The sequence below is a fragment of the Falco biarmicus genome, chromosome 7 (genome assembly GCF_023638135.1).
Source record: "Falco biarmicus isolate bFalBia1 chromosome 7, bFalBia1.pri, whole genome shotgun sequence".
Lineage (NCBI taxonomy): Eukaryota > Metazoa > Chordata > Aves > Falconiformes > Falconidae > Falco > Falco biarmicus.
The window spans coordinates 27,469,589-27,541,677 of NC_079294.1; the positions used below are offsets into that span (position 1 = coordinate 27,469,589).

At 41.8% G+C, this 72,089-nt stretch overlaps 1 long non-coding RNA gene across 1 annotated transcript; it reads left to right on the plus strand.

Moving 5' to 3' along the window:
• The first annotated feature begins 6,220 nt into the window (after positions 1-6,220).
• LOC130152649 (uncharacterized) lies at positions 6,221-48,686 on the plus strand. Its single transcript, XR_008823062.1, has 3 exons — positions 6,221-6,475; positions 24,625-24,681; positions 48,486-48,686. It is a non-coding gene; the product is annotated as an uncharacterized LOC130152649 (long non-coding RNA).
• The last annotated feature ends 23,403 nt before the right edge of the window (positions 48,687-72,089 follow it).

The following is a 72,089-nucleotide window of genomic DNA, read 5'->3' on the forward strand; positions in this document are numbered from 1 at the left end:
GAGACTTTTAGCTACAATGCCGTGGAGAAACAAACCTGCAAAGGGCTTTCTGTGCTGAATGACACTCTGACACAACAGTGATGTGCACTAATGATAAAATTGTTGGGGAGGTAAGCAGAAACACACCCAGCCTGAAGTATGTATGCTAAAGCCTGGAACACCCTATCCAAGGCTGCTGTGTAGGGGTGTCCTGTCAGAAACTCTGTGACTATTTCATGATGCTGACAGCGACATCATGCCATTCAACACTTTACGTGTGGCACAGGCAAAACTTTGGGAAGTCCAGCTCACCTTGGGACATGTTTGGTTAGGTAGCATGCCAGATGGATGCCTTTCACCATGTTACCAGTTTTCCAGGGCTTTGGTAGTGCCATAGCTGATCATGATTTTGCTTTTGTTAAATTCCAGATAAATACCCCATCCCTCAGGCTCCTTGCACTCTGTGCAGACCAGAAATTTCCCTTTGGATTTCCAAGTTGTGAGGGTAGCCCTCCCTCTCATAGGAAAAAAAAGACATCTTCCTTCTAGACTAGACTAGGCTAGACACAGAGAGCTTGTGTGCTCTGATACCTGTGTATCATAGATAGCCTCTAATACCCCTAAACCCGTGTGCCGTGCAGCCTATCCAGACTGCAAATCTCCTGCTTCTTCTTCCAGGACTGAACCTTCCACAGTAATTCCTAGCAGTCTTCAAACACAGGATGCCAATTTGATTAAAAAGCTGAAAATAGTTAGATGTTTGTCCCACCTACAGTTAAATCTGGTAACATACCTTGTCCACCCTCCCTCCCCTTTTCTAATTGCTCTTCTTTGTATGGTTCCTCATTTAGGCTGTAACCTCCTTGTCTACATGCTGCTCTCCTTTACTTGACCATACAGCACTCTGTGTACTGAACTGCCTTCTTTCACCATTATTTAGTGCTCGGAATATTTGTTGCTGCACAGGTAGTGTGGTGTCTCCCTGCTCTTCTAGAAAACTCTGATATTCACAAGACTGCAATGTCTGAGAAGTCAGCAACGAAAAGCTAAAAGAAATATTCCCCCCCAACACTGTCTTAACTGTGTCCTGCTGGCATTAGCTCCTGGGAATGGCACAGCAAAAATTGAGGAGCCTAATAAATAGACCTGAGACGCTCTCTTTCGGTGTGCTATTATTAGAATCACAGACAACAAATTGGAAATCCAGCATTTATCTGCATCTATTCTGAGTGTATTAACTGTGTTGACTGTAGCTGTATCGATTACCTGTTGGAGCAGCTTGGAGAAGCTGATATCATGATACAGTGCAAGGTCTGTGTTGAGAGATGGAGTGCAGGTTATTTGGTTTGCTGACAGAGGTTTGGCCCATGTGCCCATAGTAATCTCTTGCTGTAGGAATTGTCCATAGCCTGGTGGTGTACATCAGTGTGACCTCCTGGTTGTTGGAAGAGGTAAGCAAGGCTATCTCCCAGAAGGAATCTGTGTAGAAAGGGTAAAGTCAAGATAACTTTCAGTGTGATGTGTGTAAGTTCATCACTTGAAGGCAGGCCAGCCTAGCTTATGCCTGTTTGCCCTGTGTGACCTACCCATTTTGCCACAGAAAGGGAGATGTCAGACTTCGGCAAGGAGTCCTCTGTGCTTGTCTCCAGTGCATCTGCCATGGTAGGTGAGGGCCCTGCTGCGGCACAGAACCCAGAGGGCCGAGCTGAAGCCACATTACAAACAGCATGTGTGACACAATTCCACATCTCCAGGGTTTCCATGCTTGTTTTCAGCCACTCTCTGCTTCTCTGCTTCCTGAAAGGAAATAAATGAAATTTAATTCCCTCTAAGCAGGGTTTTGGAACATCCAGTCTTCTTCAGTTCACACATCACCACCCTCTACCCACCAAGATGCAACCTTGTCTATATGTCCAAAGCCCAGATCCCCACACTGTGTTTGGTTCACTGTGTCGCACACTGCTTCTCTTTCCTTCACCATCCTGTGTTTGCAGATACCAGCTTGGAGCCCTGGAGAGGAGCTGGGGAAGGACTGGGCAGTAGCCTGGAGTCACTGAGCACCCTTTGAAAGCTGGAGAGAACAAGCATGAAGGGAGCGTGTATGATGAGCAGGAGACCTGAAACAAAGCACTCCAAAGCCCTGTGAGGTACAGATGTCGGTTGTGAAGTTTGTGAAGCCAAACTGCTCAGCTTCTGCCACTCCTCTTCACTGCTTTCATCTACCATATTCCTTCTGGCTCTTTTCACTCCCCTATGGTGCTCCAGCTCCTCTGAAATCCCCTCCATTACACCCATACTTTCTACCTCCATGTCTTCTGACACCTCCTCTTCCTCTCCATGCATACACCCTTTGCAGCTCTTCTCCCTCTTTTCCTCCCACGCATCCATCCCAGCTTTACCCTTCTTCTTCCCACCCCACACTTGGAGGTAATTTGAGAGACCTGTGGGCAAGCAGGAGTATGGCAGTGCTGCAAGGGGTGGCTGTACCAGGGGCAGGGTGGCAGGACAGGGAACAGAAGCCAAGGTCTGCTCCAGGTCTGCTCCTGATACATTGGGAAGGGGCTTGACAAAGCTGGACACTGAGGGATTCATTCTTGGTCAAACAAAAATGCTGCATGAAGGAAAACACTGTCTGAACACCTCTGAGTGGCTCTGGCCAGAGACGGGCTCAGGGCTCAGTGCCCAGCGGAAGGGCAGGAAGACGACTGCAGATTCCCCCCTGATATATTCTGCTTACGTGGCAGGAAGGGAGAGAGTTTCTGCCTTGCTTTCTTCACTACCTACCTGGCCTTCACTGTCCACCAGACCTCTCATCACACTTCTGGGCTAGGGTCCCAGCTCTACTCCCTTGTCTTTGCTTCCTGCCGCCTTTTAACCCCCTCCCTCTTATCACTTTTGCCTCTCCAGAGCCCTATCCTCTCCTTCCTGTGCTTTCCTTCAGACCCTGCTTTCCGCATCCAGCCAACCCACCTTGCCCCCTGTTCAGTCAGTGCATATGCCCCAGAGCCTTCCCTCTGTTCACCACCACCATCCCCAAAACATAAAAAAATTAGAAACTCCAGAACAGGTTGTGCTAAAAGATTTTTATATCAGTGACTTACTGAGGCAGATGACCAAGTTGCTCCTTTTTCTTTGACTGCATTCACTTTCCTTGCTCCAGGTAACCTAATCCTGTTTTTCTTAACTATCTTCTATCTTCCCTCAGTTAGTCGTTACTGATTTTTCCTGACGATTTATGTTTCTAAAACAACATTGGACTGTTTATTTTAGAGAACTCGCAAATGTTGTTTTTAAACCAGAGATAGTGGAGTTTGGACAAGAGGTGCCCTTGTAAAACACAAGAAATGTGTACATCACTCTGGTCCCAAAAGCTGTCAAAAGAAGAATTCACCTGCGCAGTGCACGGGTGCAGCTCATGTTTAGCCAATGTCCCATGTCACCTGGAATCACTGAAGTTATTTTACCAGCAAGCTGCCTGGAAACTTTCTTGTCTCAGCACGTGCCTTACTGCCCACGTGTGCTTCACTTTCTTTGACTCAGTAGTTTGTCATGAGCTGATGTGGGGACTCAGGCTCAAAGGTCAGTCACTTTTGCAGTAGTGTTACCACTGGGTGCTCAGTGCCAGCAGAAATGAGTACCAAAGAGTAGATTGCTCTGAACAGGACCAAACCATCTTTTGCAAAATAATATCAACAGTAATACAAAGATGGATGGATGCATGAATGAATGATTTATATAACGGCCATGCTTTCATTTTCCCCGTGATTTTCCCCTCAGAACTAGGGGTGCAGCCTCTGCACACAGGGATGCTAAACTTGGAGTAATTGGCAGTCTGCAGATACAGTTGCAGCCATACTACGTGTGTAGCCATTACAGGAAAAAAAGTGACACGTGAGATGCCCATCTTAGGCAGGCTGCACATCCACAACTTTTTGTTCAAATGACTCCAGATTTGCCCAAAGCAGCATTAGCCAGGGCCACTGGGAGTCTCATCAGCATCACAAAAATAAGATCAAGCATACCACTATCAAGGTGTGTTGCATACTTCCTCATTAAACAGAATATGATGCTCATTCTTCACTACAGCAGAGCAACGCACACTCTCTCGGATGGATCTGAGCACATACAGCACTGAAGTATTGTAAGTAATAAATGGTCTACCCAATAGTGCCTAGCTGCAGTGGTGATTAATCATTTAGGCCCTGATCCTGCAAACATGCATGAGTTTAATGTTACTACTATGAGTAATCCCCTTGATTTCAAATTAGATTAGTCACAGTCTTAACACTTGGCACGTGAATAAATGTTTGCAGGGCGAGAGCCCTATTTATGGCCTGATCTTGCAAATTATTACTGTCTAGCACAGTGCCTCTGTTCCTGAATAGTTTCACCGATGGGGGAAAAAAAAAACCAAACCAAAAAAAAACAACCAAAAACCACTCCCTTGAATTGTGAATGTTGCAGGATTAGATCTGCTGTATGGCACATATGCGTAGCTCTGCATAGCATAGGTCATGGAGAGATACAGCTGTATCTTACCCTGGGTGTGTGCCTGCTAAAGGCTCTGATGCCAGGCACTGGGAAGCTGATCACCATTGATGTTTTTTACTGTCCTTTACCACTGGTTCCAAGATTTAGGTCTTCCATCTACAGTGTAAATGGAATTTTTCTCCTGTTTCTTTTTAAAGAAATAAAAAAAGAGATTAAATCAGTTTTTCTAAGTTAGGGTGAAGACAATAAAGAACCCAATAAGCAGCTTGCAAATTTAAATCACCAGTCTAATCAAATTCCTCTGGGGTGCAGTGTCCTTTCTGTGAAATCAACCTGCATTAAAGGGACTGGGTTGCTGTTTGTGAATGTACCATCTCTGCAAATTACCGCTGCTCCGTTGCATTGTGTTTGTATGAATGGGGGTGACATGTGCTTGCCCACAGGTCCACGTGAGAGAGGTGGGGTGAGGAAGGAAGGATATTTTTAAAATGAATCTAGAGGGAGAAAGTGGAAGCTGTGGCTTCATAGAATGTGAATGGTATCCTAAAATAACCCCTGTCATCTGCCCACCCCCCCACCACCAAAATCAAGGTGCATCTCTTTTCATTTAAAATTAATTCTTGGCCCCGGAGGGTATCGATAGATCAATATCTTGTGCTTCTGATCTCTTGCGGGCCACCCTTCAATGGCTCATGCAAAAGCTAAAAACAGAAAGATGCAACACAAAAGATACCGCAGTCAGCTCAAGCAAGGGGGATATTTTTAGATCAGAAAAGGGAAAGGAGGGGAGAGGGAGAGAGAAAGGAAAGAGGGAGAGAGGCTGGTCTAGGGTTTGCAATCTAATTTGGTCTTTCTCTCCCTCCACACCCCCCTCTTTCTTTCTCTCTTTTTTTGTTCCATCGGTGGTATTTTCCATACAATCTGATTTCTGCCTGCTTGGCTTTGGGGGGGGGGGGGGGGGGCGGGGAGGGGATGGGGCAGCACAGCAAAGCCAGGCTGAAGATTCTGGAGTTTTATGGCTCATTCCAGCTAGTGGCTTCTCTCTGCCAGTTGAATTAATTTGATACTATTTTTGAAAGTCAGTGTTTCTAAGGGAGACCTAATGACGCAATGACGTCAATGCAGGTCAATAGCACACACTGGAGGAACTGGCTGTGCTACCGGGAGCCAAGGGCTGGGAGCCCGCTCCACCGCCACGGCTCCCGCACACGCACCCCCGCCGCCCCGCACCCGGGGGCTGTTTGCAAAAGCAACCCCCCACCCCCCGGAAAAAAAAAAAAAAAAACCAAAAAAACCACACCACACCAAAAAAAAAACCCAAACCACAACACCCAAAACAACGTGACGAGAGGCAGTGCAGTGAAAACAAAACCCACCCTCGCTACCTGCCCGCGGCAGCGCTCCCGTGGCGGTGCACGCACACGGAGGCAGGCAGGGACACGCATGTGCCCGCGCGGCCGGGCTATAAATAGCGGCGGGGGCGCGGGTCCGCCCCGCGCAGTCACTCCGGAGGTGCCGGCTCGGCCGTGCGGGGGTGGTGCGTGGGCGGCAGGGCGGGGGGGCGAGCGGGGGAGCGGGGGGGGGGGGCTGCTTCTCCCTATCTCCAAGTCAGGCTCTGAACACGAACTGGCTTTTTTTTTTTTTTTCTCTCTTTCCATTTTTTTCCTTCCCTTTTTTTTTTCCCTTCCCCCCCCCCCCGCTTTCCCCCCCCCCCCCTTTTTTTTTCCTGCCTTTCTCCTGGAAGAGTGCAGGCACACATTACGCGAAACCCACAGCCTTTCGCGATACACAGCTAAAAACGCTCTAGTTTATTTATATAGCCCCTCCACCCTCGGCTCTTCCCAGCCGTCCCCAAATTCCCTAGAAATCCAGCTAAGGCGTGGGGAAGAGAGAAAAGCGTTTTGGAGGGGAGGGAATCATTTATTTTTGTTTCGTTTGGGAATTGTTTTGGTTTGGTGTTTTTTTTTTCTTTGCATACAAAAATAAGTGAAGAAGATTTTGCAAGGTAGGTTTCTCTGTGTGTGTGCACGCGTGTGTGTGTGTGTGTGCAGGTGTTTTGCTTTTGCTTTTTGCAAAGTTTTCTGATTTCAGTTGTTAGATGCTTTTCGAAGAAGCAGACTTTTCTGTTTCGTTCTGCTGCTTGCCTTTGAAAAGACTGGACAACATTGCATTCCCCTCCTTGCAAAGAGTTCTCTAGGCTGTCGTGTCGTGTGTCCTGTGTATTTGATGTTCCTGCAGGAAAGCATGCTAGTTTGCAAGCTCAAACTGCAGCCAGGGAGCTATGTACTTAAGACCCCACACACACTTTTTGCAGAGGCTGCAACTTTCACTTTGTCACATTTTGGGGTGGGGGGAGAAGGAAGGCATCGACTCACTCGGGTAATGAGCTTGCAAATTAAATTTTAATTGCAAACAGTCAAAGTCAGCAGCGTTAAAGCTTAAGGAGGATGGAAGGGAGTTGACATTTCTTGCATAGAGAATTTGCTACCACTGGGAATTGATTGAAAGCCCGGGGGGGTGGGGGGGTGGGGGGGTGGAGGGGTGGAATACGCAAAACAATAAGAAAGTAAATTATGAGACAAAATACTAATTAAAGTGATGCGGGAAAGTGAGAGGCTGTTACAAGCTCTAACCACCTGTAGAGGGAAATCTTTATACGTAGTAATTTCTGATAGCTGATCTATAGAGAAACTAAAGAGAATTACATGTTCCAAACTTTGCTGCTCTGCAATGTGCAAGCCAAGATGCCAAGCTGCTCAGTTAATTCTCGGGGGCTTGCAAACTGCTAAGCCTGTTAGCTCAGGAGAATCCAGGGTTTAGCAGCTACTGAGTCTTGGTCTCCACCTTGGCTGCAGCCATCTGTGGTGCATGTCCTGGTTTTCTTTAACGCTGCTGCACTCGACATGGTTATCAACAGATGTCTTGACTGAGAAGAGTGGGTTTGATTTATTGCTAATTTCAAGCGGGTTTCTTAATCAGGAAAGGTTGGATGGTCTTTGCTGTCTGAGGGGAAGGTTTCTAAAGCAGCCATGGGGACTGACTGCTCTAACCAGTGGAAAGCCTTTTCCCCTCAGAGAACCCTGCTCAACTTCTGTGTAACCAAAAGAGTGATAACTAATACCGTGTGGTAACTGGCACAGGGCATGATGCGAGTGATGTGCCACACCTTGTGCAGTGCCTTTTCTTCTGAGGAACCTCAGGGCACTCAGTGGAGCAATGAAGCAGCCTGACCTCAGAGGGGACCCGATGTACAACTGCAGGGTGGTGGCCAAATGCCTCAGAAGTGTGAGGTGGCACTCGAAGTCAAAGCCATGGCAGGTGGTGCAGAAAGTCAAAAGTGAGGTGGTTTGGAGGCAGCATTTTCCCTTTGCATCTGGTCATGCAGGCGAGTATTTCCACTTGTCATGAAGTGCAGATCTGTCAGGAATGGGCCGGGGTTTACAGAGCCCTCGTCTCTTAATTCTCCTGTCTATTGCACCATTAGTCCACCTCCCCTACAGAAATATGGAAATCTTAAGTTAGCTTGGCCTTGAATCATCTCTATTGATTGCCATCTGTTCACCCCTCATCTGTCATTTGCCTATCCAGCTGAGAAAAGGTGGAAATCCTGTGGTTTATTGCTGTGATTCTTGCTGCACATGTCATCAGGGTCATCTGATTAGTGAAAGCTGCAGGAGGTGAAACACCATAGGGCAATGCCACTCTCTTCTTTCCTCTGCACGTCATTACGACAGCTGGAGTCCATCACCTGGGGGTGCTGGTTCAGGTCCAGCATGTGCCTTCATAATATACATTAGTATCTCTGATTTCTGGTTCAGTGACCTGTACCATCTACTGCCAAAAAAGCAGGTTTTCTGAGGTTTGGGCTTCATCTGTTTTCTTTTCTCGGCTCCTCATCCCCACCCCCAAATCTTTGACTGATCTGGATATGTGAGTGTTTTGAAACACCAGCAGGTTTGAACAGCTTCAGGAGCTCTTTGCTTGCCCCTTCAAGGAAGCAGTCTGTGACAGGATGACTCTTTGTAATGAGTTTTCATTAACTCCTTTCACTTCCCCTTCTCTGGGAACTTCTGAGGTCCTACACATGGTCTTCTCAGTACAAACTCTCTTTAACCCAGATATTCTCACATCCACTTCACCTATGAGTCACTGCACTTTCTAGCCTACAATTACATTTGCATAGCTTGTGCAATAGAGGGAATTCTCCAGCTTGAACAAAGCTCATCTACCTTTCTGCAGCATTCCAGATACTGTGTCTTTTCATGTCAGGTCTACAAGGATTCTCTGCGATGAAACAGCTAACCACTGCCTCTTTTTCTGCCCTGTCCTTTCTCTCTACTTCCATTTCCTTCTAGTCCAACAATGAACAGGACTGCATCAACACAGGATCTTAGCCTGAAAGTGCTTATCTAGGTTTAGATGCTTGTGCTGAAGGATATTCCTTACCAAGGCTCCTCTTGCTTCGCATGTTCTTCTGCTGCTCATGATTCTCTCATGTCAAACTATGTCCTGTGATGCCACTTGTCTCAAGGAGGCCGCATAAGCTAGTTGTAAAATGAAGTTTTTATTGAAGACGACGGTATCATATGCCACCATGCAATGTATTAAGAGTGTCAGGTGGACAGCCATGTAGATGAAAATTCTGCATTTCTTCGCACAGTACCTCTCCGGATTGTCTCAATAATTGCATAGTACTGTTAGAGACCTAGGTACAGTCGTCTTCATAGTAAGTGGACAGCTAGACCAGCCCTTTCTTATGAAAAGCCTTCAGAGAGGCAACTCCATGCTGTCTTATATACTCTAGGAATAAGAAGCAAAGCTCTCTCTTCTGCTCAACTATGTCTATAGAAGGACTGGACAAAAAGTACTGGTAAGGTAGAAATATATTTTGTTCTTTTACCAGACACCATATGCTATTTATGACCATTGATCAATCAAGCTTCCATTGTGCTAAATATTGTACTTCTTAAGTGGATAAATGAAAGAACAAAAGAGTTTATTGCTTGGACTCACCTTCAATTTATAGAAAAACGAAGAAGAGGGCACAAGTCCACAAACTGTCTGACAGATGTATTGTCCTCTCTCAATTTCATTGCGGACCTCTCTGAAAGACACTCCAAACTTCATTGACACCCCTGTGCAGTCTCACTGCCGGGTTAGCTCACCTCTGCTTTCTCATTTGAAAAACAAGTGTCAAGCAAGATGAGTAGCTCCAGTCATCCATATACTCCATGGCGTATTTTATACTCCGTGACATTTTTCCCCTTGAAACACCAGGATCACAAATAAGATAAGATTGTCTCACCCCTGATACTTGCCTTATTGCAATGCATTCAGGCAAATTCTTGTGTAGAAGCTTCAGTTTCTTCCATTTTTCAGGCTTAGTCCCCAGCTTCCAGTTGACTCCCACCGTAAGCATGAGGCTGTGCATCTTGCTCTTGCCACCTGTGACTTTCCACTCCCCTTTGTTCTACCCAAGATCTCCTTCCTATCAACTTGTGTCTGTCTCTTACTGTGATCTTACCAAAATGATCTGCATAGCTGGAATACCTTTCTGCAATTTTAATTTTTCCACGTCTCTTCCAAAATACAAACCCATGCCAGGACACAAGTCATTTTCATGGAGCTCCATCTTGGTTCTGTGCCCTGTGATTTGGGCTGTACCTTCACGGCGCAGGTACTGTGTCTTGCTGATTATTTTGTACAGTACCCACCACATCATGGGTGGTTAGGTAACAATGACACAATCTGTCATTATTTTCCTTTTCTTTCCCCCTGAATAAGCATCAGCTTTATTGTAATGCCCCAACCTCTGTTTTCAGGTGCTGGCTCCTGGCTAGAATGTTCCACGTGATTACTTTTTGATGCTGTGTTTGCACAGCATCCAGTAGAATGGGAGTTTAACCTCTGATTGCCAATATATAATAATAAGGCTCCCATTTGAAAGTTTAACTTGTGACATGTGTTGCTAATGTAAGGAGCAATCAACTGATACAATATTAAAGTAACAGAAATTAACACGTTTCTAAATTTAGCTAAGTACTCATTGTCAGTCTTGAACAACAATTCAGGATAGCTTTTATATGCAAACCTTGAACTACTCAGAAAATCATTACATGGAATATAATTCAGACTTTGTATGTCTATTCATATAGTCTACAATAATTGCAATTACTGCAAAAGCAGCACCAAAACGATGATTGGTGAGGGATTTGCAGAAGTATATGTTTCATCACCTGGCTCTGCAGCAGGCATTTATAGCCATATGATAATAGCCAGCACTTCTCTGTTGCTCATCTATGGATCTCCAGATATTCTGTTAATGCTCAGTAAGTTATGTATGATACTCACTTCCCCATCCAGTTCACATCATGAGCTGGGTAAGTATTAATACACATCTCCTGACATTAAGAGAATGTAAATGCAGCCACAGCCAGGAGCAAGGACACAGCTACTACCCATCCTTTCTTTGGCAGGCCCAGTGATAAGGGGATGCAATAGAGAAGACCACAATGGTTCCACTGCACACATTTGGCCACACATTGGCAGATAGGAGTGGTGTGATCAGATGTATGCAACACAGTGGTGCTTCTGAAGACTATCTTAAGGGCCTATACTCTTACAAGTATTGAAATGTGTCTTTCTTCCTGTTAATTTCATGGCATGTCTTGTCTTCTCAGTCATAGATGTTAGTCCAGTAGCTGTCACAGTTCTCCCTAGGGGAACTGAAGCATGTCTTAACAGTAGAGACTTATAGATGTGTCCACTCACATGTCCAATCACATGAATTTCCTCCTTGCAATTCATGATTCAATAACACCACGTACCAATAGCCATAGTCATTTATTTGGCAAAGTAAAAGAACATGAAGTATTGTAACTTTCTATAGAAGATTCAGCAGCTAGGAAAATAAAAGCCGTTGTTGCTGCTTGGCCAACTGGTCCTCCTGGGAATTCCAGAAGTTCTGTACACACTGATGGTTTGCCAGTCACAGTCAGGGAACCAGTGACTTAATTTGTAAACTGTGCACAGCAAAGACAGCTTGGATCCAAGCAGAAACAGCTTGGATCTTGGTGCCATTTATAGGGTTGAACTTGCTATTAGCATGTGGTGCATAAATGTTAACTCGTGATAAAAATAGATGTTCAGACAAAAAGTCATATGTGATCTAGATCTTGTGCTCCATTCATGTTTTAATTTTCCCTGATGTTATTGGTAACAAGTTTGCCAGATGTTTCTGCCCTACTGAATGTGGCTTTCTGGAAGTTCAGGCTCTAGCTAGATAGGAATGCCAGAACTACTGAATGGTGTGAATTTGAGATAATTTTTTTTTGCCGCAAAAGGTAAGTAGAGAAGTGACAGATAAAATTGCCATCCTGTCCTTGTTTGAATATCCATTGGATGTGCTGGCTGAGTAGCAATTTTTTTGTGTTGTAATTTTTGATAGACAGATTGAACTACACTATAAGGAAGAACAAATCAGAGAAAATAAATTAGGAAAGAATAGTGTTGCAGGAGCATCATAGGTCAGGATAAGAGTTCACAAGGCCATGTCTTCCCAACCCTAGGCATCTCACCTTGTCTTTCATCTCACCATCTATGAAATGTAGTTAAAGGAATGTATTTTCTTTTTCCACTCCACTGTCTTCTTCCTTGAGAGTACTTGATTTTTTTTCTTTGATTGGATCCTTTGGCTTCATGTTCTATTATCTCAATAAATAAATTCTTCCTAAATTACTTTAATATCACCCCACTCCATATCCCATTCTCTCCCATTGGCTGTAATACTGGCTAGCTTGAGGTAAAGACTGATGCAGATTTTTTGCATTTCTTCATCACTGCCTTCTCTTTTTTTCTACCAGTACAAGATCCTGTATAATACACCTCAAAGTGTTGTCTTATCCTTCTGTTCTTGTTTATAACTCTTTCTTTAAGGTGGTTGCCAGATATGTGTTCACGTTATGTTAAAGGTCATGGGTCTTATTCATGAAAAGTTCCATTTTAAAGGCTAATGAAAATCAAATTTTAGTGTAAAGGCTCATCAAATTTATAACAGGATTCCTCAAAGGTTATGCTCCTTATATCTGAAGTATGATGCCTATTCACTGTATTTCTTCCATAGGTTCAACTTTCATTAAAAAGTGGTATGGTTTTCTTTTGATGTCATCCTCAAGATCAAGACCTTAGTACTCTTTTTCCACCAGCTTCATTATGCTAATGGTTTTCTTCTTTTCATCCCTGTTACACAGAAGTATGTCTCTAGGGTCTGATTTTGCAGCCATTGGAAGAAGATCCAGTTTCTATCCTTTTATATATTACAGACATGATATATCTCTATAATGTAGACAGAAAAGCTAAAGATAACAAAGCGACCCAGGTATACTGGCATTTCAACCCAAAACTCTTCAAAGTGTTTATCAACGCAATCTGTGTGAGATCACATTAGCACGTGAGTTGTCTATTTTGTTGGTTTCCTGGTCTATGCATCCAGATTCTCCAAACATTCCATAAACCGAAGTCATAATAAGTCCTTGATCTTCTGACACAGGTGAGATTTTCTTTACTAACATACTGCACAGCCTCTTATTCTGATGTTGGAGGAAAATCACTTTTTTCCTCCTTGTGCTTCCTTGTATGCTCTGATCTCTCTGATTATTTATAATATTGCTGTCTTCTTACTGATGACTTTTATTGATTATCTCAATGCTATAGATATCTTCAAGAACATCCTGGTTAGGTAAGTAGGTATTGTCCTATCTTTGTTTCATGGGTGGATAAACCAAGCATAAAGTGATGGGCACTTCACCTGATATTTGAGGAGAACCTCAAAAATATTCAAGGAAAAAGCCTTTCCATGAGAAATTTTGGATCAAGACTTGTTGCGGCAAATTTGTGATCTGAAGAGGAATATCTAGATCCTGATTCTCTGTTTTAACTAGCAATTACTCTTCTTCAGGTCCTTTCACTAGCTTATACTTTGCAACCTATAAGAGCCAGTAGATCGTTGAATAGATATTGCTCTAATTTATTTCCATTTCAGTGTGATTGCTCTTTCCTCTGGGTGTCATAATTTCCTTTAACAAGAGTTAACTAGTGTAAGTTATCAATTGCCCTGATACAAGGTTAACTATATTCAAAAAGATGAATTTTTTTGTGAGTTCATGCTATATCTTGGTGGCACTTCACTCTGTTTCTGGTCATCTTCCGTTCTCCTTATATTTGGAATGTATCACATGTCATTCAGCTGCCCAGGTGAACTAGGCCAAGATTAGACTCTAACTATTTGTGGGAGTAAGACTAGCTTAGGAGAATATAGCAATTAATGAATGGTTCACAGGTCAGCAGAACTCCAAGGCTCTGAGGAGGTAACTCTGGAACTACAGCAAAATATTGTTAGGCTTTTTTCCCGTTGTTTTGCGCTGCTCCCTCTGGCTGATCCTTGTCCTGAAGAGAGAAGTGAAAACCATCTTCCAGGCTGAAATGAGAAAAAGGTGGAGCCTTGAACTTGCTGGATCAAAAACCCAAACAAGTAACAAATACCACTAAAACAGCTTTACTTGCAAACTAAACTACTTTCTAGGTGACAGATTGTAGTTGTTTTGAGCAGCAATTTTGTACAGGCTAATGTTTTACTACAATGACTAATAGTAGTATCCCAATGTGTGCCGCTGTCCATCAGGGCACAGTTTGGAACGGAAATTTCCAAGGGTGAGGACAGTCTGATATGCAGATTGTGTGTATTGGAGACTGCACTGCCCGCTTTGGCATCTCCAGTAGCTCTAAGTGAAAGGCCACATACCTGCAGCTGATGGGCACTCTGCTGCTTCGGCCAGTATCAGCAGTATTGCTGTTGAATGGAGGTAAAAATACAGAATTCATTGCTCTCATTAGGACTTCATTGGTAGGGAGGCTTAATTGTTTGGAAACGAGGAGGTTGCTGATAACTAAAATATCAAGATAGAAGATAAATGTTCCTTTTAGTGCTTCTAATGATCAGGAGAAGTGGGGACGGCTGTTTGGTACATGATCGCCTGCCAAACATTCTTTCCAGTTTGGATGGTTTCCATTTCTTTTTTTTTTTTTTTTTTTTGATCCAGAGATTCCCTGGGCACTGGACTTTGTTTCAACCAAGCCTTTAGCAGCAGACAGGCAAGACAGGAGATGGTTCTGCTGAGGTGGAGATGAGACATTTGGGTGGAGAGGCAGAGGACAGCAAAGGAGGAGGCAGGCTGCTTTTGTGAAATTGAGACTGAAAGATGGTGCTAAATCTTCCAGAAGAACAAACCCTTTGGCAAAAATATTTAGTTCTTTCACTAAGATTAAAGAGTTTAGGGGGAAAAAACCCCCAAAAAACAACAAACACAGATGTGACTGCAAGGAGCTGCTCAATAAGGGCAGCAGGGAGGGAATTCCAGGCATCTGGCTGGCTTGAGAGGGCCTGAGGTCCAGGAGCTGCAGGGCTTGCCACTATGCCCGCTCCTGATCTGCCACAGACATCATCCTTTGTACACAACCATGCCCATACCTTTTCTTTGCAATAGTGAAAAGCTAAAGAGCTTTCCTCTGGTGAACACTACAGAGAAATGCAAAGCTCTTAGGTATGTGTGGGAGGGCAGAGGGAAGATGACCATCCCCTCCTTCCACAGTAGTCCGTGGGTTGTCTGAATGCTCTTGGGTCTGAGTGGCAGAAGGTACTTGAGGTGTGCACGCCTCCATCCTTAAACTGCTGTGCGGCCTAACTTTTTATTCATCCAGGATGAGCTTTGTTGCAGCTCTCGGAGAAGGTATGTTTCACGTGTGGTTCTTTGCCTAGAGTCTTGAGATGACAAGATCTGTCCTTGGTATAAGGTCTTTCCCTACTGTGGTATTTCTTCGTGTCCTGGCTTCTGGGCTACTACTGCTGTAAAGGCCAGCTTTCCAGGTGTATATGGTGAAAACGTGTGTGTGTGGGGGGGGGGGTCCAGGTCTGACGCACAACACCTCTCCCAGTCCTGGGAAGATGGGTTCATGGCTGATGTGTGCGGAGATGTGTGAATGACAATGTGCCTGCTCACTTCTACCAGAGAGTGCGTGTCATCATTTTAAATGCCTGATCTATCTCCCCAGGCTTAGCAGTGCCTAGATGTGGTCTTGTATAGGTGTGTGATGCCCCCCTCCCCGGGTGCTGCTGCAGTAGCAGTAGTTGGCAATGGCATCATCTGGCTAAGAGAGAGAGGCAGAAAGAGCCTTACCTCATTGATTGCAGTTTATTGACATTAGGAAATTCATTGTCTGCGGAAGAAGTTGGTAATAATTAAGCGAGTTAATAAATAAGAAATGTGTGTGTACAGATTAGACAGTAAATAACTTACTGTCTTCTTGATTGCCCTGGCATTTTGCTTGTCTTTTCATGCGAGGTGTGAAGTGGACTGATGGTGGGCAGAGCACAGCAGGGAATTCTTGGTGCTCACCTGAGGAAGAGACGGTCCCATAAACCCTGGCTTCCCCTCGGGTGCTGGCATGTGTGTCTGACCCTGTCCCCGGGGGTGGGGAGATTGTTTAATGCTTTAAGTGCCATTTTCCAACAAATGAGAGATGTGTTTAAAAATAGCAACAGCCCTTTGCGTTTGCCTTTTTTTAGGCGTATTAAGAAAGAGCTGTGTCCCTTTGTCTGGGAGACAGGGAAGACGACCTGCTCTTCAGGGTCCTCATTAGCTCCTCTGGGACCGTGGAAGGGCTCCTTGGTAGCCCCCCTCCCCGGCTGCATGTGTTAATTGTCGCCTCTTCACACCCTTAGTGGCGAGCGAGGTCGTTTCAGAGATGTGTTTTGCTTAATGGCAGCTGGGAAAGGTGTGGTGCATAAAGGAAATACCTCTCTTGGCCAGATAAACGTCGCATTTGTCAGCAGACAATTCTCTTTTGTCTGGTTGCTTTTGATGCCTGGGTTTGGGGTAGGGGGCTCGGGGCCGGGGGTGGTGGTGGGGTGGGGCTCGGGGAGGGGGCGAGCGTGTGTGTCTGTGTGCCCCTGTGCAAGCTCAGGTTTAGCCATTTGCGTACAGACTATAGCAGCATTATAATTTTTAATTGCAATTTCATTTGATGTTCTCTCCCTTTCCCCCACCCTTGTCTCTGTATAATCTGGATCATTGCTCTCTGTAGCTGATTCCGTGGGAGACCAAGCAGAGTGCGTGGGTGCAGAATATAGAAAGCCAGAGCCATAGAATCTGTTATTTGCGTCATTCTAGGAGACGGGGCTGTTTGCCTGACAAATATACAGAATTAATCCTAGTTTTATCAATATCTGTCTTTTGCTACAGTAGCTAAATACAAGTGTAAGGTGGTAGGGGGACTAGCTGCTGCTGCTGGTCGTATTGGGGGGGGGGGGGGGGCGGAGAGGAGGAGACAGAAAGAAAGGATGCTAAAATAGATTCAGCTACCCCCAAGCTGTTTGCCTTACAAATATTCAGAAACCTGAGTTTTTTATCCAAATTGCTTTTTGTTAAAAATGCTAATCACAAGAAGGGCGAGGGGGTGGGGGTGTTCCTGCAAGGTCTGGCTATGCAGATTGTTCTCCCTGCCTGTGCTTCTGCATGGGATATATATGTGTTTTTTAAGAAATATCTCCCTGTCCCCGGCGCATATTCCTTTTTTTTTTTTTTCCCCTCCTCTCCCTCTCTTACAAACACACACATGCACACCCCTCAGGATTTTTGTGCAACTCAATAGAGAGCTGCACAACACAAAATATGGGGCTTGCTAATTAACTCTTTTCCTCGAATTGAAGTGCCTTACTGCAAGCACAAAGCTCTAAGCACAGACATCTTTTATGATGAACTAGAGCCTCTGAAGAGGAGAATCTGAACGTGACGTCAATAGCTGATAACTGACGCAGCCTTGCAAAGGAGTCTCAGGCTGGCTCCTTGCAGCCTGCAAGCCCTAATGATTCTATTTTTTCCCCAGTTCCCCCTCGTAGTGAATTACTAGAACGCAAACACACACACAACCTTTTTTACCCCATATATATATTTATAGATCCTTTATTCTCCAAACAAAGGATTTTTTTAAGGGGGGAAAGGCACTGGGCGGGGAGGAGAGAATTAAAAAAAAAAAACCCCACACCAAAAAAACAACAACCATTCTTTGTGCTGGGTGCAATTCACTACATGAAACCATCTCTGTCTCTCGGCAAAGCCAGCATCCCTGCCTGAAATCCACATTTGTGCATGATGGCAAACGGGTGCGTGGTGGTCGTGTTTTTTCCAAAGCCCACTTTATAAAGACACCGCAAGAAGACAGGCACAATAATGCTTGCAAGGCAACAGGCAGAGGCACAGAGACAGACTCAATACAACTGTGGATTAGGGGTTTGTGCAATAGGACAGCATGGAAGGCGGTCAGTTGGGGTCGTTTGGTGTGGGTTGTTTTTTGGTTTTTGGTGGTTGTTTTTTTTTTTTTTAATTCCCTGCAATGATGCACCTGAGGCAACTGTGAGTGGTGGTGCAGAAAGAAGCTGGGGTAGGGGGGTGCCTGGTTGGGGGTGGTTGTGTTGTAGGGGAGCAGACTTAATGCACATTTAATGTTTTGGACGTAGCGTTCCAGCGAAATGCCTTTGTGTGTGGATTTTTTTCCCCAGTACCTGCTAAAAATAGCATCAGGGTTTTGATCGCGTTCCAGAAATAGACAGAGGGTTGCACTTGTATAAAAAGCGAGTGCGGGTGGAAGAAAACCTGGACATCACCGCAGTATTTTTTTCCAACTCCTGTCTGGAAATTAATTGTTGGATTCCCCCCCCCCACCCCCCCCCCGGTTTCCTCGCCACCCCCCCCCCGTCCCCCCTCCCTCCCCTAACCGAGGAGTTCCCGTTTGGGTAAGTAGTGATCTTTCCTGTGCATGTTGCAGAGAGCGGCTGTGAGTCTTGTCTTTATTTTATGCATGCCTGGATTCATTTTTCCCCCTTCCTTTCTACTTTTCTTCTAAAGCGAGAGGGGTATACTCGTCTACATAATGAATTTGGTGCATGCTCGGAGCCCAGAGACAGGGAATTCTTGCAGAAAGGGGAATCACCCTGTCGGTAAATCTCTGAATCAATAGCGAGCTGCAACTCTCTCTCTCTCTCCGTCGGCGCTGTTGAGCCCCTCTCCCTGCCCGCCCCCCTCCCCGTTTTCGCCCTCCGAGGGGGGGCGAGGCCGGGCCGCCGGCGGGGCCCGGGGGGAGCGGGACGGGCGGCGGGGGCCGGGCGCGCCCCGCGGAGCGGCCGCCCGGAGCTGTCCGCGCCCCGGTGCTGAACCCGCCGCCCGGCCCCGGCCCCGCTGCCCGGCGGGCGGGGGCCGCGCCGCGCCGCCCGGGAGCGCCTCTCCCGCGGAGGCTTCCCCGCCGCCGCCCCTCCGCGCCGCGCCGTGCCGCCTGCCCTTCCCGCCCGTGCGTTTGAAAGAGCCTGTACCTGATGATGGTGCTCCGCAAAATAAGAGGCTATAGGTTGCTTTACTTGGACTCACCCCTTCTCCTCCCACCTCATTTTCCCCCTCTAGGTGCTCACACCTTCCGCAGACCGTGTGTGCGCGAGTATCTAGTTTTATTATTGCCCGTCCTTCGCGTCCTTAGTCATATCCTCACCAGATGAGTTGGTGGAATGACTGAATTAGAGGCGAAATAGTGGGGGACTGTTGTGGTGTGTACGGAGTAGATATGCAGGGTTACCTCGGTGCTGCGAACACCCGTCATCCCCCCCATCGCTCCTGGGAGCCGGGGAAGTTCTCGCTAGGCTATGAGCATGCAGGTTCGCAGGCATTCCGGCTAGCAAAGACGTGTCATCAGCTTGCATTAGAAGAGACGCGGATACACCGTCCGGTACTCACATGCACCACCCCGTTATCCCGCACAATGGTATCCCTCCGAATCGGCCGTGGAGGGGGGCTGAGCCGCAGACTCAGACCTGCAAGGGGTGGAAAAAGCACAAGGCAGACAATAGCCGAGGAAGCAGCTTTCCCCTAAGCACGTTTAGCCACAGCCTCGCAGTAAAAGCAAGCTTAGAAAATGGTGCACCTACCACACAAAGCCCAGCAACAATTGCGGATCCTGCAGACAATGGCATGATGCGGCCATGAACATCAGTATAGCACAGCACATTGGGTTGGGGGGTGAGAGCAGCTCCCGGCCAAGACCGCATGCAATGGCTCTAATCTAGGCATACAAAAGACATCATTTCTTGCAATTAATCAAATACCAGCGCCTGAATTCACAGCATGGTACTCCGCCCACGGCTGCCCTTAATGTCTAAACCGTCCCTTCCCCGAGCTTGCGTGGTCGTATTTACAAGCGGACCCGCTATCTAGTTTGTTTGTTTGGTTTTTTAAGGAAAAAAAAAATCCCCTTACGACACGTGTAGCCAATCATTGCAACTCTTAATATATCTCTATAAAACAGTCATTAGAAACAAGAAATGCCCTCCTTCCTCGCCCCCTCCCTCGCCTTCCCAGCCCTCCCCTCCTAGATCGTTGCCTCTCTTGGCACAATGCATAAGATTACCCTTAACTGGATCCTATTAAATAATTCAATGGTGGCGGTGTAATTTTGCTTGGAAACTGCACGGATTTCCAAGTCGTGACTGTAAAAGTGAGTAATGTGCTCTGGCTGCGTCATGGCTCCAGTCACAGATGGTTCCAAACTGAGGAGAAATCGTGACTTCGACTTGAGACGTCCCCTCTCCATGAAAAGACCATCCAATCACAACGGCGTCGGGGGGCAGCCGGACTCCGCGGAGCTCGCTTTCTCCTTGCTCTCCCGTCCGTGTGTGTGTGCGTGTGCCCGCCCGTGTGCCCGTGCCTGCGCGCGTGTGTGTATAAAATCCTCAACAAGTTGCAGGAGGGGAAGGGAGAGGAGGGGTTAATTCTGGGGAATCTTCTGCACCTAGCGAGATCGTGACCCTCCCACACAGTACAGTAACTTATATACATACCTGGAGGAAGGGACGCTTTGCTTTTGGGCTTTCTGGGAAAAAAACCCAAAAAAACAAACCAAACAAAAAACAAAACCAAACCCCCCAAAAACCAAAACACTGTTGGTGACGGTTGCACCCCGCGCGGGACTCCCCGGAGCGGCCAGGGACGCGCCCCGCCAGGTAAGTGCTGGGGGTTTTCAAACTTCTGCTGCCTGCGCTGCCCCGGCCGCCCTGCCCGCCCCGCGCTGCGCTGCGCTCCGCTCCGCGCCGCCGGGCTGGCCGGGGGCTGGGGGGCGCGGGGCGTCGTGCGCCCGGCGGGCAGCGGCGTCGGTGCGGACGGGAGGAGGGAGCCTCGGCGGTGCGGGCTGGGCTGCGCGGGGGTGTCTCGCGGGGGTGTCCCGCGCCGCTCGCGCGGGACCCGGTGCCGCCGCGGGTCAGCGGCGGACTTGCAAGTTCTGGAGTTCGGGCTGCGGTACGAGTGCCCCCCGGTCCCCTGCGGGTCCCAGCCCCAGCTCGGGCGGGAGGCACGCGGCGAGGGCGTGCGTTTGCCTTGCTGCCGCTGCCGCGGGCCCCCCGCAGGCTGCAGCACAAGACCTCTGGAGTTCGGTGACATGTCCTGGAAACTTTTACCGGGCGGGTGTCCCTGCCGGCGGCCGGGCGGCTCAGCGCCCAGCACGGTGTTACGGCGCTGAGGAGCGGAGGGGAGGGGGCGTCCCGCGCCCCCCGCCGCCCCGGGGAGGTCGCGCCCCGGGGTCGGCCGGCTCTCCGCGTTAACGGGGGCGGTGGGAGCAGGGAGCGGCGGCGAGTGCCCCGTGTCCCCGGCTGCCCGCCGGGAGGTGGCGGGCGGCCGGGGGCGCTCTCGTCGGGGGGAGCGGCGGCTCCGCGCCGGGGGGCCCGCGGCGGCGGGGCTGGTCCTTAGCTTAGCGGCGCCCCTTTGGCAGCGGCTTCCCGGAGAGGGGTTTGGGGGTGAGGGGGGTCCGGGCTGGCCCGGCCGCGCTCTCGGACGTGCTGTCGTCGCAGGTTCGGTGACTAATTAAGCATGGAGAGGGCGCTTTTTTTTTTTTTTTTTTTCTTCTTCCCTTCCTCCTTTCCTTCCCTCCCGCTCTCCTCTCCTCTCCCCCTTTCGGGAAAAAAAAGAAGGGGAAAAAAAAAAGAAGGAAAAAAAAAAAAAAAAAAAAAAAAGCCGAACTAGGCAATGTGAGGCGCTGCCTGATTGGTGGGTGACGATTTTAGCCCGCACCAATGAGCTGCCCGCTTGCTCTCTATTTATTTAGCGCTCAGGGGGGAGAGTTTTCTCTTTACGCAGCGCCCGTGCCCAGCGCCGGAGCCTCCGCGCCGAGCGGGGCCGCGGACACGCCGCGCTCCGCCACGCTCCCGCGGCCCCGCGCCGCCGGCCCCGCCGAGGGGGGGGTGCGGCGGGAGACCCCCCCCCCCCCCCCCCCCCCCGCCACATATACACACACGCACCTCGCCCCGGCGGGGTCCGGCGTTTTCGGAGCGGGACTTGGTGGGGATGGGGGGTGGGGACCCGGCGTGGCGGGGGATGGCGGAGCCGATCGCCCGTGGGTCCTGTGGATGTTATGGTGGCAACCGGATGCATGGATGTAGGAAGCCGCGGGAGACTTTGTCCTTCGCGAATCTTTTTGCGGTCTGGGCTTGCTGTACATAACTACCTACCCGGGAAGCCCTTACCCCAAAAAGCATTCGCGGAGGGCGCATTCGCCGAAGGAGCAGCAGCTGCGATCGCCGACCCTTGGACTTATCTAGACTCTGTGGGCTTCTATTATTAATTCCTGGCACCTTTCCCTTTCCCCCGTCCAGCCCGACCCCCCACCCGCCCCCACCCCCCCCCGCTGTGAGTGTATATATGTGTCTCCCTAGATATATATAGTGAGAGAAATAAACACCCTTTCCCCGCTTTCCTACTCCGCTTGGTCCCCGAGACGTTCAAATATTCACCGTCGCCTACTAGCCTAACTTTTTAATCGACTTTTGCCTAACGGAGCAGATCACACGTTTATTCGGATAAATGTATGGTGGCTTTTATTTCATTAATGGAAAAATAAAAATAGAATAAAACTTCCTAAAAGTTCTCCTACCCTCACCTTTTTCCCCCCTCCCCTCCTCCTTTCAGGGCATAGCCGTGTTTAAAAAATATGGATGTCCTGGTTGATCGAGATTAATTCATGAAAAAAATATTCGGAGCGATTCATTAATTGCTTTGTAATCGGGAGCCTCGGCTTATTTCGAGGTGGGGAGGGTGGGATTTACTGGGATCACCCCATAAATAATAGGGAGGGAGGAGGAGGGGGAGGCGCACGGATCCGCCGCGGTTTGGGGGAGACCCCAGTTAGCAGGAGATGCACCATGGAAGCGCTTGCCAAAGGCGCCTCCCTCCCCCCTGCCCACTTCCAACCTGATTTTAAGCAACTTGCAGTCCGGTGATCTCTCCGATCACTCTTTCCCCAAAAGCTAGTGCCCCCGAAAAGGGTAAAAAAGGCAGAATCCGGAGGAAAACCCAGGCGAGGCGATGCTTTTGGACGAGGTGATTGCAAGCGAGCAAAGCAGCATCAGCACCAGCTCTCTGGTTCTGAAACTGCCTTGTGCATGCACACAGCACTGAGAGCATCTCAGGCAGGAGTTGGGGAAGCTGCATTTTCCCTCTCTTTGCAGTAATTACCAGCCCGGATTCCGTGGGCAAGAAATAAAGAGCAAAGAGAAATCCTCCCTGCTTGCCACCCCCCAAAAGAAGGAGCGATTAAGAGCAGATCTGTCCGTGCAGATCAGCTTCGTGAAAGAGACAAGATCTGAGCAGCAAGTTGGTAGCAGAGTGGTCGCTTGACGCAACACAGGGGCCTATGGTTTGCCCGGCTGTAAAATAAAAAGGAGGTGGGGGGGCAATCTAATGCCTCAACTGTTAGAAACTAGAAGGGCTTCTCCCCTCTGCTCCCCCGACAGCAGCACGGAGAGCGATCCGGCTGAGAAAGGGCTGATCTTGCACTTCAGAGAACCCTGCACTGGAGAGATCGGGCGAGGACCACAGTCGAGGCTAAGAGTTAACATTTCTCGAGAGATAAAAGAGATTTTGAAGCCCTGCCTGCACTTTAGAAAAGAGTAAAAGGCCAGCTAAGGGATAGGCGAGGGAAGAAGGCGAAGGAAAAGCACCTCATTGCTCCCCTCCCTCCATTCTTTCTTGCTCAGGACACGTAGCTTGAGCACCGGCTGGCTTGATGAAAACAAAGGTGGAAGGGTCACAGCATCTTTCACTTAGACTCGCATTTTCATAATTATTTATCCTTTACTATTTAGAGAAAAAAAATACATTTGTCCTTTCCGGTCGCCAGCAAACCTCTTTACGGGGGTTTTATTCATGTGAGCATGTTTTAAAGGGAGAGACAAGGTACTAGAGGGAACTTGGGGAAAAAAAAAAAGAGAAGTGGTAAGAGGGATCAGCCAAGCTAAGGCTAAAAAAGCATCCTCTCTCTTCCCTGCCTACCGTCGTCCCTCAAGAGGATTGAAACCAGGCGTGATTTGGGGGTGGGGGGGCAGCTCAGGCTCTAGTGGAAATCCGAGCCACGGTGGTGCAGCTCCACGTCTCTTTACCTTGCCAGCCAACTGTTGCTGCCATGCTGTCGGCGGCTGCTGCTGCTAGCGGGAGCGGGTACCGCTCCTCTCTGCCCGGGGGCTGCCCCCCGCCGGGCCCGCGCCGCCGCAGCCCTACGGGGCACCTGTCCCCCCACCCCCGCCCGCCGGCCCCCAAGGTCTCTATCCGCAGCCGCAGAGTTAGCCACGTCGGGCCAGCCGGGCCGCTGCCGCGCCTGCCCCTGCCCACCGGGCGCCCAGCCCCGGCAGCACCCTCCGGGCCGCCCTGACCCTCTCCTCCTCCCGCCGGGCCCTAGCCTGGCGCTGCCGGGGTCCGTCCCGGGCCGGCCTCGCCTCCCCCGAGGTACTGGGCCGGGGCCGGGGCGCTCGGCCCTTTGCTGCGGGCCTGGGGCAGCTGGGGGGGCTCCACGCTGGGGCTGTATGTGTGTGTGTGTGTGTGTGTGTGTGTGTGTGCGTCCCACGGGTGAAAGGGGCGGCCGGGTGGGGCCGTGAGCCCGTCTCCGCTCTCCCCCCGGGTACCAGGGCTAGTCGCAGCCAGGTGAGTCGGGGAGGAGAACAGACCCCAGCGGGTGCAGGCAGCGGCTCCGCCGCCCCCGGCCCGGTTAACCCTCCTCTCCCTCTGCCTCTCCCCTCAGGTGCGGCCGTGCCATCGAGGCCGAAGGCACCGCGGGAGCAGCGAGGGCCGCAGGCAGGTGAGAGTAGCGGCGCAGCGGGTTCCTCCCCCACTCCCGGGGCTTCGTGGCGTCAAGGTGGGGGCTTGGGGACCTCACAGAGACCGGGGAGCCGACCCGGGGGCTGTGGGCTCCCTCCCCGCACGCGGGATAGGCGCGGGGACGGCAGCCCCCCGGCCGGCTCCTCGGCTGCCGCCCTCCCCTTTGACCCCGGCGGCGGCTGCGGCCAGGCCCTGCATAAGGCCACACTAGACGGCGGCTCAGGAGCCCCCAGCCCAGGCAGGGCCCCCGGCCCAGGCAGGGCCCTGGGCAGCACCTGCCGTCCCCGGGTGCAGGCAGCCACCCCTCGTCTGTGCAGGGAAGGGCACAGGCTGGTGGAAGGGAGATCGGGGCATTGAAAGAGGCAGGCAAACTTACATAAAGTTCATATAAATTATATATAAAAAGGCTGTCGCATTGGTTTTGAGTGAAACCTGTCGTCGTAAGGACGCAGAGAAGGAAAAAGTTAGTGGGCTTTGCCTGAAATCTCATTCTTTACATCAAACCTTGTTCTTTACCTCATCTCTCCTTCTTTGCTACTTCACGCTCTCTCCCACTTCACAGTTAAAAGCATTGTCCAACATTTGCTATCCTCGTAATTTTTGTCGTGTAGATTTCTTCTTCTACTATTTTTTTTTTAAACACACGATCCTTGAGACAGCTAGTACAATTTCTGCCTACTACTAATTGTGAGGTAGAAAACTGAGGTAAATGAATTAACACCACGTTTTAAAAGCCGAAGGGACCCCCTACAGTAAAACAATGAAATAAGTTGTTTTCAGTCATTTTTAGTGATCATCCCTTGCCAGACCTGGCAACCTTGGAGACAGAGGAAATATGTTCCAGTAACAAAATCAAAAGTTTATAGATAAGTAACTACAGCAAAGTCTCTTTACATTTACTGTATTTTGAATTTTAAATTCCATTTATGAGTAAATAAAATATATAGGAAGGCTTTTTGCACGCCCATTTTTGTCGTTTCATTTTGGCATTTAATTTCTCAACATCCGTTATCCGTCCACAAATTGTGAGGTAAGATTTGCTGTAAAACAGCAAAAATGTCTTCCTTCAGACAGCTGCCATTATGGGCAGATGTCTTCAGAGGTTAGGGGCTCAGTTGCCACCTGACTTAGGTCAAATGTTTCATTAGGCCCCATAAAGCTTAGCAGCACTTTACTGCTATCAGCTAGTTTACCACCAAAATAGACAAACTCTGCTTATTTGAAGATAGGAAAGAAAAGCAGATCCTTGTAGCCAAAGACGGAAAGGGCCTGTTAGGGCCTCAAGTACATACACCTCCTATACCAGCATTTAATCTCCCCCAAAAGAGGACGTATCAAATATTAAACTAGTACTACTCTTGAGGTTTTTTAAAAGGTCAAGGCATACATAGCTAGGAGCATGGGGTCAGTGCATGTTAATTTAACGTCTGTTACTGCGCTTAATACAATTATATAAAGGCTAAGGGCCTATGAATAGAATTGCTGCTTAAGGCCTCTGAGCCTCCTGTATTCCTGTCAGTTAAGGGTTGAGGAATACCTCCAACCATCTGTAAAAAAATGCTTTGTGAACATGGGCCTCATGAAATAATGATTAACACTCTTACGCTCCCCTCCTTCTACCCTCCCTCCCCCCCAATTTGTATTAGTATTTGAATCTTTTACAGATCATCTGCATATCAGTTCTCATTTTTTCTCATTAAATCTGTCACCACAAATACATTTGGCTATAATATTTGCATTAGCTGTGGTATGCTGCCATCTCATTTCTGGCTATAGAAATCGCTCTAATAAAGGACACAAGTAAATTAACTTTTATTTTTATTATTATATTTTCAGGCAAGTTTTGTGGTGGTGGTTGTTTGTGTAGCTTTCAATAACTATCAGCTCTTGCTGAAATGCTAGTGTTTTTTAAATATACTTTTGGAGGGCCTTTTTCTAAAAATTAAATTAAATACCTTTTGTCTTTTATAACACTAGATGTACCCCAGGTTCAGTGAGGGCTGGTTGGCTAGTTAATTTGGTTAGTGTCATCATCCCCTGTCCCCGCTGTCATCGCACCCCCCACCCCCCAAGGACAAAAGGTTATTATTTCTCTTCCTTTCTGTGAAATATTTTATGGGGACTACTTAGGGAATGCTAAGTAACATTTATTGAGTCACTGGCAGTGTCACACAGGCCTGTTTTGCCAAAATATTCCCACTGTTATTATCACCTGTTTAGCATGACCACTGGAACTGCTCTGATAACCAGTAATGCAGTTAGCAGTTCTTACAGCATGCTTAGCTGGCACTGCATTTATTTAATGTAGGGAGTGTAAGAGTGAAAACCCTGATGAAGCCTAATTAGCAGTAGCAGTTGTAGGAAAGGTTAGCAGATTTATGGTACTGCAGACGTGATAAGCAGTCTGGGGGAAAATACAGGGTGTAGAATTATCAAACTTCAGAGAGGAGCACTACAGCAGCCAAACAGTCTGAAATGAGACTATGCTGTTTCACTTTAATTTCTGTTTGTAAATATAATCCATTTCTTTTTGTAAATATAACAGGGAAAGAGATGCGTTTGGACCTGCAGCATTGTCTGTGGATATTGTTTGGAGCAGGGAGAAGTTGCACCTTATTTAAATACAGGCCGTTTTCTGTATAAGTGACCTAGTGTTGTTCAGAATAATGTACAGCGGCACAGGGTTGGCTGCATACATGCATGTACACATGCACACAATATACATATATATGTGAATATAAAATGGATTTTTTCCTAGCATTTTGTTTTAATTCTGGATATTCAAACTTCCTGATTTGTAGAAGAGAGTTGCAAAACTTGTCCTTGTGAAACTCAAAGTTTCCACTTAAAAAATAAGAAGTGACACCTGTGTTTTAAAGTGTATTTGATGCTGTTGATCGGATGGGTTTGGAAGGATCACAGAAGATGCTTTATCAGTGATGGTATTTGCACATGGAAAAATGCGTCATGGTAGCAGCATGGCATGAGTCTCATTTCTAATACAGCTTTAGTCTTGGTAGAACCTCCCCGGGGTTGGTACACACTGTCTGCTCTGCATGGCCACAGTATGGCCTCTAGCACAGATCAGGTGCTTCCTGTGACCCATGTTCCTGTCCCTGTGCAGGTAGGCACGGGCTGAGCTGTAAGTGCAGTCATAAGGATGTGCATTCCAGTACCAATGGTACCCGTGCTGGTCACCAGGATGCAGCATTAACCTCCTCAGGAGAAAAGGAATGATTCCCTCAAATCCAGCCAGAGGCGAAATGGGACCGCTATGTTTGTGCAACGTTGCTGAGTTATGGCATTGTTAGCCCTAATGTCTAGGAACGACATTGTTCTCTTCCAAGCTGGCATAGATGGGAGACGTGCAGGAGGAAAAGGGACATAAGTTTAATTTTCCATTTATTTTCTTAGGGGATTCCCCCATCCCCAAAGCTTTCTGAATCTGGCAAATCCCTGTTTTCCTCCTGTTCTTGCTCTCCCATTGCAGCAGCTCTGTCTCCCAGTAGATGGCCAGACTATCTTCTGAAATTGCCCCCTTTGCTAGCCAGTGGAGGTACTGAAAGGGTTATTGTCAATTTGTCCCCACAGCTGAAAGTGACCGCTTCAGTTGGGCACATATTTTTTTAAAAAGGGCTTGGAGTAATGTGAGTTTCTGGGCTGAGAATATAGTAAACAATTTACTAAGAATAAAGTCAGGGTGTGCCCAGGAAAATGTGTTCCATCATCCTGTATTTTCAGTGAGCTGTAAGTAAACAGTATGGGATAATGCCATGCTAAATAACGTAAGCTATCATGGGCTTCTGCCCAAGCGGATGAGGTTCAACTGCCTGGGAAACCTGAACATTTTCAGTTTGTGTGCAAACCTTCCTGGAAAAGGAAATAGCAAAAAAAAAAATTTCTTTGGGAATTTGATTGTTTTAAATGATGCATTTTCAAAATAAGTGCACGGTTGATAGGGGAAGAAAAAAAAAAAAGCAGTGGGGAAACTGCTATGGAGATAATACATCTAGTTTTCTTAAGGGATGTGATTCTTCCATTTTTCCCCCTTGAATTATCTGCCCTCATATGAACAGTCCTACCAGATCGGTGTGGGAGGCAGAAAGCACTACTGAATCAGTGCCCACTGCACCCTTGAGCTTATAGCTTTACTGAAGCAAATGAGGTTCTTTTCCAACACAGGAATCGGGACAAACCCTGAAAAAACATGTGGTGTTGTGCAGCTCGTTGCATTACAGTCCCAACTGTACAGGTGTAAGTCAGTGCCCATGTTGGTGTCCACCCTCAGCAAAAGTGAAAGGGGGGAAAGGAGGAAGCAGTTTAGAAGAGAGTGTTTTTGATCTTGTGCTGAGTGAATGACACATAGTGTCCACTCCCCAAAAAATGTCAGCATTTCCTGGGAAAGGAGTAAAGATGAAAAAAGCCAGTTAATTAGTAGAAGGGTTGGGGAGAAGTGGCCAGCAGCCATGACAGTATCAGTTATTTAACCTCAATATACAGAATATATAGTCAGCAGTATTAATTTAACATAAATACCATGAACTACAAGCATCCAAAGCAAGACACAAAAGCCAACACAGAAACATCTCAATGCCCTTGCCTTTCACTGTCTGGAAAGCCTGGCTGGGTGACTTGCTAAAATCCTGCATGTCAGGCATAGCTGCCCATGTCCTTAGTGGCAAGCTGATGCCAGGTCTCTTATCACTTTCTGGCTTCCTTTCTAAATCTCTTTAATTATGTTGTTAAATTTTAGTTAATTTTCAGCATGTGTTCTTGTGCTGTTTTGTTACATTAGAAACGGCCTGTGATTTAAGAGAGGAGAAAACCAGTAGGAGCAGGGCAGGCAGGAAGGCAAAGACCGGGAATGTACATAAGCTATTTATCTGTTCAGAGAACGTGAATAATCTTGATATACCTGTTAGAAGTTCCTGCCTGTGCCAATATGTTTGCCAATTTTGATTGAAACAGATACTTATTGCTAATTTGCTGTTTGTTGGTACATCTCCAGTGCAGGGATGGTGCGGCAAGGGGTTCCCTGCCCAGGCACAGTTCTTGGCCTTTGCCATAGATCTGCTTGTGCGGCCTCTTGCTTCTCAGAGAGTCTCCAGCCCATGTGTCCCAAACATAGGGCTAGGTAGAATTCCTGGTTGGAAGAGGAACTTAATTTCCTCTCAAGGAGGTATAAAGGGAGGGACATCCTAAAGTACGGGGAGAGCTGACATGGCTTTGGGGAGCGTCGTTTTTTTGGCAATGTATTTGGTAATTTTCCAAACCAAATGTATTTGGTAACCTTTCAAATCAGGACTTAAGAAGCCAAAAAAAAAAAAAAGAGAGAAAAGAATTAGCAGAGTGACCCACAGTTTTTTTTTTAAAAATAATTCTGTCTACTGTTGGTTCCCAGACTCACCCTCATCAAAGCAATGCTTCTCAGTCACTCTCCTTACCCTCACAGGAACATCTGCTAGGGAAGTATGATACAGCACAGGTAGAGAAATGACTAAATGCAACTCATGATGTGAACGTGGCAAGACAGTTCCTATTTCTCCTCTTTCAGTCCCTACCCCTCACCTTTTTTTTTTTTTTTCCCCTCCAAATTTCCTGTTTTCCCCTTTTTTCTGTTTCATTGTTCCTCCTTCACCTTTGTCCTGACTCAGGCATACATGCACTGTCTCTCTGTTTTTCTTCCACTGTTTCCCCCAGATTTTCACCCACCTCTATGGACACCTGTCTGTGGAAAGGGCCCGCAGCTGACTCCCCTGCTACACTGCTCCTCCTGCCTTGTTTCCTACAATATACAAAATGAACGCTCCTGGTGAACACAGGACGTGAAAACTGGGAGGCATGGCAGAGGGCAGAGTAGTGAGCCTGAGTCTGAGCAGCCAGTTCAGCAGACGTGACCACTAGCTAGGTTGGCCACTGTCTTCTGGCACTTGGATAATCACAGAGTTCATCACGGAGCAGAGGAAGCCGATTTCAGGGCCTGTCAATGTAACTGTGAGAAATCTTCCTCTCAGCTGTGGAGTTTGGTGTAAGGTTCCTTGCCTTAATTAAATTGCTTTGTAGGTAAATTAGTGTGGTGTGTGCTGCTGTGCCTGTTGCACAGGGCTGATGCAGCCTTTGCAGGCAGCGTGGCTGGGTCAGAAATGCCTTACCCATCTGCAGTACATTGCAGATGATGACAGAAGTTACAAGGTATAGAGGGGAGCGTGCGCTCCCTACTTCATGATGAACTGAGGAAAGCAAGGGTGGGATGGAAGAATCTACTACACAAAAATAGGATTTGTTAACATGTATACCACACTTTTATAGAGATTTTTTGTAAATAATTGTTTGTGTATGTCCATATGCATGTGTTTTCATCGTGCAGTTGTAGGAAAAGGCCAACCTAATTGAACCGAATGAGAAAAACAGGAGCAACAAAAAAAAATTCCCAACTTACAATACTGATTTGTGCACCAAACTGTTCTAGTCCATATACCGGCAGGTCACCCACACTTTCACCTCTAGGTTTTATTAAGAGGCTGAAGTATTTGGGTATAGTGTGACATAAAATAGCAGGGTGCCAGATCACTAAGCTGAAACATTTGGGAGCTCTGCTCAGCAGGCTTGTGGTACAAGGGATGTTATGTTGAAGTGTGACCCTAAAAGTCATCCTGAAGGACCTGTGGCCATGACTTCTTAAAGTCCCATGTTTTTCTTAATTAAAAAAAAAGGTATGTTTTTGAGAAGGAACAGAAAAAAAATCTTTTGTTTTTAAATTAAAGGACTTTATTTTGTATTTAATGTCAAAAAGCCGAATTAACTGATTTGTGTTAGTACATGACAGCTAGGAGGTAAAATAGCTAGGATAGGAAAATAAACAATTGATTTTTTTAGTATTGTTTTTTTTTTTTACTGGTCAGACTGCCATGCTGAACAAAATACAACAATAAAGAGCCTATGAAATGGGAAATTAACGTTTTTTTAAAAAAAAACATTTCTCCAAGTGTGTTCTGGTTTTCCTCTTTATAATAAATCTAGTATCAGAAACCATGACATTTTTTAGATAATAACTCAGTAGTTTAAACTTATTGTAACAATTATACAAGGTGCATTTTTTAGTTCTTCATGGTTTTTTACCTGGTATTTGTGAATACACAAGTCTTTGTATGTGCGTGCAGACTATTTTATGGGTGCCTGGATGGATGTGTATCTGCACGTGTGAATATATTCACAAATACATGTACATGCAAATCCATAGCAGAAATAATAAACACAAAATGTGATCCTTTTCTTGATATGTGTAGGTTTTACAAAAATTTAAAGATGGTTTCCTGAGTCACAGGCTTTACTGTACACTATGAAAATTATGGTTCATTTCATAAATATTTACCAACTTTTTTTAGGCCTATTCAGCATTAATTATGCTGAAGTATGGGGCAGACTATCTTACTATGTCACAGTTTCTGGAGTTGAGAACATTTAAAAAAAAAAAAAGGTCTTACCTGCATTTCTGCAAATTCCATTCAGTTTTTTAACCCCAATTTTAACCATATAGTCAGGAAAATATTTTATGGCTGGCTGTATTCACCAGCAGTCTGTTGTGATACAAAGCTTTGTACGTTATTTGCAAACTCAGCAGCTATTTCTTGAGTAAAGTAACTACGTCCTGATCCAGCAAGGGCTTTCCTCTTCCAAGCAGTCTTCTAACAGGACTTAGCCTGACCACAGTAGGGCTCCTCACAGCAGTAAGCACTGCTAAGAGAAGCAGATGCTTGCGGGGAAAGGCCTTTTGTCTTGCAGTACTGCATCTGAGATTTTTTTCCCTTCCTTTTACACAATGGGTAAAAATACCTTGATTGTCTTGAAAATCAAGCTCTTGCTGATTTTTGCTTTGCTTTTAATTGTCCAGTCGCAGAAGTGGGATAAAGACCTTACAGCCCTCCCTGAAGGATCCTGGTTCCTGTGAATTTCTATTTGTTCTTGCTTTGAACAGTTTCCATAGGATGTAGTTCTGGCACTGAGTGATGGGGTTTCTGTTCACATGCTTAGTAAACCCATTAGCAATAAATATTCTGACTTTATTAATTCACTGTCCCATGCTACATCTGCTCCATGGCAAAGGGATGATTCAAAGCCTGACAGGAATATTTCTTTTTCCAGGTTCTCTCTGCTCAGGTTGTCAAAAGATGAGGGTGGGGGTATTTGTATTTTTATTTTTATTTTTAACACTAACAATTAATCCCTGGCAACTGAACAGAGACTTTCCAAACTTGTATCACACAAACAATTGATACTTTGTTAGCTTGTTTGCTTGTTTCCTTCTCTGATTATTCATAGTCAAACTAGGCCTTTCTCCATGTAATGGATTTTAAAAATACGTGTATAATGCAGCTGCCAAACTGAGAGTGGAGATCCTGAAGTTTAACACTCAGTAAACAAAATGTGACCAAGTACTTCCATGCCAATAGGTTTAAAGATTCCCAAATGAACATGAGTGCTGAAACCCTTGTAACCTGCTATTCTGTATCTTTTTGAATAAGACCTCCATTTACTCTTCTATAAGGTTCATGAGATTATGGAGTCAGCTCTGCTCCTACAGTGAGGCCACTAGAAAAACTCCTTTAGACTTGTATACAAAAAGTACTGGTTCAAGAGTGATAATTTTTTATTCTGAAGTTATTTGACCTCTTTTTTGAGGCATATTAATCTATTTAATTTATTTTGTTCAGTCAATATATATTTATATACAATAGAAACATCATGATTTAGCTGTTTTATTTGCTGCACAAATTTAAGAAAATATTACAACCAAGAAAACAAATCTTTTAAAAAATCAGCAAAATCTGATGAGATTTAAATGGAAGAAAACATTGTTCTGCGTAATGTTTATTGCATTTCATCTTTTTTTTTTTTTTCAGATTAATTTGGGTGTTCTGATCTACAAAAAAAACCCCAGTCTGTCTGCACCCCCAGTCATGTAACACTCCTGAAACACTCCTGAACTCACTGGTACCACATAAGCATGCCTCCCTCATATTTCCTGCACTTCATATGTGAAATTTCAGCTGCCACTGTCCCAATTAAATAATGGTCATAGCTTTTCACTGTTACTAAACTAAATTTGTCCCTTGATTAATTTCTGTTAAAGGAATTTCTTGTATAAATTCGAACTAGTATAGTAGGACTTTGTATGTGGGGGTCTGGTTGTACGCACATCTATGTAGGCATATGTGCATTAAAAAACTAGGAAAAGTATAGTAACCAAAAATAATAAATAGAATCGAATTTATCTGTCCTCAGTTCATTTAGTTGTAAGGCATCTGTGTAGGTTAATAGAATTTTAAGTTGTTCATGAAACTGCAGTATAGTTCTTCTATATAGTGAAACAGTTATGCTGGAGAGGGATTTCACAAATGCATTGCGGTTCCAGTGGTTGACTTGAAAATGTGTTTGAACATACATGTCGATAAATTACATACTGCTCACCTAGTTTAACCAAATCTGATCCAAACCCCACTGAAATTAAGGGCTATTTTTTCACTGAATAGGAATTGTGTATCAGTCCATTCTGTAGCCTCGTTTATTTGAGGAAATCAGCTGTCATGACTTCTTTGTGTGTATGGGTGCACACGTAGCCATATATATTCTATCTATCTATCTGTTCATATACAAAAAAATGTATGTTTTGTGTAGTTCTTACTGTGGCTTTGTGCATGCATTAGGTAGACATGTGCATGAGGTTGTACATGAGAGAAGAATTGTGTACCAGTGGTCTCCTCTTTATGCACAAGTATGTTTTGAGTTTTTTATATATCTAGGGGAATAGGCATCATCTGGACTTCAGTGGGAAAAAGCAGATTAGTTTTTGCTGCTTTTTTCCATTTTAATTTGTCCTTGAAGGTAAAAATTATTTTGGTGATCACTTAATGTCACGATTTTTATTTGGAAACAGACTGCAGTGCCTCTGTCACAGGGACTGAGAAGCCATGAACATGTATCTGAAGTGTCTAACACACCAAAGGAGATTTCCTCTCTCCTCCCCTCACCGTAGTGATGAAGCAACTGTGGGCCAAATCCTTCTTACTTTATTATCCAAATTTTCGTAACAAAGTCCGCTTACTTAATTACCAAGTTAAGAATACTGGTTGCTTTCATAGGTGGGCTTTTGCATCTGCATGTGTCATAGACATTACACGAAATAGTTGTTCCTTGATTTAAAACGCTTTTATTTATTGGCTTGCCTTTCCCTGCCACCTAATTTAGGAGCCTAACCTCAGACAAGCAAGTTTGAAGTTTTTTAACCTTATGGATAGTCCCCAAACTATATAGCACTTAATCTGTAGCAGTTTTAAGAATAAAAGTATATAGAATCTAACAATTATGAGATATTACTTTCTGGTATCCAGAAGGTAAGGTTAGGTCTAATGGAGTTTTGGGAAAAGATGTCAAGAAGGATACCAGTGAGCTTGCTCCCTGTCATTTCTAGCAGCCCTGAACAGTACGGAATTTGAATAACAGAATTTCAGTGGAGCAAATAGAAGGTCTTGGATATAAGGGAATTCTGAAAGGTGCAATCGGTGCTAATGGAGCACAGTGATATGTGCCCATTTGGTCATCTAGGCATCAGTTTTGGGTGAAACTTGTCTATGCAGTCGGTCCCCTACCCTCTAAGGCCAGCAGATGCATAAGGCTGTGGCAGTGCATCCTATCAGGTGAGTGGGCAGGAGAGGGGACGTGCACCGTCACACTGAGGCCACCTGCTCAGCGTGCAAGCCCTGTGGTAGCTGCAGCACCAGCCCTGCTGGGCTACCCACTGCTCTGCTGCAATGGTAGCTCAGCCTGGTAGAACACCTGCGTCAAAATAAAAATGGAATATATTTGGTCCTGATCTTTAGTCCCAGATAGTTTTTAACCTTAGTGGGCTTCAGTCTTGTAAACCAGTAGGTGTGTAGTGTGTGAAGTCCTGTGGAGTTGCAGTGGCTGATACCAGTCAGCTGAGCCAGCAGCCTGCCTCAATGCTGCAGTGTCAAGGCTTAAGATAATCTATCTATTGAAGAGGAGCAAAAATGAAGAAAACGGAATGCTAAAAATGTAAGAAGGAAACAAAGATCAAAAAAATACCAAGAACTCTTGGAGTCTCATTTTGAAATTAGAAGTTAAGGAGGCACGATGAATACAGGCTTGGCTTCTTATTGGAAGGAATATTTGTAATAATTTTGGTTTATTTATTCTAAAGTTAGGCAGCATTGTAATGGAGACCTTGAGGATGTTTTACATTTGTGTAGTAGAAGTAAGCCTTAATGAAAATTTTACTTTCTATATGCTTATTCAAGGGTCTGGCATGTGATTAAGAGAATGTTGGGGGTACGGGGGGAGAAAAGTGTGCCTGTTAGGCATGATACAGGTTCCAAGCCCATGTGCGTAAAGGCCAAAGACAGCTCACTTTCTGCACATTATTATATCATAGTCTTGTTTTCAGTAAATGAAGGTATTTATCTGAGTGGCCAGAGCAGAAACTGGCATTAAAAATCAGCCATAAGTATGATTTCTTTGCATCCTTTGGGAAAAAAAATATCCAAATTTATAATGAAACAGAGAACAAACAAAAAATTAAAACTTTACTCTGTCATTCTTGCTATAGCTAGTCAGGGGGTTATTGATATAAAGTGCATAATGACTGCTACAGCTAATAAAACAAAAACTAATTGCATGTTTAGATAACAGTCAAATCCATATTGCTCTGTCCCATGAATCTAGTCCTATTATATGTAAGCAGCATCTAGCCCATTGGCTTCATAAGGGCAATTCAGACATATAAAGCAAGCATGTTTTGGCTCAGTCGAATGCAAACAAAAGTCTCCTGCACATTTACAACCAACAAAGCAGGTTTAGGATGAATTTTTTATATGAATGTAACCCAAAGTAGGAAAGAAAAATAATTCCACTGAGGTAGTAGTGGAAGCTAAATGTTAAACAAGCTTGGATCAGAAAAAAAATTGTCAGAGCAGCATGCTGCCATTTTATCACTCTGTCATCTGTTAATATAAATGTTATTAAATAAATATGAATATTAAAAATAAATGTTAATCCTCTTTTCATATTTACTCCATAGTAACAGTCATTTTTTCCTTCTTTTTTTAAATTTTGACATTAAAAATATAGAAAAAAGCTTGCTGTTGAGAATAAAGGCTGGAGATATTTTTTTTTTCCATTTAAATTACCGATTAACAATTTATTTACTTGTCACTTACTGTTGACCATCCTGGTCATTGCTTTTTATTTGATATTTTACTTAATATTTCTTTCTGGGCAGATATGAAGCAGATTTTAATTTCTGTATGATTCTAATCCTCTATTTCTATGTATATTACTAGCATTTTCCTTGTCTTTCAAGTATCTTGTCTTTCAAATGAGGATTTATCCTCTGCACTAAATACTCTATACTGAAGTTTTCTTGTTTTGAGCAGTCACTGTTTGGGATAGTCCTTCTTGCAAGCTTGGGGATTCAGGTTTGAGGTTATAAACACTTCTGTACGTATGAGTAAGCCTAATTTTGTGAGTAGTCTGAGCCCTGCTGGGCTCCTCAAACAAGTATGTGTTTGCAGGCATGGGACCTGCAGATATTTGGATGGAGAAGAAGACAGGGAAGGGCTACAGATACTAAGTTTTATTTTTAATTACATATGCCTGCCAGGATCATCAAGAAATATGACAGTCTATTTTGTGAAATTGGCTGGATTGTTTGGGACATGTAATGCATAAATGAAACTGCTTAATTTGGTACCATAAGATAAAGATGACTCAAATACTTGATAATCAAATATAATCATTGTGATTGTTGAAACATTTGGTCCTGATTTAGTTAAATCTATAGGTATTATTCTAGCATCTAGAAATCTTCCCATATGATAATACCTGGTTGAAAAATGTGCAAAACCAGGCATCAGTCTTTAAAATTTGTGTGTGGGGTTCAAAAGGCTTACTAAAGATGCTATTAGATTAACAGCTTTTTATTTTATATATCTAAGTTGTTACAGTTGCTGTGTGTTTTCACTCAGAATTTTGTTTTGGTTTGTTAGGCTTTTTTTCCCGTTCACCCCATCCCTTCCAAACTGCAACCAGAAATTAAAAACCAGCTAAGAAAAAGCTACATGCCTGGTTCTTGATACTGCTCCTACTGAATTTAATAGGATCAGTATCAGTTTTAGAGTTGAGGGGTATGGTGTAAAAGCAGAAGGACAGAGGTGCATAAAAAGAGTATTTCACAACTTGGGCAATATTTATAATGTAGTCAGAAGCCTGTGCAATGAGAGAAAAGGGATCTGAGGACATAGTCAATGGTAAATCAGGAGGCCAAAAAAATATATGTTTTAGAAGCCATGTTTGCAACTGTGACAAATATATCTACCTGGTAAATGGCAATTAAGTTTTTAAACAATACTTTTTTTACAGTAGTGAAAATTAAGGAAAACGATGAGGGTCAAATTCTGCCCTTAGATATACTACTCATATATTGCCTGTTGACATTGGTAGGGAAGATTTTAACATTTCACATTTGACTTGGAATCAAACAAAAAAGATTCTTTTCAGATGACTCTGGAGTGACTTCTGGATCAGAGGATCCCAAGTGGATCTGCCAATGTGTAGAGATACGATTTCATCAGGCAGTGAGGGTGGTCTCTTTGCAATCAAACATGATAGGTATTTGACTGTACATAGCAATGACAAATAGCAATTTTGGCTTTTACAGGAGAGATTGAATTTGCTCATGTGTAGAACTGTATACTACAGATGACTGTCTCCACTAAAAGGGGTGACAGCAATATTGGCCATTGTTCCTTCTTCAAACTACTTTGTAACGGCTTCACTCCTGCGTCCTGTAAATGTGAGTAGCCCAAATGGATTGCTAGGTTCTGTGATTCAAATACAGCAGTAATAAGCAGGACTTCCAGGTCCTCTTCTGGCTCCACCAGCTTTTCAGTATAAGCCTGGCCAGATGTCTGGTTCTCAAATGGTATGTAGTATTTATGTGAAATGTTTCAGCAAAATGGAGGCTTCAACAAGCAGACACAGTTTTGGGCAGACTGAACCTAGGCAGCTGTTACTGAATTGTGTAGACTGGTATACACTGACTTACTCCACTTTCTTCACTTCTCTTATGAGTGTAGCTTGGTGATCCCATCTGAATGGCCTGGTTGCTGATCATTCCTGAAGGTTCCTGTCTGGAACAGTCGTTTGCTCCCTCCCTGTTGTTAAAAATTACTGAGAAGAAGGAAGGCAGCCTGCTGTGTCAGAAGGTGATGTACAAAGATAGGTAGAAAGGTTTTGGTGGGTCTTCCCAAACCACACTGACCAGAATTCATGGTCCTTTTTTATCTGGCAGACCTCAGTCAACACTTAGTTTTCCTCAGCTATTTTGAGAGGACCCAGCTAAGCTGCCTATGATGTTTCTTGGCCCTTTGTTGAAGAAGGTGGTCAGCAAATCTTTGATTCTCATTTGCCTTGCAAAACAAGTCCTAAAAAAAATATTTAAAAAGTTAAAAGTTCTTGTCTTCTTGCTGTCAATCAGGATCAGTTTCCTGAAGACCAGCAATGGGAATGCCCCTGTTAACTTTCACCAGGAAAAACAGGGAAGGGGACAGCACCTGAATGTCTTACATACCATAGCACCAGAACTGACAAAGCTGATTTCCTAGGGTTGTTTCATGCTTTGCTGCAAGTTCTGATGGATGCTTCTCCTGCAGCTGGGATATTCATAACTGCTCTCCCCTATGTGGATTCTCTGGTGCCTAATAAGATGTGCTCACTGTGTTACCTTTCCCTCCAACCTGGGAAACTTACAGGTCTCTGTAGTTCTGGTGGCCACCTTCTTCCACAAAACTCATTGGATCTTAATTATCATCGAGAACTGTATCTGAGTGCCAGGTCTGACCAAACTAGCAATGCACACAACAGTTATTGAACACCCTGATGGTCACCTTCTGTCTTTTACATGCACATGGATGCACACATACACATGCACACACACAGCATGATCACAAGCCTTGTTGCCATAGGAAACCAGGCTAAAAACAAGCAAGGTCAGAAGGCATGAGCTCATTGTTTTTCCTTTCCAGCTCCTTTTTAAAACTGCTAGCACAGGCTTTTCTAATTTGTTAGATCAGATGTGTTCTTGGATGCTAGGTAATGGAAATCATACTAGCTGCGTGCCAGGCTCTGTTCTGCATGACACTGTGGTGTCTGTCATGGAGTTTGTCCAGTTCCCATCTTTATCAGGCCTTAGCTCATTCCCTAGTCATTCTCTGCTTGATTCAGCAGTCATACTTGCTGCTTTGGCTTGCAGGTTTCCTTCCTGGTCCCCTGCTTCTTGTTGAGTATATATCCAGTAATCACTTGGATCTCACTGCAGAGTCTTGCCCACCTTGAAAAAAGTAGCAGCATCACAAGGATATTCTCAAACGGATTTCAGCGGGCTGCACTGTTTGCACAAAAGCCCAAAGTGGGGTCATCAGTAGTTGAATATTAAGGAAAACTCTAGTCTGGTTAGGACTAACTCAGCTGCTACCATCTTTGCTTTAGCATAAATATGTATAGTGCATTATGGCTAAACCTTTATAATAAAGAGGTCTTTATGCTGCCTAGCATTTGTGGATGTGGGCCACATTCATCCTGTGACCAAGGGGATGGCCAGCCACCCCTCCAAACTCATGTCTTGGTGACAGATTTGAGCAGCTGTTGCGCATGCCACCAGCTGGCAAACCTTCCCTTCCCTTGCTACACATCACGTTCTCCACCTTTGAGGGTATTGTGGACTGCAGAGCTAATCTTGGGCAGGAGATGAGGTGGATACCAGAGGCCCCTTATCTGCAGACACTGATTACCTTTCTGGTCCTTTACTTTTAACTTCTTGCAAGGTTGGGGCAACTGTGACCAGAGGAATGTGATGTTAGTGAAAACAGGTGCGGAGCTGTAGAATTTGAAGAACTTCTCTCTGTAGGGGAATGAAGGCCATACTTTTGGTAGCTGTTCATGTATAACCCTTCTTTCTTTGTTTCTTTGCCCTCCAGTACAGCAGCACAAATGTCTGCTCTTTTGATGAACGTGGTTACTTGCAGAGACTTAGCTGCCTTTTCAGCATGAATTGTTGCATTCTCCTCCACTTCCTTCTTCTAGCAAATACAATTACAAAGTACAAACCATAAGGAGCAGGAATTCATCTGGGTGTGAATGTGTAAACCAGCTTAATTAGTGATAAAGCATAGTACATATCCCTCTATCTATCTCTTGGAAACATTAAATTAAGGTGCCTAAATATGGGCATAGTTATTTGGTCATATATTTGTCATGTAAGAGTAAATCCAACGTCTTGTTTTCCTAATAACTGAGGAGTTCAGAAACTGTAGACCTACTTGGTTATGACTGCCTGTCCCTGTGGCCAGGGTAAGCTTTTTCCTTGCTTGTGATTTTCAATACTTTCATATGTACTTGCCCTTGCAGAAGTTCTTTTCTTGGGTAAAATCAGAGATATTTCAGCCTTGGAAAATACTTCCTCTTGTCTTGTCTGGATGGTCTTTCACTTTGATGGATGGAATTTGTATCTTAGCTGTATATACTGTTTATTAGTGATTCTTTTGCCTTCCAACTTCCTACTTGGGTCGGCTGGCATTTTGACTTAGTGGTGATTAGTAAATCGCAGTGGCACATAGGTCACCCAGATCCTGTTTGCATTTCTACATCTTCTTTCCCTGGGTTTGTCAGTGCTGCAGAGACAGAGAACCTGAAGTCACTCAGCAGTGGCCCCCAACCACCTCAGTTTTGTTGGGCCTTCTAGGGACAAAAGCTCTTGTCATCAGCAGGGGTTTATTGGGGAGTGGGAAGCCTGCTAGACTAATGGTGGGAAACTAAAACTTGGAGTACTTCTGGCCACCAACAAGGGCATGGAAAACCTATTTTCGGAAACTCTCTTTTCACCACCCTGTTCCCATCTTCCTTAGAGCTATATTGCTGTCATTACTGGTAGCACCTGTGGTATGGGATGTTCCTGGTGCTGAGCCACGAAACGTTTGTAGTCTGGGAGCTGTGCTGATGTTCTGGTTGATGTTATCATATCAGCAGAGAAAGACGCTACTAGAATGCAGTTATTTTCAAGAGCCATCTAGGAGATTAAAGTTGCCACAGAGTATGTGCATATCTCCCTGTATGCCTCTCAAATCCTGGGCACATAGCTTTAAAATCCTTAAAGAAAAGGGATCTGGCAGCTCACTGAGAGATATCTCAGAGCTGGCACCATGTATCTTGAAGGCTTACATCACTGGCTGTGTCCACACTAGTAAATTAAATGCATCCTGGACCATTCTCTGGCATTGAGGTCAACTGGCACAAAATAGCCAACATCCATACCATTCAGCTGTCTTGAACTTCAAAACAGGCCAGTCATATACGAAATGTCTATTGGGAACAGTCCCTGGCTCGTGGTCACTCCTAGCCCACACCCAGGAGCATTTGGGAGAGTGCTGTTTGGCCCCGGCCTGGGCCATGCCAGGGATCTTCTAGAAACTGGAGAAGAGGTGCCAGCGGTAGTGTCCCTGGCACCATTTGATGGTGGTGTAGCCAGCAATCTTGCAGGTGACTGAGCCTTTGCCACAGCAACAAGATGAGAGGGTTAATCCTTTTTGTAAGGGCCATGATTCCCTCTCTCTGTCAATCCCTCTGTCTTCTCTGTCAAACCTGGGATTTTATTCTGATTAATGCTGGAAGGGCTTACTGTTTTCAGCTGTTTAATAATTTGCTGTTGTGGTTGTATTTGGTTGTGTTTGAATTTCTACCTCCCCAAGAATCGGGGAAGGGATTCTATAAATATTATTTGATCTAATTAGTAAGTGTCAGCATCTTTTGTAGTGTAGTAGGGAGTGAGGATGTGCACTGGGAGAATGACATCTAAGGACAGAAAGACATTTCTGGTTTTATTCCTGTGCCACTTTCACTGTAGTCCCTGTGCCACTGTTGCCAGAAACTCTTAGTGCCACTGTAAAGGATATTATCTATTATAAAAACCTTTTCTAAAGCCCCAAGGTATTGAAGACAGAGAATAAATCACTTACTACCTCCTTAGGTATTTTTCTGTAACTCATAGTTTGCTACCACGATCCTTGGAAACCGCATAGTACAGACCCTACTGAAATGATGCTCCTGGTCAACATGTTTTTCTTGATTTGGGCATTCAGATTCTTTTGATCCACTGTAGGCTCTTCAGCAGAAGGCAATCGTGATTTTTTTGTGTTAGTATAGTCTTCCAAGGCACATCTTCTTTCTGAAATGTCCTCTGTAGCCTGATTTAAGCCCTGGTTGAATTTGGTCAGGTGTGCTGATAGGGCTTCTGGTTACTGAGTCAGAGCATTTGTCAGCAGTGGTCTAGGAGGTGTGCTGTTAGCCAGGGAGAAGTGGCTTCCTTTTGCTGATTATTTAGTTAACTGAGAAGACTTTAAATTTTTTGTTAATAATATTTTATAAATATATAGATAAAAATGTATGTCAAAAGATTTTAATCCGATGCTGGTATGTCTTGGGGCAAATTAGTGATGGTACAGTGCCATGCAGATTCATGGTAGTCTATTAAGGTTGTGCTTACATTCTCAAACTGGTGTATCTATTCCTAGAGCTATGTTGGATAAGTAAATAAAATGTCTTTGGTACTTTTGCTGTTCTGGGGCATTCCGATAGGTTGCTGGTTGGGTGAAGTAGGCCAAATGCTGTTTGCTTAGCTTATGGATCTAGTCTGCTTATTTCAACAAGTTAGCAAAGCTAACTGGATTTTGTTGTTTTGAAATTATTCAGAAAGCTGCACTGTATTTTTTCTAAAGATCGTCCACTAATGTGGATGCCACAATATGCTTAAATCAATGGGAAACCCGTGGGAAAGTTAGAAGTTATGGCACTGAGTTTGCAATGTTTTAGGATTTACAAGCAGATCCTTAGAAGGGGAGCATACACAGGGCAGATGGTACCAAAGTCCAGTACAATCCAAATGGCATTAAGTAATATCCATGACTATTTCTTACCCTGTGTTGTATATGCGGGGCTTCTGTGGAAAGAAGGAGTCATGCATATACAGTGCTGGAATTACGATGTTCTAAACCAAGAATTTCAGAGTAGTTTTAACAAATGTTCTATTCATCTGTAAAATCTTGAAATGTATTCTGTCAATGGAGGTTAGTACATAAAGACTGATGACTGTTAAAAAAAATGTAAACTTTTGTTTGAATGTAACTATTTGTTTTGATGGTAATTGAGGCAATTCCTTCACTTTCCACAAACATTCATTAGAGTGATATTCTGCAGAAAAACTGTCACATGCAATGATGCATTTCTGTATCCATATGAATTCCTGAACTGGAAGTCTGCGTGCAGCTCTTAGGAAAGCATTTGATGGGTTGTAAATTTACCAACCAAGGGTAAAAAAATGATGTCAGGTGATTTGGGTGACCAACAACCCCTTATAAATACTAATCTATGAGTGGTGAATTCCTAAAATACACAAAGCAGTCATTTTAGTGAATAGCTTGTGAGCAATCTCATGGGCAGAAATATGTTGGCAATTACTCATTCAATAATTTCTGAAAAATATGTCTGCTCATTGACATTTTGAAAAAAAAAAAAAAGATAAATCTTATAAATGCATTGCGGGAAATATCTTGCCAGCTAACAATGCAAATTACATGACTCCACTTACAAATATTTAACCTTCAGAACTTCTGATATTCCTTATTGGAAGAGGTCTGTCTAGATGTACAGACTGCACCAGTTCCCTGAGCAGCAGAAATGTAACCACAGAGTTGCAACACAATTTGAAAAAAACCCGCAAATCTATGTATGGTTTGGTCCCAATCTAAAATTTGCAGCTGGCTTATTTTCCTAAACAAAATTTCAAATTCTTGTACTTGGATATATTTAAAAAAATTGATTGTGATTTGAGCTTTGAAACAAAATTCACTTCTATAGGCAGTTATGCACGTGCATTAGGGATTCTGGCATGTATTTGAAAAAACAGTTATTGGCAGTCATTAAACACCTCCGCTGACCTCATAAGGTGTGCAGGTAGATCCAGGACAGTTCATAGCTCATGATCTGTCACCTGCTGCAGTGGTAACATTTATAAAGGTCCATTCCTGCATCATTCCCTTCTCATGGGCCATCAGGAATATCAGTTCTCCCATGCTGCTCCTCTGTGACGTGCTTTAGAGGCTCAAAGGAGGTTGATTTTCTGTGGCTTCTTCTTCCTTTTATGTCTTTGCCGAAACTCCCAACAAGGAAGGTCATTTTTAAGGGTATATTTTTGTGACGGGGACATGGGACATGAATTGAGGCTGACAGATTAATTTCCTGCAGGATGTATGAATAGTGCTTGCAACTAGTGGTCCATATGTGCCTGCACTGATTTCAGATTGGTAGCTTAGCTGGCATAGCTACTTCCAGTTTCTTTTTTTGCAAGATTATTTGTACCATTTAGGCCTCAGCTCAGGAGTGACTGGACAACAGATCCCATCATGTATAGACATGGAGCCCTTCATATATTCCTTTTCTGCTTTATTAATATAGTTTGCTGACACATTTGTGGGTTTTTTTACAATTTTATAATTAAAATCCAGTTCCTAAAGCACTCGTATTACTAAAATAATTTCATATTTTACTAAAATTTCTTCTGGTTCTCAAGTATGCAATGACTACCCTAGCACAGTCAAACCGATATGCTTCCATTATAACTTGATGGTACATCAGCATTAAAATGACTTTGCTTTGACTGTCCATTTATCAAAATATTCCAAAAGCAATTTATGATGTTAGCAGATTTTACTTTTCTATTTTATACAGTTAAAAAGTATGGAGAATTTTGAAACCATTCACATTCAAGACCAGTTAAATGAAGATAGAGCAAAATGCACATTCCACAATAGGTACCTCTCAAATAATTTGTTTGTCTGTCAGTTGCATCTGTCTTGCCATGGAAATGATAGTTAAAAGGGGCAAATGAATGAAGTTGTTTCTAGTGTTAGATTTTGTTTAGAAATAAAACAGCTGAAGATGGGTAGAGGTATTTCATAGGACTTCTTCCTGATACATACAATGCTTTTGTTTATATTTTTGGATTTCAGCTTTCCTTGGAATGATTTGCTATCCAAAATCAAAATAGGGCTTTTCTAGTAGATGCTAATTAAAAAATGAAAACTAACAAGTACTAGAAAATGAACCTTGTTCATTGAGGACTGGTGACCTGTACTGCGATGCAGAAGAGGAATGATGACCTGAAAGTCAGAGAGAATGGAAAGAGTGAAAAAATTTATTAAAAAATTATTAATGAAATTGTTAAGGAATCTGTGTTTTGAGGCAGCCATGTACCTTTAAGCTTGTCACGATTCGATTTAACTTTTTTTTTCCTTTTTTTTTCCCCAAGCGTTCAGTGATGAGACTGATTTAAGCATTCCCAGCAACTCTGGTAACGGTGTTGCTGGCCTGAAATACTCTGCCTTTTGTCCCAGCTCTTCTTCCTGCATGGCATGCATTAGTACACCTAGCCCTGTTATCAAACGTCCCTCTCGTTCTGGCCCCATTCTTCTTCAAGTCAATGGAAATTACAGTATAGGTTTTTGTGAGAACAGGGGCTGGCCCTTTCTCAGGATTTCTTTCCTCAACAAAACAATAACTTTGCACAGTGCCTGATTGGTTTTGGGGGGGTTGTTTATGGTAACTACTTGAGTTCAACAATGTTTTTGTATTTTCTTTTATTGTTGCTAATTTGAATTTATTTTAAAAAGGGGAATTAAATTACCCAGACAGGAAGATGTTGATGCAAATTTCCTAACTGCTAAGATAATAAGGTTGAAATTAGGAGCATGTACATATCTTCAAGAAGCATCAAAAATGCATAACTACAATTTAGGGACCTTAGAAAGATTTCAGTTTTAACAGAAATGTGATTTCTTGACTTGCTTAGTTCTAGTCTGTTTTTTAAATGCCGTGACCAAGACTGAAAAGCTCTTTGCTTCCTCAGTGATTCAGCAGGATTGTGTTGAACCCTTCCTGAGCACAACATCCTGCAGCAAACTTCTCCCCGTTTTTTTCAGATGATCTCAAAGACTCCTGAAACCAAGCATTGTGAGAATTATGCTTTACAGTCCAATCCACCATACATCTTCTGTATAATTTTATAATTTTACCTGGAAATTTTGTGGGGGGGTTGAGACAGCAAACTCATGCTATGGGACAGTTGCTACATGCACTTCCATACACATACATGTGTGCAATTATTTTACAGCTCAAGAAGCCTAAAGTCCATCTCCGAGACTAGCACTTTTTAACCAATTGAATGTTACAAAAATATAGCACATCTATTATTTATATCTCTTGTGTACAGCTAACAGTGCATATTCAGCCCAAAGGATCTCGCAGTGCTTTACAAATGACATACGTACAGGAATTCCTTCTACACTGAAATTCCCAGGCTTAGAGGGTGGGCCACAGCCAAGGAAATAATCAGCTTATAGCACACTGCATAATGTGTGTGAACTGCACAATGTGTATAAGGGTAATTCTGGCCAAGGGCGTATCAGACAGTACATCTCACCAGTGCATCCTGCTGGTAAAGGTGAATGTTTAAAAGCTATATTAAAAATAAAAACCTACCACCAACATTGTTCATTGACAGCCACTGTGATCCATTAAGTTTTTTCTTTTATTTACATATGTGTGAATATTTTTTAATATATACACATTCAATTAAAGTGTTGATTTATCATTGGCATCCCTAAAACTTGTCTGTTTTCACAAGTAATTTCCTTTAAGCACCAGGTTTTAATAACTGATGGTAAAGGGAGCTAGAAGAAACTTGACTTACCCTCCTGAGAGGACAGTATACATCAATATTGAGTGATGATACTGACTTACAGCTCAAAGTACCAGCCCATACACAGGCTGTCTAGTATAAACTGTAAGCTAGGCAGTGAAATGTGTGCATGCATTTATTTTTTAATAATAGAGTGCCTACTGCCTGGTTCTTATTACTTATATACTGCTGCCAGCTTGGAGTTCCCCAAACATTTTACCAAGATTAATTAAGGAATAATCCTATTTAAATGAAAAAAAAACCAAGGAAAAAAAACCCTCCGACAAAAACCTAAAGCTTTTTTCCCCCGTTTAACAAATGAGAAACCATCATACAGTTATACGATATGGCTTTACTAATAATGCATGGTGACCCATGAGTTAATACTTATTATTATAATACAAAACTGAGTGCCATAACTACACCTGCCAAGTTCTTTCTCTGGCTGGGCTTATCCTTCTGATTGCTTTTGGGGTAGCAGCAAACAGTTGAGAGACTGTACAACCCTACCACAGTGAGACTAAATGTGGTTGTCCCTTAGCACCAATGGCAGTTTTAGTGTTGGTTAGTAATTATAAGAAAGACAGCAATGCTCATAACCATGCCAGTGGCATCAGTCTTCTATTACAAAGTCTTTCCATAGGAGACCTTCAATAAATGCTCCAGTGTCTTGAGGATAAAAATATGTTGGCTACTACCTTAGCCTTTGTACTAGTGTGAGGAGAAAGGGCATTGTTAACCTTCGTCTTCACCATAATTCTTGCTGTCTAGGTGATTTAACTTAGCTTCTCTAAGGTGTTTCCCTTGCTTTCTCTTCTCCTTTCATTCTCCTCACCTCCACGCTGACTCCCAGGATGCCTCTGCTCTCAAATGACTACATCAACTCTCAGTTAATTTTGCTATTCAGGTACTGTCTTTTTCTGCAGATTCCTCAGGACAGGTTTCTTCTGCAAGTCCTTTCAGAGGAGGTCTACCAGTGAAATGTCAATGAGAACAGGTTGAAAAGGTTGATAAAATAAAATGGAAAGGAATATGTGGAACCAAACAGCAACCCCTGGCTGTCTTCTGCAGAAAACCCTTGTACTGCTCAAGCATCCCCACTCTGTCTCTCCCTTTTCCTCATATCCCCTAAGGTATGTTTTGGATTAGTCTATTTTAAAAATTAGCTTTTCAGCAACAGATTTTATTTATATTTTTGTCTGTACTGGGATATATGTATGTATGGCACCATATCAGTAGCAACAGGAAAGGCATCAGCACACTTCCTTCAGCTCAGATTTGTGCGTGCTAATCAAGGGATCCATTATTTCTGCTCTTCCATGCTTTGATTTTCAAGTCAGATCATTCATGACAAGGCTGCAGGTGGAAAGCCATACTTTGGAATAAAACTTGAGGTAGTAAAGTGGGGGTAAAAGATCTTTATAAATGTAAGCTAAGCAGTTATTATTTAATAGCTGGTATTTTTGCTTCTCTCATCCCACTTAGTGCTGAAGGACAGAAGGAGTTCGTAAAGAAAAAGAGCTTGATGGGGAAAATAGCTAATTTTTTTTTTTTTCTGAAAAATAGGGACATCTCTCTGGAATATATGTAAGTGGTGGTATGTACACACTAAAGTGTGCCTGCATTTATTGTAATTGGTGTCTTTGAAACATTATGTGTACACAGTCTCTCTCTGCAAGAAAAAAAAAAGGGGGAAAAAAAGATGGTTCAAGCTCAAATAAAATTCCAGGCTGATGTGGGGAGACAGACAGTAATATGAGAATGTGTACACAGGGTGCAAATGCCTACATAATATGTATCTTGTCTGAGTGTAACTGTGCATGTGTTCTTTCTGTGTGTCTGCACATGTGCACTTAACCTTATTAATATTTGTATGTGTTTATGTCACATAGTTGATACATATTTTTGTATGTATTTTTATGTGTGTCTGTTTGGACACACATACAATCCATTGTAAAGGTTTTTCCACGTCAGTATAAGGCATAAATATATCCGTTTAGCTGTGATGAAAAGATGCATATACTTCAGTTCATATGACATGTACTCATCAGGACCTGTGCTTGTTCATAAAGTATGTATGCATGCATTCATGTCGACATGGTTAACCTGTTTTTGCCTGATCTGGAGAGCCAGTATACCTCTGTGCAGTAGTGTGTGTGCAAGGGAAGTGTGTTTGTGCTAGTTTGCAGACATTTAACAAGTTCTCAGTGTACAGAACGCTGGCCACAGAGTGCTTATGACAACGTCAGGGTCAGTAATAATTGCTAACATTAAAGATATTTTAATTTATCAAGTCAATAATGTCCATATTCTTGCACAAAACTGACTCTATTTTCTCTCATCCTCAAAAAAAAAAATCAGAATTACAACACTGTGAGAGAAGCTATCTTTGCTTTTTAAGGGAACGCAAAATATGGCCAAGACTGGTTTTGATAGTTTGGGGTTTTTTTAAATTTTTGCCTCATGCTTAGAAATACAAATCTTTAGATTTCTGATCCCAGGTTTGGAAATTGCACCCCTAGTAAATGTTTTACAGGCTACTGGTAGCTGTCTGGTGAGCAGAATTGAAGGATTGTGTCCATCAGTTGTTCTGTCTAGTTAATTTGTTAAGTGAAACAACCTTCCTGAAGATCTTCTTGGGAGCATTTCGTACAGTTTGTTAAAGAACCAGGAACTGGGTTTTTTATGGTAACAGGAAAAAAAAAAAACCCAAACATTTCAGTCTAGTACCCTGAATAAGAAAAAGTCCTAATTTTTCACTGCTTCATCTAATAATTAGGCCCATGCAAAGTGAGTGCAGAACAGGTGTAGATGCTCTGTTTTGCACGTACTTTTCTTATCTGAGTCTTGAAACATGATTCCCTAATATGACACAGAGTACCAGCATGGTAAAACAGGTCCACTTTGCTTATGCAGAACTGAGTATACAAGGGGCAAGACAGCAGAAAATTAGGGCATAGGGGCCTATCCCAATTCCCCTGAAACAAATGGGAGCTGGATTAAGCCTAAATCTCTAATTACATAGGGGTAATAGTCTATCAGAACTCCCACTGAAGCAAAAGGGAGTTGGAGCAAACCCAAGACTCTAATTGCATTTTTCCTTGCCATTTTTGTTCATATATTTTGTTTACTCTGGCTCATCGTTACATTATTTTGTAATTATTATGATGGGATTAGCGGCCATTAAATATCTGATTTCTGAATGGTATGACTTGTTTTAGTCACTGATGTCACTGATGTATGTCAGAAAGGTTTGTATATTCTGGTGCACATGGCAAGAGATAGATGAATTTATCTAATGATTGAAATGAATTGAGGCTTATATATTTCCTGCCAGCACTTCAAAGAGCCATACTACTTTTCTGTGTGCAGAAAACAATATAGTGCAAGGCCACACCAGGATTTTTTTCTTTCCTTTTTTCGTCCTGGTGTTTATACCAGTACCTTTGAATTTCCACTGTGAGGACTGGATTTATCTAAGGAATTGGATAAGAACAGAGCATTACTGACTATGTGATAGAGAGTTGTTATTATTTGGAGAAAGTTTCCATGATACCTGTCATTTTGGAGCACCCCAATACATTTGTTCAGTTTGTTCAATACCAGATTTCCTCCTGCTCTTCTGAGATTAACTCTGCAGTGGTACCCACATGTCATCTACAGTATAGACATTGAGGTTTTTTTCCCATCTTGAATGCCATTCCCAAACATGACCGTTCTACAGTAAGAAGAGAGTTTCAACACATACCAGGCAAGGAGAAGTGTACTCATCCTTCCAGCGGTATACTGACTGCGCCATACTGGCAGTATTAAAACTAAAGGACTGTATAGAGGCCCTGGTACATGATGGGAATTCTCACTGACGACAGGAGAAACTGCATTGTTGATCTAGGCAGGACTCCAGGTAGATGGCTTCAATGTGACTTGGAAAACATCGAAGTAGGAAATACATGCTCGAGCAAGGGGCATTTCTGCAGTCATTCTTCACGACACAATTCTACTTTGTTGCCCATTAATAGTGTCCTAAGACAGGTGGGCACTGCTTTATTTTGGAGATGTTATTGAATTGTCCTAATCTGTACTTCCAATTTGTGACCCTAATAAACTCAAAATTAGGGAAGGGCTTTACCCCACACAGGTGTAGAGTTCTGGAACAGCTTTCTTACAGGAACAGTAGAAACAGGCAAGCAAATTAGCTATGGATTTTGATTAATTAATGAAAGGGTTTATATAATGAGGTTGTCCAGAAAAGGAGGGCTTTACTCATCAACTCAGGAGATCCCATCCATTGTAAGTTCTTCTGTATCTATTTGGGGAGCTGCGAAGGAGATAGTTATCAATGCACTGTGGAAGGGCATAGGGAATTACTGCTATATCTATTCATTACTTTCTGGGACTTTGACAAATTTGGAGGTGTTTTGTTCCCAATTAATATATTTTTGGCTACAGAAGAGGTACAGAAACTTTGAACTGAATAGTAGAAGACATGTCTGTCAATTAAACTATCCATGAGATGTATCAGTAAGCCACCTTCAGTTACAGTAATAGGAAGTCTAAATAACCGCAGTCACTTCACTGGAGTCATTCAAGACTTAAACTGACAGAAAAGAGGAAGCAAAGTCTTCCTCCCCTTTTATCCTAGTTAGAGTAACACAGCCTCACCATGTATCTTCTAACTGCAGTAAGGGACATGGTTTTCTTTCAAACTGAACAGTATTTTGGTGTTGAGCTCACTTGACATAGTCTCTGTCAAAGAAGAACTTTTTTTTCTTTTTGAGTTTACAAGCCTGGTTTGCAACATTTCCAATATGTGCATTAAAATCCATAGGGCCACATGACGTTGTAGTCCTAGCATGCCATTGTCAGTATCAAAAGCGACATTTGCTTAAGACCAAACAGGGTGAAATAGTTAATGATAAACAATAACAAAATGTTTAAAAATAGATCTGACTATCTAGCTTAAAACTGATTTGTTCCTTTACATTCATAATGAAGATTAGTTAGAACTGTTTACATGATTTGTAAAAAATAGTATCAGAAGGCCATTCTAGCTGTTCGGTGCTTGCTGCTCTGGGCTGTGTAGAGCCTGGGAACTCAAGGAAGTGGAGGAGTAAACTGGCTAGTCCAGCTTCACCATTCAACATGACCAAAGTGCACGGACAAACAGATACTACAAGCTGTGAAATGCAAGTGAACTTGTAAAAATTGTTCTCTAGCAGTTCAGTGTGATATTGGTAACAAAAGTAAGGAAGCTATTTAAAACATATACCTCAACTAAATCATTTACCTTAACATTGCTTTTGAAAAAAAGCTATCTAAAAATACCTGTCAAATCCATTTTAACAGGTTCTGTTTTGCTATAAGAGAGGAAACCAGGTACTGTATGGGGAGACAGTTTAATCAGTGGGGACAGTTTAATCAGTGGGGAAGGTAAGGAAGTCTTCTCTCTATAACTTCAATGACAAGGTGTCATCACCCTGTCTCCCCTCCTCCCTCCATTACCCATAGATGCAAAGGGCAATACACCTCCAGTCACTGAAGTTGTTGGGAGTTTTGGGTGGCTCATAGGGGCTGTCTCCTGCAGAATTGTGCTAGAAAGGGGAAAAGTGCAGGTTCTGTGGTGCAGCTTTTGTAAATAAATACCTAAATTATGTGTAATTCAGCAGCTAAGCATTTCCTTAAACACTAGTATCAAGATGCTGGCTAAACGGTAAATAATATGAAAAAATTGTGTTAGTAAAATCTTCTGTTTCCTAACATAAACAATTGGAGAAAATATATTGTAATGTACCTGCAAAATGTTTTTTGCTTTTTTGAAGGAAAGAGTGTGTATAAAGAAAACTGTTTGAGCTAAGTTTAAAAAAAAGAAGTCTGAATGTAGTAATGGTCAAAAAGATGACTGTACAAGATTTTGCATACATCTGTAGTTCATCATAACCAGGGAAAAACTGATTCTTCTGCAGAGCGCAAATAGACAGACAGCACTCTTTTGGGCTGGGGCTCTGTGTAGATGGCATGCTGGTTCTCAGCACAGAGAGTGATTTCAGAGTTAAGCGGTAACTTTTCCAGCAGGTTATTACCCACATTTTAGCCCCTGAGATCTGAAAATCAAGGTACATCTTACTGCCTCTCATAATGTTTATTGCAAATCTCTGTGCTCCAGTTGTAAGAGGTCATGATGCTTTACCAGGCAGACTGAAGTTCCACTCTCTGTGTCTCATACAGGTAGTTTGACAGTTAGAGTGAGAAAAGTACATGCAATGGACACAAATCCTTAATGGCATACATGAGCGAAATTGCTAAAATCATTGCATCTGCAGATGTTCACATCAGTAACTTTGGCTTTAGTTTGTCAGCAAGATGTGGAGATCTTTGCTTTTAAAATGTTTGGGAGTTTTCTGCCGTGGGCCAGTGCTGTGTACCACATAACTCTTCTTTAACAGAGTGCATGTATAGATAGGGAACTCAATGCATGTGCTAGGAATTGGTAGTTTTTTGCAGTCACTTTTCTGGAAGACACATGCTGTAAACCTGTAGCAAAGAGTTAACATACTGGGGGCTAATCACAGAACAGCTGCTGACCTCCATGGATTTCAGCAGATCAGACCCCAAGAGGCTTTTGTGATCAGACTCCAGGAGGATATTGCTGAAGTCATGCACTGGGGGTTGTGTTGTGGGTTTTTTTAAACTAGTTAATGGCTGTTGACTTTAGTGGAAAAAATGTAATAAAAAGGACATTTTCTGCTCAATGCAGAATGTTTTAACTTTTCAGAAGGTGGTTCTTACTCCTCTCTTACCCATCTGGTCCTTTGTCCTGGCCACTTTCACGATAGGCTTTTTGGCAGCTGAGGACAGAAGAGCACAGCAAAGATGATATACTTGAGACTGCAGTCAGTGGGACAGCTACGCAAAAGAGTCCTGCAACTGGCAACAGACCAAACTGTGACCATTAGATTCCAGTTAAGTTATAGACCTTTTAAAAAATAAAATCTGAGAATAAGGTGTTTGGTTAACACTTTGGAAGTGGGGACTTTTAAAAGGAAGGGTGGTTTGTCTAGGGAAACACAAATATGTAATGGTCTACCATGAAAGTGCTAATAAAGGGTAAAATCAGCAAGTCCATGGGTCATAATACCTGTGGGGCAGGGACTCCTTTAAAGCAGACTAAGTCTTTTCATATCTTGTAGTAGTTAGCTTCCATGTATAAAAGCACTTTTTCTCGTTTAAATAATTGTCTTTATTAATTAGTAATGGGCTCAGAACTTGAACTTGCATTGTTTGCAATTGCAAGAATATTCAAAATCACCTGAACAGCACTAATTTCTATTTATTAGTAATGCTTTTTTTCCAGACATTAAAAATAGGACAAATTATGAATTACATTTTAAATAAGTTTCACACCTTGTGTAATTAAAAGTTTGTTACACATCAAGACTGAAATTTTAGATGTCCTGTTTAATTTAGTGAGACAGGTTTTGGCTCAAAGAAAGGTAATTCTGAATGAAAATGTTATCAAAGATTTATTTTTGGCAACAGCTTTACAAAACGGCACGGGGTGTAGTCTCCTACACCTTGTGAAATTTCAGGCTCTTGCTCTGCTGAAAGTGCTCCCGATTACGATTACCTTGGATCAGTCCCATAACTTTCTTTGTCACCTCAAATGGAGCCATCAGTGTCTCTACATAACAAAAACCTTGTTAACCCTTCCCTGCCCAGCACCTTCTCAAAGATTTGCTTCAATTCCAGCAATTCAAAGAACCAGCAGTGGAAAGCTTTGCTGCTTGGTTTGGTTAGTCTTTACCAGACCATCCTGATTTAACTCCCTTTTTTTAAGAAAGTAAAGGAGTTTTCACCAATTTTCTCTCTCCTCTCCAAGTTCAACCCTTTCTGTATTTGCTGGGAAAATTTCTTTCCAGTTTGCTGGGGGTGAGGGGAAGCCTATGGCTTAGCAGCATATAGACCAGAGGCATCAAGGTCACAGATAAAATAGATGAAACTACTAATTTTTCACAACTATACACTAGCAAGGGTGTGCACCACAAAGGCCTGATCCTGACTAACCTTTCATGCCTTTCCGTTGCCCTCTCTGTTTGACACCTGCAGGTCTGTGGATCAGAAGCCGACTTTTAGCCCTGCTTTTGCTAGTGCTCCAGGTCCTGAGCCTGCAAGGGACCTGTGTGCACCCACCACCCAGGGCCGGGGGGCTCCTGAGTGTACTGCTTCGTCTTTGCACCATGCTCTGCTTCTTGGGTTCAGAGTCATTTTTATATGAGGCTAAACTGCCCTGCTTGCTGAAGAAGTTTAGATTTAGCCCCCAGAATTTATAAACGATTCCTGAAACTATTTTGTCATGTTAAAATAGCTTCTATAAACATCAAAACTAAAGATGCTCTCTGCTCTTTACTGAAAAAGTAAGGAATCTCTGCTAGCCATTTGGAGGCTAAATCCTACAACCTTTAGTGAACATTCATGCATATTCATGAAAATAATCTGAGGGAACTCAATAGGAACATTCCTGTGGAACAGAATTGTTCCTAGGAGTGCAGGTTAGCATAATACAGCCCCGGTAGAACCTCTGGTTGATAATGCTCCCGTGCTTCCTCTCCTAGTACCTGGCTTTTAGAGCTAAATTCTGAAAGCAGTAAATAAAAAGAAAAAGTTAAAACTTTTAACTGCAGGTTTCGGAATGCAGTATACATCAAACAACATTAAGTATTTCAAATGAATTAAAAAACAATTCATCAAAAAAAGCCTTTATCTGTGGCTTTGTTTGGGTTTCTTTTCTTGGACATTTGGGATCTGCTGTGATCAGTTCTACAAAAATTAAAATCTCCAGGACAAGCAGCTTATGTCTTTAACTACATAATCAAAATATTGCAAAGTACTAAAGTTTTTAAAGGAAAGATATTGGTGATTGGATTTGTAACAATAATTTGCAAATTTAACTTGGAAACCAGCTTTTTCTTCCAGATGAGGGAGAACCAGAACTAGCCAGAACATTCAGAAAAGGTAACTATATAAGCTTTCAAAGCTGCTTTGATAACATACTGTCTACCACAAACATTATTTTCACATAATCATAAACCCTATATTTTTAATATTAAGAGAAATTACATACAGCCCTTTTGACCTCCATAGTTAACTTAGGCAAAATACCTACTGTCTTTAAATGTACTGCCTGAAATTACGTTTGTCTGGGAAAAAAAAAAAAAAAAAAAGGTTGAGCTTTATATAGCCTTTGTTTGTATTTATTACATTTTGTGAAAGATTGACATATAGAGACCAGTTCTCTTATTAATCTAGAATTCAGACTTGAAGGAAATTAGAAATTAGAATAGATTAACATTTAGGGAAAACACTATAGGGCTGCAGCCATCAACCAGATAATTTCAGTGGGCAGGTTTTCTTTAAGTGAATATTTATACTAAATAAATAACATCCACTTGAAAAATCATTTTCAGGGAAGATGTTTTCTTATATTGTAGTCTGGAAGTTAGACTCATAATAGCCCAAGTGCTACGTAGTATGCAGCTAAATGTAATACAAAGGAAGCTCAGTTATCTAATATAGAAATAAATACAAGTATTTGTGAAATCTATTTAGAGCAAGGGTGGGGTGTTTTGTGCCTTAATATACAAAGGAAAAAACTGAAGTGGGAATATTGTATACTTTAGCCAAAGTACCAGCTAAATATTTTTCTCCTTTTGCTGGATTTATTTTCTAAAAGTAATTAAAAATATTTTAATTATCAAATATGTCCAAAGAGTAAGCATACCTAATTGTTACCAAATTCATATGGTAAAAGTTAGAAGACAATTGGATTTAAAATTCCTGTGGGCTGATCCTGCTGTCCTGAAATCAGTGGTAAAATGCCCTTTGGCTTCAAAGGGAGCTGAATTTCATGACAGCTTTTTAAATAGATTTATTAACTCTTCAGTATTCTGCTAAAGAATAAAACTTCACTGTTTCTTTAAAACCACAGTAACAAAATTTTAGATTAAAATCTAAGCAAACAGGAGTAGCAAATACCATAAAAAAAGCTTTTAGGTGGTTGCTATTATTAGCCTATCAGCTGATAATTTGATAAAAAGAATTCGATCTTATTTATCTACTGTTTTTCAGTGGTTCATAAGACTTAGATGTTTTACTTTCTCCATCAACATATATAGGATCTGAAACAAATAAAGCCCTGCCCTTGCAGAGTAAAGGCAGAAATATGTTTTGGCAATTAGAACAATTAGATCTAGCTGCTGAATCTAAAACTTAATTACTTAAGTATTGACATTTTAATGTTATCAGTAGAAAATAAAGCAGAGAGATCTCCGCATCAAGAAAAAATCCTTTAATAAAATATACAAACTTGATATTTCAGACATAAAAATAAATCTTTATTTGTATTTGTGAGTTTAAATTTGTTGTTCAGTAAATACATTGTTTAAATAGGCAGGGACAACCTGCAAAGAGGGGTAATTGGTAGGATTAAAATTTACAATTTGTACAAAGAGAAAATACTCTGATAAGGGCAAACAATAAACAGAAGTCAGTTTAGGGTTCATCACTATCCTATGTATTCACACAGTTCATACTAATTTGTATGACTTAAAAACTAAAATAATAGAATCATTACTCATCCTTGCTAAATATATTTCTATTAAAAAGTTTTCTTCCTCTTTTGCAAAAATTGCTATTGACTTTTCTGCAGAGAAGCTGGAAAAAAAAGTTGGTAAATTTGATCATAATTCACAAATGCTCCTTCTGTTGAAGCAGATTTTTTACTTTGAAATTACTACTAGGAAATTATTTGAACAGTTTTTTAAACTTAATTTAGGTAAGAAGCTTTTTGAAAGTTATAGTATTATCTTATAACTGACTGCAGTTGGAATACAGCCCTTTTTCAAACTGAAAACTGTACATAATAATTAACAAAACATGTGGATGTAGATTCAGTTATAATTATTAGGAACATTAATTTGCATTGTTGAATCTTAGTGGGGGGTTTGTTCTTTCTTAAGGCTTTTAAGCAGTTAGCAATGAAAATAAATCAAGATTAAAAAAATCTGTTTCAAATCTTCCTTGAAAAACTTTAAAACCTTTAAATGTGGTTTGATATATTTTTGCCTATTATGTATAGGTTATTTATAAATCTTATGATAAAAGATTTCTATTTATACATATTGCATACCTCATTAAATCGACTGAGCAGACAGGGTTGCATCATACTTGTTTGTACGTTTACCTGAGACTTATTAAATAGAACAGTGAGCTAGGTAAATATTCTACATGAAGTTTTATCCAAATAAAAACATTTGTAATAATTAATATATGTTAACAATCCCACATTGATCGTGTTTCTGGAAGCTGTATTTTCAGTTTCTACTTAATATTCTTGGAATTTTTTTCCTTTTATGGCTTCCAGAATAATAAACATGATATCCCTGTTGTTTTTGGAATTTATAGTAAAGAATAAATATTGATTATATTTTGACATCTAAAGAAATTTCTGACAGAAGGAGATATATAACAATTTTGCTCAAGTAACTTCATGCAATTGAAGTTTTAAAGTCCTTGAAGTAGGGGAAGGAGTTTAAAGGAAGAAAAGCAAACCACATCCCACCCCCACCCCCCAGTTGAATAAAATTGTTTTTAAATGTCTGCTGCAATTTTTTTAAGAGAGGAAAAGAGTTTTCATGCTTTGGTAATGTATCAGATTCAAAGAATGCCATTAAAACTCATGATGAGACTTCGACCACAGAACTTAGCTTTTCAACAGACTAGTCAGCTCCTTAAATTTAATTGAAACTATGTTAAAATAAAGATTTTTTCATGTACTAAGTAAACTTAAATGTTTATCCTGGAAAAGAATAACTGCATGTATCTGATCAATGGAAACATGCACACCGCAAAGGTGATTTTTTCAAAGAAAATAATTATTTCTACATAACTTGTAAGTCAAAGGGCATCTGTTTGTGACCATATTAGTGCTAAAATCAGTACAATAAGCTAGACTTTACCAACTAAATGGAAGGTAGGTACAGTATGATCTGGAGTGGGAGTGAGCTCAGAGTCAGCTCAATGTAGTGGCAGCACATAAATCTAACTGTCAGGAGCAAAGTCAAACTTCTTTGACTACAATTTCCACTAAAATACTACCTTAAATTTGAGTTTGCTAATTGTATGTGCTTCAATGAAATCACATGCTTTTAAAAGACGTATTAATAAGCTTAAATATGATTATGTTATTAAATATTTAATTAATTAGAAAGTGAGCTGTGTAAGCCCAATATGGAAAACAGAATTGATGTATTAGTCATATGCTTTTTTCTTTATTTATTAATGAACAGTTTTAGAGGTGAATAGTAAATTCTCCAGAATAAATTCACAAATGCATACCTCTCTTAATTTTTTTGGAAAATGTTTTGTTATTCTCTCACACAAATTATGTATTCTTTTTGCTCTCTAGAAGTAGTTCCAAAGCTGCTGAAAGGGTCAAACATATTACCAGTTTGGTTTAAGTCCCAAAAGAAGTTTTCCAAGATTTTCATATTTCACGTTAAATTAAGGCAGATGTGGAAGATGATTCAATGTAATCCATTAATTTTAAAATTCCCAATGATGAAGATTCAGCTATAAATTATTATTACAGTAAACCATTATTATGTAAATTGATATTAATTTCTTCTGTTGGACACCATAAATATGAGCCAAAGTCCTGCAGTCAAAACTCCTGCTGCTGATGATAAAAGATTAGGCAAGGCAGATACTGCAGGATTTGGAATGCATATCCTCATTTGTGCCTGTAATCTTACAACCAGAGTAATATCTATATTAAAGGTTCAAATTTTAATACTTTTTTTTTACCACAGCTATCTAGATTTCTATTCTATTTACTAATACTAATACTTTTACCACTGTTTTCATTGTTAATGTATTTCAAACAAGAAGATCGAATTGCTTGGTCTCTGGTCTTTAAAAATCCATCCTGTCAGGAAAAGAATTAATTAATACAGCTTTAACTTTAGGTTTTCCTTTTCCTTTTTTTTCCCCGGTTAATTTGGGGGAGGGGAAAAATAGGACTCAGATTCGTATAATTTCCCAACTCACATCAAATCCTATGTTTCTATAAGACAAATTCATAGGGTAATAATGACAGACTGCCACTAGTATGTATTTTTTAACCTAAAATACGCCATTAATTTAATTATTTCTCTGGGGGAAAAAAAATATTTAATTGTCCTCTATGTTTATCAGAGGTAGCAAACTGTAATTTTAGTTATTAGCTCTTGGGTTTGATGGTCGTTATACTTACAGTATAGAATATTATTTAAACAACCAGGCCTCATGCTTTTAAGATTTAAAGCAACCATTCAAATCATCTTTACCACGGTTCTGTTATAATAATGCAGAAAATCTGTATTTCATGACATAGGGATATAAGATGAGATGGCACTACATGCACAAGGGCACCTGATGGGAACCAAAAGAAAAGCAGTCAGAGTACAAGGATATTTGGATTTAAATAGGTTAACGCTAAACTTCTTTGTAAATTGCTGAAGATGTAACATTTCAATTCATATAAAATTGTAGGTGTTAAGATGTGAAATTATATAGACTGTCTGATCTATATAAATCCAGCCAAAAGGTTGTCAGTGATCTTTGGGCTTATGTGATAGCAGTGCCTAGTTGTACTGCAGCCTCACTCCACACTGAAATGGAGTTTGAAGTTGAGGTGTGGACGAACTAGAGGTACAGGCTGAACTTTGTAGCTGGAAGATGGGCCTGCCTACCCTCAGAGCTGCCCAGCACCGTGATGGGGACAGTTACAGGTCTGTGGTACCCAACTACATTTGCTCAGGCCTCCAGAAACTTTGGGTCAGGCCTGTTTCTGAAAAAATTATTTGGCTACATACATTTTAGTACACCTTGCAGTTGGTTTTAATCAAGTTGTATTTATCAGAAAATTTCTGTGCGCAGTATTCTATGTTTATGGGTTGGGCTTTGTGATTATTCTGTCTGGTTGCTTAAATGAATTTGAAGCTTTAGGAACAGAGAGCTACTAATTTTTTTTCCAAATAAAAAAATATTGTTGCGTCGAATGGACTCTATATGAAATAGATTATATGTCACCTAGCTACCGGTGCACTTATTCCTTACCCATATGAGATGGAAGGTAACATGAAGCTAGAAGGTATTAATGGCTGCGTTAAAGTAACGACTGGTAAAAAGCAGGTGGATGCTGATAGATTCACTTGCCTTCTGTGGGGGCTCCACATGTGTGCCTCATTTTCCAAATTTAATTACAATTAAGATCTTTTCCCATATATGAAGGTCATTCTCTGGAATTTCAGAGTTCACTGGTTGCACACAGATTTGCAACAATAGACTGCTATGGGTCATGTGCTATGTAAGTAGTACATAAGCTCTGAATGTTCAAAAGGGGAAAAAAATCTTAGCTAGGTTGTGCCAATTAACAGTGTTCTCCCCATGTTTAGTTTAATTTAGAAGGATAATGGAGTGAAGTTTGAATTAATCTGCTTGAACCTTCTCTTTTGTTTGATTTTGGCAGCTAGCTGGGTACCTTTACAGAACACAGTAAAACCAGCTTCAGTACCATTATGGTGAGAGATACAAAACCTCAGCAGAAATACCATACCTGAACCTATACTAAGTAGCTACTTCATACTGCTTTGATTGGGAATAAGTACTGGGGCCCACAACCACCATTTACAGATAGATCTGTAATTAATAGATGATGTGTGGATAAGTATCAGGCCCAAATTTTCCTTTTCTGTGCCCTTGCCTATTTCCTGATTATTTTAACTATGTTTGGGCAGCTGGAAAAGACTAGATTGCTGTTAGCCATGATTGAAATGCCTACAGTATTTAGACAAATAATATATAACTTTTTATGAAATCTTCAACCTCAGTATTTAAGGGCTGCAAAATCACATAGGACAGTAAGAAATGTCCATGGGAAAGACTGACAGGTTGACATAAAAATCTGCAGGATTGTTGGTATAACTTTTTGTGTGTGTGTGGGGGGAAAGATCAAAGTCATACCTAGAATATTTCTGAAATCAGAACACTACTTCTGTTTATGAAAGTCTGTTGGATTTTGTTTCGTTTCATTCCATTGAAATTCTTACGTCACTGCACTATTGGAAAGCCCCACACTTGCTCAGTGCTGAGCGTGCTTTGCTCTTTAGGAATGGCTAGACTTAGTGCCCAGGAAAGGAATGGCTTTACCGTATGTCCAGGTTTAGCTGGACACAGCTTGGTTTACAACCTGTGAATATGCTTTCTTGAGGACTAGATACAGTATGTTTCCGGGTGGTCCTCCTGAAGATAAAAATGGATGTTCTGGTTATCCTCTGTTAATAGATGGTTTCTGATCCTCATTATAATACAAAGCAAAAATGTCTTTTTTTGATGAGAGGGTGTTATTTATTATGCTAGCTTGTTAAGAGAGCAGAAGAAATAAGGGGTATTTTATCTTTTGCAAGCAGTTTAATACAATGAGTTGAATGTATGCCATTTGCTGAGGTGCACTGGAATGTCAAATAAAATGTAGAAATAAGGAAAATATATGATTGTCAGATTTGCTGTAGGAGAAATGTCATACCATCTTCCCCAAGCCACAGCTGGGGAAGAACTTTAGGAGTTTGAGAACTTTGTTGGAAAAGTTCTTGATCCCTAATGCTTTGCAAGCAGAAAGTAAAGTTTTGTATTTGAAAATGAAAGGAGACTACTACTGTGTGCACTACTACCATGTGCAAAACTGGTCTAAGTGCAAGAAAATAGAAGGGCCGTTTGGCAGTAAGTTGTTTTCATAAAAAAGGCAGAGGGAAACAGAACAAGCTCATCAGCTGTCTCCTTACAAGCCAAAATAAATGACAGGTACCAAGGTCACGATACATTTGGAGACAATCAGAGTCCACAGGAATTTTAGACATGCTGAGCACTTCTTCCAAGGGAGACTGGTGGTGTGTAGTTCCTTCCCATTCTTCCACTAGTAACTCATTCAGGAGGACTATGCTTTTGGACTATTAGGATCATGCCTCACTTTTTCATTGTAGGACACTTGAATATATGGCAAAATGGTAGTCATTAAATGAAGAGCTTTTAATTGATCAAATCCGACAAATCTGTTATCGGTCAGCCCACCATCAGGAAAAGTTCAGTGGTTTCTTTTTTAATGTCATAGGGATCAAGCGCTCAGTACCTGTCGTGCAGTTCCTCCTCCTGTTAGCAGGCAATATATGTGCTTCCTTTTTTGGCAGTCTACTCTATGCAATGTTGTTATGTTCATTAATGAAGTATATGTCCAACTTTCTGGATCTGTGACCTCCTTTTGATTCACCTCTCTCTGTTACAGTCTTGAATTCTTCCCTTTTTTGACAATAAAGACTAAGACTTTATAATTGCTGCCTGAAAACTTGCTCACTTTTCCAGGGAGTCTGGACTTGCTGCCAGTGAGCCAAGGTTGCTAGCAGGCTGGGGGGTACCCTAGGTACTTGCAGGAACTTCTCAGTCCCCTGCTGTCAAAAACCAAGCTACTGCTGATGAACTTTGTTTATTCTAACACTGAATATTGTTGTGTTATTTTGCAACCCATACTTTGAGAAATACTTGTTTAGCAGAGATGAAGGTCCCATCTAGTGATGAATTCCGTAGCAGCACAGTTTGAAAAAGTGACAGAACTTGGATTAGTTGAACCTGGATGCAGCAAAGGTAATGGCAAAGGACTTGCATTATTCCATGATAGTGCAAAGTAAATATGATCATCTGAGTTACAGAATCACAGAATGGTCGGGGTTGGAAGGGACCTCTGGAGATCATCTAGTCCAACCCCCTGCTACAGCAGGTTCTCCTAGAGCAGGCTGCACAGAGTCATGTTCAGGTGGGTTTTGAATGTCTCCAGAGGAGACTCCACAACAACTCTGGGCAAAGACAGCTGTCATCTTCTCATGTTTCCTTTCAAAATTATTCTTGGTAAGGGATATGGGCTATAGAAAGAGATTTTGATGTTGGTGTACTTGCTTTAAATTTAAGGAAAAAATGAAAGTATTTTTTCCCCTATGTTGTGTACATATTGTTTTAGATCTCTTGATCAGTTAGTTAGAAGTTAGAAAGTTGGAAAAGGTCTTTAGTTAGAAGTTGGAAAAGATTGTACTGGAAATCTACAGGGTTGCGTTCTATTGTTGTTTAAAATGAGGCCAGATGACATTTATAATACCTGTGTTGTAGTATCCATTGCATCTCTGTCAACCCCCTTGTGCAAACAGTGAGACGCTCTTGGCTCACAGGCATAAGTAGGGGCCCTCAATGCAATTGGGATGCTCTCCACTGACCCCCATCCATGGCAGCTAGCCTGGCTGTTCCTGTGCTCATCTTGCTCTCTCCTGTGTGAATGTCTCATTGAGTTAGGAGCAGGGCACCGTTTAAGAGACGAGGAAAAAGTACAGGTAGCTAAAGTCTGGTGTATTTGAGACTGAACTGGAGTGAAAAAGAGGTGAAAAGTTGGCGATCCTAGGCTGTGCTTTCTACACCTGTCAGATCGTTTGACATGTTCACATCTCTGTTCCTCAGTTTAACCTACCTGTCACAACAGTTACTCTCTGCTACAATTAATATTAACAATGTGACTATTGCATAACACCGGGGGTTAGGCTTGATGATGCCTTCCAAAACAACTACATTAATAAGTATTTGTTAATAGTTGCTCTGCGCTTTGTTTCCAGATGGGAAGAGGAGAGAGGAGCAGGCTGCCCCTGTGATAACCTCTTGTAGTACAGCAGGACCTGTCAGGAGAGGGCTGGGAACCCCAAGGAGAGACTGCAGAGCCCTTCAGAACTGCTAGTGTGGCTAGGCAAGGCACCTCATGGAGAGTTCTGTTCTTTGCACTTCAGGAATTAGTATAACACTAAGTATCTTTGAAAGAACATCAACTCTCTTGCCATCATCTTTCCCATGTAACTGTCTTCTGCCTTTCTGCCACACTCAGTATTTTGAAAGGTTCATTGATAATACTTGCTGTGAGGTGGAGGCCTTCATATCCTTAATATCACAAGACAAAAGTTAATTTTAGCTGTGTGATTGCTATTTATCTGGTTCGTTTAAGTAACATGAAAAAAGTAGAGTAAATATTTATATAAAAGCCAGGTAAAATAGAGGGCAGAATGCTTCAGATGGAAATAATTTCTACAAGTGCACCAAGAGCAGCATTTAAGAGCCAAGGCTAAGTTATGAAACGTCCTTTAAAGGAACCATTGTGAAACAGGCCATTTTATTTCCCTGTAATTATTTCTTTCATTGGTAATGATCCACCAGTATTAACTGGTGGATATTTACTGATTTCATGAGTGTCCACTTAAGTTAAGCTTCATCATATGTTAAAGAAATTGGTACAATTTGGGGTCTGCCCTAAAAGCTGAAGTGGTGAAAGCTAGTGATAGCAAAGTCTTTCTCCCAGGGCACTTTATTGCTGTGGGAGATGCAGCCCTGGGTGAAAGCCTGATCCAAAATCTGTGTGATGGTGAAGTCCCATCAAAACACAGGATCAGCAGCCCTGTTGCAACTTAGGAAATTAGGAACAAACAAGTCTTAGACACTTAGGCAGTTAGGAAAGAGTGGATTTTGGCACTTATGAGGAATTTGGCTACAGTGGGACATGGAGGTAGCATGTTGTGAGTCTCTGAAAGTCAGTGTTGTGAGCATGCTTTCTGGTAAACAGTTTTCTGTGACCCAGGTGATTATAGTGGTCTGTCTTTGTATGGCACTGAAGCACTTCAAGTTGGGTTGACCTAGGCAAGTGAATAACCCCACTGAACACAGTGGGTGTTATTTGTATGCTTGAAAGTAAGTGTATGTGTAAGTCTTATGTTGAATTGGCCTTGGAAACACAAAAGATGTCTTCTGGGGAAAGGAGAGGAGAGGTGGAGGTAGAGAAGGAAGGCAGAGAGAAATTCTTTGAGAGTGGTTACTCCTCTTCCCTGTAGTAGCATCCAGGAAAAGAGGAAAAAGGCAACGTGTACTAGATAATGCTGTGGAAGCTGCTCGTGTCTAGATGCGTGACATGGTAATATAAGCCAGATATATAGTACCACAGTCTACTGGGACAGAAAAGCGTGCATCTATGAAGTGGACGAGTACATGATCACAACACAATTCCCCGTTTTTATTCACGTTTCATATGGTGAAATAAAAGAGTAAGGTAAATAAAACCAAGATACGGGTATTCTCACAGGAATTCCATATGTGAGCTTTTAAGATTTAACTTTTGGCATGTAAACAGGTCAATAATTTCTGTAAGCAGCTGGGGACAGTTTCTGTGTGTGCTTGTGGGACACAGAATTTCTAGGAAAGAAGTTGAAACAAGTGAATGTTGCATGGCTCCTATAAACCCTTAAGTCTTTCCGTTAAGTCTCAATGTCTCAGGAATCCTTGTGTGTACAAAGCCAGAAACTGCAGTGCTTTGGCAGCTAGGGGAAAATTTAATTGTACGTATATGTGCCGGCCTACACATGTGTGAGTCCACGGCTGTGTTTTGGAGTCTGTGCCATAGGGAGGGGAAAGTTATACAGAAGAGAAGATAAAGGTTTTGAAAATAAAATGGAAGCCATTTTAATTTTTTCTGCTGTTGATAGTTCTAGTTTCTGAAAGCAGTGTGGTTTATCCTGAAAAAAATGAGGGTTACACAAGTACCTGCTCTGGAAACTTTAGTTACAAACAAGGTCCTGGTGCAAGACAGTAACAGCTGTGTGGGCTTGAGTGTCTCGTATAGCTTGCACAGGGCACAAGTAGGAGAAACAGTTATTTGCAGTTGGTAGCAGGGAGATACAGTGTTTCCCTCCCCATGCAAACCAAAGTGGATAGGTGCCCGCTAATTTCCTACGGCCTGTGTCCAGAAGGGCATTTAGCGCTAATTTAAAAGCCTACAGAAAGGTAAATGCTGGAACTGTTTTTTTTCCTCTTGAGTTTGCATAGGAAAATAATTGAAGGCAAACACCGCATATTGTAAGGAATATATTGGTCTATGTATGGCATTCTTTTGTGCCAGATTACAGAACCAGAGGCCTGATCCTGCTGTCAGTGAAGTTAATGGCATTTCTTATTGATTTTAGGGAAAGGAGGAGCTGATCACAACCTGACATGAAACAGGTGAAATCTGTTCCTTTAGAAGGATGCTGCCCATTATATCTGGGCCCCAAATTATGTTTTCTTAGTGTCCTGGGAAAGAGATGGATATGAATTGTTCATATTATAAGTGTAATGAGGATTGTTTAAAAATGTAAATGTCTTCTTTAACATTGCTGAACTGAAAATATAAAAAATTCTGCCAGTGCATGGAAGTGAAACTGGCTGAGAACAAAAGTGAAACCAATAGGCAACTTTCACTCCCCAGGCTGAGTGAAATGCAGAAAAGTATATCTTAAACAGGTGATGCTGAATAGTAAATCTGAATTTTAAAATTTTTGTTATTTTTATTAGTGTAGAAAAGTGTTGGTAGTGATCTAGATAAAGATAAATCTTTTCTTTTGATGGTATCTCTGTAAAAAGTCAGAATCAGTTAAAAATCTCTGTTTTTTTCTTTATGATGTTAAGGGGCATCTTTACATGTTACCCCCTTTTCCTTTTTCATTCTTTGCATCACAGGCTTGCAAAGTCATTTACACTTAGTATGCTGACAGGAGCATGTACTAGAGCAGGACAGGGCTCCCCTTGCTTTGCAAAAGTATGGATGACTAATCAGCAAGTTCGTTGAGAAGAAAAAAAATGAAGTATCTTTAAAAATATATGAAAATGACATTAGAATGTGTTTAATCTGTAAAACATTAAAAAATGAGAGACGGTGTAGGAAATGGGAGAGAGAGACATTCAGTTCTTCCTGCCAGACTAATAGGATCAGCAGGAGACAAATGTACAGAGAAGTGGGCAAAGACCAAACAAAGCAACAGCAGAGGGTAAAAAAAAAAACCCCAAAACCCAACAACAACAACAAAAAAAAAAACATAGGGTGCCATGGAGAAAAAGAGAATGGAGAAAAGAAATGGTTTAGATAAGTTAACATTGTGCGAAATTCTTCCTTGGATCACATTTGTCAATGTCTAGGAAACTGGGTGGAAAAATAGATGTGCGGCAACAGTCCACTAGGATCTAAGCAGTATGAGAAGGGTAAAATATGTGGAAGGAGAAGGGTAAAAGATGGAAGAAAAGAATTCAACACAGACATGTCTCTTTTTTCTTTTTTTTTTTTTTTAAGAAAAAAAAAAGGCCATTTAGTCATAAATACTACACCCTACAGTGCTGAGGCTTTCTGACTATGATTTACTTTGATAATGCTTATTAAATGATAAACTGAAACAAGGGTTTTTTGGGGGAATGTAGTACACTGTGGATTTGTACTTACCATTAACTTTTTTTCCCCTCTCACATCTGTTTGAAAAAGTGTAGAGGGAAAAAGGGCATTAAAACCGTGTATAGACAGTGATTTTAGCTGGTATCTTCTTTGCAGGTAGAGGGAGGAGATAGGAGTCTCAAAACTACAGGCCTGTGTAAATTCTGCAGCGTCACAAAAAAGTACACAATAACACAAATCACAGAAAAATAGATAAAGCAAACACCATGTTCATCTGAGAAGGTATTTAGCTTTTAAAAAAGGGGAGGGAAGAGTTGCTGTGGGAAGGAATATCCCAGGACTCTGTCCCTCATGAAAGTGGCTTTAAAACAAAAATTAAATTTCAATATATGTAAAATATTTTTTTCTTTTTTAATATAAGATCATGCCATTTGCAGATTAAATATTGTTAATGAGATGGAGCATGCAGCAATATACAGGCTTCTAAGAACTGAAAACCAAGTCTGGAGAATCTGGTACTTCGACTGACCATTTATGGAGCTAATTACTGACATGTGTACCTGACTTATCAAAAACAATTTTGAGAGCTCTAATTAGAGTGTAATAGTAGTTTTTAACATGCTTTCCAGACCAAGAGATACAAAGCCTTGTAAGGGCCAGATAATTTGAATGTGCAGAAATGGGTCTAAGCATATAATAAACTTAATTTATTCTCTCTTATGTAAAAGTGAGCACGGCACAGCCCCTGTCCTGGACAGAAGGACGGCCATCCAAGGGACGCGAGCATCACTTCTCAGGTAACATGCTGTTACTGATGGCTTTTGACGTAGAGAGAAAATAACTTTTCTGTTCAGATTAAATAATACCTGACCTTTTGGCCTTTTCAGTTTGGGAGTTTATTGATGTTTCAGACAAATGTAAATATTTTTGTTTTATTTTGAGAGTGGTGAGGAGGCAAAGTGCTGTGAGGGAGGGAAGTTTAATGCCAAGTCCTTCTGAAGTCCAGTCGGTTGCAGGAAAACAGCAGTGCTGACAGTGGTATACTGGATTTTGCCATTAAAAGATGCAAATGATAGGATACTATAGAAAGATAGATGTATTTGTGAGCTGTGGTATGCGTTTCAGTTCATCTTATATTAGATTAGCAAATAAATTGGAAGTGGATGCTGTAATCTGTGGCTGGTCAAAGACAGGGCTAAAAAAAATCAGTTCTTTCTAATTGCACGTGGCTTTATTGTATTGACAAATTATTTGATGTGGTAGTAATTAAAAATAGTCTGTTTTGATTAAGTTGAAGGAATGATACTTGTTTTTAAAGCATGCTGGTTAATTAAGCAACAGTCAGTAAATGGCATAAAGATGTAGATAGGATGCTCTTTGAGAAAATGTAATTCCTTGAGGTCAAATTGGTCAATAACTAAAATTTTCTGACCAGGAAAGAGGCTGTATTTCTGAGATATTTTATACTTTGTGTAAGCTTATTATACACTAACAGAGAGAGGAGCTGTGTTATAGTGTTGGACTTGCTATTGTATTACGGTACATCACTTGTTCTTTCTGTTTTGAATTGTTGATTCAACTCTGATAATTTAGACAAGAGAGAAATGTAAATTCCATTTACCAAATGGGAAGTTTGTAGCATTTAAAAGAGAGAGAGATTTAAAATGGTTAGAAGTCTCTAAAATCTGTAATGTTGCTCTGTAGCCTTCTAAAAGGCAAAAATCTAAATAATAATATTTCCACTGACAAAATATACAATATCTAAAACCAGTATAAACAGCTGTTAGAAGAGCTTTGAAATAAACAATACGTGTAGATAGGTAGTTAGGATTTTGCAGTATTTTTCTTCCCCTAGTCTCCCTCCTTTTTGGCAAGGAAAATTGAAAGATTTCTTTTAAATATTAAATGAATAAACAAATACAATTGGAATGAAACATTATGCTTGGTATTTGGTGAAATTTCTTATAAGTATTTTGGGTTTTAATTGTAAGTCCTGTGAAATCGTTCAGATCTCAAAGTTTGTGGGGAGAAAATGTTTTAGCATCTTTGTTCATACCTGAGGAATCCATTTTAGAAGTCCATTTTCCCTGTTTGCAAAATACATTTTTATTAGATCTATGTATTTGGGTTAAGACTTACTTAAAATTACTTAATTAGGTTATACTGAAATTCTAAGTGATTTAAAAAGAAGGATTATGGTAATATGACAAAACATAACACTATTTTCATTGAAATCCTTAAATAAAGCCCTTTTAACATGCCCATTTTAAAAGTCTATAAATTTGGGGTGTTAAAATAGTACAAAATATAAAAAGGCCGAGCTCATAATGGAATGTATAATCCTGTACCAGTGAGCAGGGATTTTGTAGGTACGTTTGGAACATGGGAGGAGGTCATTTACACCTTCAGTTTGTTTTTGAGCATTTCTTTTATGGTGTTGTCCTTTTTATGACTTTATTATATATATGTAAAGTATTTATAAAATGCTTGTGGTTGATTTGTAAAGATAAAATGTAGAGAAAGAGGGAATAGTGTAGGTGCGCTAAGCTAGATGGGAATTGATTGTGTTTTCCCAGGAAATTTTGAAAAAGATATCAAAGTAAAAATTGCTACAGTAAGGAATAAATTCTAGCTAATTGTATTTGTGCTGTTTGGAATAGCGTGGCTGTGAATTGTCTTTAAAAACCTCCTGTAAGTGTCTGAAAAACAGTGCAACATAAAAAGGCTTTCCAATTTTGTTTTCTCTAGATAAAGCTATTGGCTTGTAGGCTGATTTAAGGGACAAGGTATTAAAAAATAAGCTTAAAAAAAAGAGCTATATATGTGCTTTTCTTCTCGATACTTTTTTTTTAAAAAAAGGAAAACGTATATGAGTCTCCTCTGTGTTGTTTATGTTCTGAAACAAGTAATAAATTTGTAGTTATTTATTTTTAAAAAAGAAGTATTTGCATGAAAAATCTGGCAGTAGGTTTGTTTTACTTGTGTTTTAATTATGGAGAAATAGCAGAATGTTTCTGGATATTTACATTTGTTTAAGAGGTTGGAGCATAAGCCAGATTTCTGTGTAGTCTGTCAGGCAGTTACACGTCTGAGCATGTTACAGTTTGTAGCACTGTAACACTACAAATTAGAGCCATTTGACTTGTATTTGCTGCACGAGGTTTTCATAAAAAAA